Raw genomic sequence first — 72,089 nt, forward strand, 5'->3', positions numbered from 1 at the left:
GGACAATGGGTAAGAAAAAACTCAATCTTTTCAGAATGCAGAGCTCCCACCGAGAGCAAAACAGGAGGTGTACATAGAGAAATAACCCCATTGGATAAGGGACTCCCATCTAAACCATGCATGGTGATACACCTACCTAAGGTTAGCTGAGGAATACCTAAGGCCTTGGCCCATGTTAAGTCCATAAAGTTTCCTGCAGCTCCACTGTCCACAAAAGCAGAGACCGAAGAACAGAGGCTGTCATAAGAAACTTTAGCAGGAACCAACAGTGAATTATTTGAGGAGATGAGCTGTAGACCAAAGTGAACCCCCTCACAATTCACTTGGTCAGGAAGTTTCCCGACTTGTTTGGACAACTACGGGCAAAATGTCCCTTACCTCCGCAGTATAAACACAGACCAGAATTTTGCCTCCTGGTTCTTTCTTCCGGAGACAATTTGGAGAGACCAATCTGCATAGGCTCCTCCATGTCTACAGGAACGGAAGGAACACAGGGAAAAGAAACTACAGATGCCCCTTTTTCAGCCCTCCGCTCTCTGAGCCGACGATCTATTTTAATAGAGAGTTCCATGAGTTTATCAAGGGTCTCAGGAGCGGGATACTGAAGGAGACTGTCTTTTATAGATTCAGATAAGCCGAGGCGAAACTGACTGCGCAGGGCAGGGTCATTCCAGCCACAGTCGTTCGACCAACGGCGAAACTCCGTACAATAATTCTCTGCAGGACTCCCACCCTGTCTAAGAGCACGCAACTGACTTTCTGCGGACGCCTCTCTATCAGGGTCGTCATACAATAGCCCTAAAGATCCCAACAAGGCGTCTACAGACGATAAGGCCGGATCGTCTGTCTTTAAACCAAAAGCCCAGGTCTGAGGATCCCCCTGAAGCAGAGAAATTACAATTCCAACCCGCTGAGCCTCCGTACCTGAGGAGACTGGTCTTAACCGAAAATAAAGTTTACAAGACTCTTTAAAATTAAAAAACTGTTTTCTATCCCCAGAAAAACGGTCAGGCAGATGCATTTTTGGTTCAGGGATGACCCTCGGGGAAGTCCGTAACAGATCTTCCTGTGAGCTCACCCGGAGGGACAGATCCTGAACCATCTGAGTAAGTTCTTGAATCTGACTAACTAGAAACTGGCCAGGATTTGGCCCAACACCGGTGGGATTCATGAGGCCGACAAAATTCTCCCAACTGAATAAGTGAAAAAATTAACTCTTGTTAAAAAATTTTCTTTTGTCTGGCCGGTGATAATGTTATGATTCCTGTACTCCAGACCGGAGAAGATCTTATGACAGGGATCTGAGTACAGGAACAATATACTGGTTGTGGGAGCTGGAGAGCCTAGTAACCCCTGGCGCCCTAACTCCGTTGTCTCGCCCGTGTTATCAGAAATCCCCTGCGAGACTATGGTTGCTTGAGCCCATGGCAGCCGCGTTCGAAGGGCGGATTATGTCTGCCCAACCCCGATGCCCCCGCAGGTCTTAATGGGAGACAAGGGGAAGTCCGAGACAGGGTGATAACAAGGGGCCCTCTGACTAAACAACCAGGCCAGGGGTTACAAGCTAACTAACAAATTCAAAAGGTATGTGCGGACAAGCCGCCAGGGAAAAGGACAACCAAAGATCCACTGATCCGACACTCCTATCCAGCACCGCCGGACACCAGAGTGGATCTTGTGGAAGCGGAATCCTCCGCAAAAGCTCCAGAACAAAATAAAGCAAAATAATAAACAGTAGCGGACAAGCCGCAACACACGGCTGCGCCGCGACTCACGAACGCCACCAGATGTTAAGGTGCTCGGTCAGACTCCAGGAACAGATGGTAACTTCCGAGTACAGGATCACTGAGAACAGGAACACTCGAATAGACCGGGACTGGGAACTCTCTCTGCAGCAGACACAGGCAAACAGGAAGCTATCACCGGCGTCTGTGAGGAGTCCTGGGAGTGCTTTTAACAGAGAGTCTTCCAATCAGCTGTTTGGAGGCTGATTGGATTAAATGCCATGCAGCTGACAAGCTGCATGGCCAGGGAAACAGATGAGTGATAATTACAACATGCCGTGCAGCTGCATGCTACACAGCCAGGAAACCAGTGATGATATAAACTTAGACCCAGCAACGGGGAACACGATCCGACAGTGGCGTCCCCGTTGCTAGGCGCCGGCCGCACTGACGAGCGGACCCTCGGCGCCTAACAGTTACTTATACATTTCCACTTCTGTATATATAACGTATGGTGTAACTAGATCTGACTCCTGTCAATCTCACCAGTAATAATGTTACTTATACATTTCCCCTTCTGTATATGTGACGTATGGTGTAACTAGATCTGACTCCTGTCATTCTCACCAGTAATAATGTTACTTATACATTTCCCCTTCTGTATATGTAACGTATGGTGTAACTAGATCTGACTCCTGTCACTCTCACCAGTAATAATGTTACTTATACATTTCCCCTTCTGTATATGTAACGTATGGTGTAACTAGATCTGACTCCTGTCATTCTCACCAGTAATAATGTTACTTATACATTTCCCCTTCTGTATATGTAACGTATGGTGTAACTAGATCTGACTCCTGTCATTCTCACCAGTAATAATGATACTTATACAGCACTTTCCTCCCAATAGGACTCACAGAACTTTACATTCACATTTACACAGAGCACACGATACACAATAAGTAGAACAGAATAAAGACCTCAGCATGTTGGATGTATTATTTAAGAAGTGAAGGAACATTAATGAAACGAGTGAGTCACAGTCATCAGTCTGTTTGTGGAGGTCTCTTGGACTGTGCGAGGCAGCAGGTTCCATGGTCAGGGCTACAATGCTAAAATATCATCCTCAAATTAATTACTGGAGATTCTTGCATGGCAATGGTGATGAGATTAAAAAGGATCCTCACCTGTGTGAGGTCTATTGTGTGAAACAGAGCTGATTTACTTCTCACACTCAGAGCATGGATATGACCTCTAACTTGTGTGACTTCTCTGATGTGTAACAAGATTTGATTTCAGTGTAAAACAATTCCCACATTCAGAACATGAAAATGGTTTCTCACCTGTGTGGCTTCTCTGATGTGTAACAAGATTTGATTTCAGTGTAAAACATTTTCCACACTCAGAGCATGGAAATGGTTTCTCACCCGTGTGACTTCTCTGATGTGTAATCAGATTTGATTGCTGTGTAAAACATTTCCGACACTCAGGACATGAAAATGGTTTCTCACCTGTGTGACATCTCTGATGTGGAACAAGATGTGATTTATGTGCAAAACATTTCCCACATTCAGAACAGGAAAATGGTTTCTCACCTGTGTGACTTCTCTGATGTGTAACAAGATTTGATTTCAGTGTAAAACATTTCCCACATTCAGAACATGGAAATGGTTTCTCACCTGTATGACTTCTCTGATGTATAACAAGACTTGATTTCAGTGTAAAACATTTTCCACACTCAGAACATGGAAATGGTTTCTCAACTGTGTGACTTCTCTGATGTGTAATCAGATTTGATTGCTGTGTAAAACATTTCTGACACTCAGAACATGAAAATGGTTTCGCACCTTTGTGACTTCTCCGATGTGTAACAAGATCTGATTTATGTGCATAACATTTCCTACACTCAGAACATGAAAATAGTTTCGCACCTGTGTGACTTCTCCGATGTGTAACAAGATCTGATTTATGTGCAAAACATTTCGCACACTCAGAACATGGAAATGGTTTCTCACCTGTGTGACATCTCTGATGTTTAACAAGATGTGATTTGTATGTAAAACATTTCCCACACTCAGAACATGGGAATGGCCTCTCACCTGCCTTAGCTGTCTGATGGATAATAGGCTTTGTGTTCTGTGTAAAATATTTGGCATCTATAGAACAGGGAAACTCTGTATCTACTCTCAGAGCTGTAACAGATGCACCAATATCAGAGTGATCAGAAGAACATTTCCCAGGATCAGAGGGATCAGCTGATAGAGCTGGATGTATAATTGGGGTAATGGGGTTATCTCCTGGAGAATACTGTCTACTGTCATCATTTGTTTCACAATACGGGGATAACATTAGATGTCCTTCTGAGATATTCCTGCTTGTGTGTCCATCTGCTGGAAGTAAAATACATTATACACATATGAATTTTCATGAAACAAATTAAATATTGTATAGTTTATGTTCAAAAATGGCAAATTATTATAAATGAGTAGAGAAGACCCAGGATGTTACATGGTACATTATATAATTATGTAACCGACATTAACCAGTACTATAGTTCTGGCATTGCTTTTATGTTTAATTAAAAATACTAGGAAGCTTGGACTGGAGTATAATATACACTCAGAGTGTGGGGAGGAGACTGGTCAGATCTCTGGGCTCGTAACACACAGTGACATGATGTGAAGGGGAGAGCAGGAGTATAATAGGGGCTGATGGCTTCTGATGTATGAGATACACCAGAGAGTGTGGGGAGGAGACTGGTCAGATCTCTGGGCTCGTAACACACAGCGACATGATGCGAGGGGGAGAGTAGGAGTATAATAGGGGCTGATGGCTCCTGACGTGTGAGATACACCAGAGAGTATGGGGAGGAGACTGGTCAGATCTCTGGGCTGGTAACGCACAGTAACATGATGCGAGGGGAGAGCAGGAGTATAATAGGGGCTGACGTCTCCTGATGTATGAGATACACCAGAGTGTGGGGAGGAGACTGGTCATATCTCTGGGCAGGTAACACACAGTGACATGATGTGAGGGGGAGAGGAGGAGTATAATAGAGGCTGATGGCTCCTGACGTATGAGATACACCAGAGAGTGTGGGGAGGAGACTGGTCATATCTCTGGGCTGGTAACACACAGTGACATGATGTGAGGGGGAGAGTAGGAGTATAATAGAGGCTGATGGCTCCTGATGTATGAGATACACCAGAGTGTGGGGAGGAGACTGGTCATATCTCTGGGCTGGTAACACACAGTGACATGATGAGAGTGGAGAGCAGGAGTATAATAGAGTTTGATGGGCAGATACATTTCCCTCATTAGTTTGTAAAGACAGAGGAGAGTGTAGGATAAGAGATTGCTGTAGTGACTGTTAGGGTCTCCTGCCCTGTGCTGCCACGTTGTTGTGGCAACCGGGAGACAAGTGCTAGCGGAGTAACCTGAGCGCAGCTGATACTCCGGTTCGGGTCTTTTGCTGTGCAGTGGTTACAGGCTCTGTGCACGGCAGGGGATCCGGTGCTGGTTTTTGTGCTCACAGTCTGTGAGGTCTGAGTGGGGCGTGGACAGCACCTGCTTTATAAACCCTCTTCTCAGGTTAAGCAGATGCTGCTGAATCTTTGTTGGTTAGTCAGTTCCTGAAAGTTAGCCAGTACTGTGTAGCTTTGTATTTGTTGTTGCTTACTGCAAATAGGCCTGGGGATTTGGTACTACACTCTGCCAATCCAGACCTAGCAGTAAGACTGGAGTCGGTCGTTTAACTTGCTGGGGTTCTTTTGCTACTCTGTGAACTTAGCAAGTTTGCGGCTGTATTCTCAGACTTGCCTGCCAAAATCCTTTCTCACTGTGCAAGGTGTTCAGGTGTCAGTAAGCTGAACCTGTGCACTGCAAGTGAGGATTAGGATTGTGGAGACTCTCCTTGTGTCTATTATTCCATCTCTGACCAAGGAGTTTACTGCCACACCCGTTGATAACCCTTTAGGGTTTTGCTGTTGCACTTAGCAACAGCATTTCGGGTTCTCTACGTATTAAAACACAACATCTTGCTTTTTCCCATCTGAGCATTCCTAATACTAGGGAGACACCCAGTTTCTTAGCCTCTGGGCTTCTCTGTTCACTTTGTGTTTATTTTGTTACCCTATCACCTTCTGTGTACGTAATGTCATATTCCCCAGTCTACAGATGTGGATAAAACCACAGGGAACCAGCGCTCAAACCCTATTTGTAGTGGTGAGTGATACGGTTATAAAGTGAAGCTAAAATCAATAATGAAAAAGCAGGTAATATACTTAAGGTTGTTTATTCTAAGATGCTGAGATACTTTCTTTCCCAACAGGTATAAATTCGGTTTAAAAGTCAATCAGTGATTGGGGCACGCTCCTGGTTTGAGCTTAAATTCTGAAGTGCAAGGTTCAATTGAAAGAACAAATGCTGTAATCTTTGTAAAGTCGAAAAAAAGAAAAAGAAAAATGCCACAAAAAAATATTAATGATAATATGTACTAAAGTCCAAACGGTTTACAAGTCTATACAGACAACGGCGTCCCGCTAATCTGTGCTCTGAAGTGAAGGATTCTCTTGTGAAGTGATGAACAGTTGACAGCGGTAGTGTATGCTTTGGTTAGAGTGGAGAATAAGGACCCTGGACTGGCGCTATTCCTCCTGCAGCACGTCCCACAGTAGAGCGCCCGAATCAGGCCCGCTCTGTGGGGCCGCTGACCTGGGGTGTGCGCCTGTCACAGAGGCGAAGTGGACCCGGCCGGGGCTCTCCGAGCGGCTGGCCGCGCCTCTCCTCCTCCTACAGGGACTTACCTTCTCCCTTCCCCTCCGCCTTCCACTCTCCTCTGTCTCGGGCTTCTTCCGTCGCCTGGCAACCGGTTGCTTCCGGAACTCCGGATCACGTGACCGGATGGTTTGCGGAAAGGATTAGCAGTACTGTCCTTCTTTGTAGTGAATATTCGTCCTCAGTCCAATGTAGTATAGATGGGTAGCTCCAACGCGTTTCGACCTGTTAGGGTCTTCCTCTGGGAGTCATTTGTGTGTTTAGGTTGCAGGAATTTAAGGTGTCCTGATAGGGTGGGATCAATTCCCATTGGTCCTCTGATCTGGCTTTGTGATTGGCTCACAGCTTGTCAATCGAGGTTTATGGGAGGATGTGACATCATCACAGTGCTTTAGAGTGTGCCCAGTATTATCTGGCTTTGTGATTGGCTCACAGCTTGTCAATCGAAGTTTATGGGAGGATGTGACATCATCACAGTGCTTTAGAGTGTGCCCAGTATTATCTGGCTTTGTGATTGGCTCACAGCTTGTCAATCAAAGTTTATGGGAGGATGTGACATCATCACAGTGCTTTAGAGTGTGCCCAGTATCGTCTGGCTTTGTGATTGGCTCACAGCTTGTCAATCAAAGTTTATGGGAGGATGTGACATCATCACAGTGCTTTAGAGTGTGCCCAGTATTGAAAAAAGGAAAATAATGGAAAAATATATCCGTAGTGAAAAGGATACATATAAAGTTACAATATAGCAGTTATATGAATCAATCTTGCAGAATGGTGTTAATACTCAAAATAATGAACCTTGGGATATTTTGAGGCTATGTTCAAAAGCATGAGAATAATGATTAACCCTCTACAGCATTAACCAATGCCTGTCACTACTTTGATGTGAGAATGTCATAGAATAGTGAATGTAGCTGCTGTTGAATTGACTTGAAATGGGATATGTCTTCATTTGCATATGACAGACCTAATTTCGTTGTCAATGTTGAGCCCTTTGGGGGCCAGTGTCCCTAAATTAATCATCATGCACAGTTCTTCCTTATTGATTCTGGAGATGTAATCACCTCCTCTCCAGTTCTTTTTGACCTCTTTTACACCAGTGAACTTAAGTAGAGCAGGGTTTGAGTTGTGAAACTCTTTGAAATGTTGGGATAATGGGTGGTCTTCTGTGCCTTTCCTAATGTTGCGTACGTGTTCCCCAATTCTGACTTTCAGTGGTCGTATTGTTCTTCCTACGTATTGTTTAACACATGGGCATTGGAGGATGTATATAATGCCCTTGCTGTGGCATGTCAACCTATTCCTTATCTTATACTCATGTGTATTCGCCTCAGATATTATGCTATATGTTGGTGTAGTACTCCTGGAATTGGTTACCTTACAACCTACACATGTCCCGCAATGGAAAAACCCTCCTTTGCTATGTGAGCCATCAATGGTAGTCTGTGTGGTGTTTGTCGGAGGTATGCAGCTATGTATAAGTTTTTGTTTAATGTCTGGAGCTTTTTTGTATACTACCTTAGGATTCTGTGGTAGTATCTCTGCCAAGGTGTCATCTTGTAGTAAAATTGGCCAGTGTTGTATACATCACAAAACACGACCAAAGAACAGAACCAAAGGTACACAAAAACAATGGCATACTAACATTACAAACAAGGTGACAGCGGACAACATTCAGAAACCAGGAAATCCCAGGACACCCGTTTACAAAAGATTAAGATTAACATATCAACAGTACATGACAAAGTTATACTCAAAAACCCCCAAAGAAACTTGCAAGAATCTACAACATAAGACAATCGACACATCACTGGATTCCACTACCAGTACAGACTGTGACACTTCCTTCTCTGTATACGACATTGAAGAGGAAATACCACACGAACTAGCGAGACACTCTCTAGAACAAGGGTGGCTGGACACTGAGTTAGCAGCACTTAACTCCTTACCTCTACACATAGACCAAACCGAAAAGAACACACTCACCGCTACAATTAACATTGAGTCAGCAGAGGTTGGCACATTACTCCAATGTGCAGATCAGGATTTTTTAGGAACAATGACAGACCGCATCTACCAGGAAGGGTCTGTCATAACACACAACAAATCATCGAAAAGGAAACTGTCAGAACCAGACGAGGATGCAGGGGAGGACAAAAAAGGCAGACACGGGCCGTGACTAACACTGACAAGAAAGGACAAGGGATTTTCAACCTTAGTAACGTCATCTTAGACACTCACCAAGTTAGTGCCCTGGATAAGGGAATCAAATTTGCACCAACTAGATCACTCAATAAATTTGAAACCTACATGGACATCCAAAAATTCACCCGCAAACTGACACTCAAGAAATTTTTTCATAAGACACCGATACCGCAACATAAACCCACCAGCAATGACCCATTTGTACATACCAGTTTAAAACCCAAATCACAGTTCTATCCCAGCTACATGACGGGCAACCACATAGCCACATTTACCAGCATGGTGGAAAAGGACATCATGAAACTAGATAGACAGAATCCCAGGCCCAGACAATTGAACATGACCAATAAGGAAAGGAGAGCCATCTCTGATCTAAGTAAAAATACTGATATAATCATAAAGCCAGCTGATAAGGGAGGGGGGATAGTACTTCTCAATAAAGCGGACTACATGGAGGAGGCCAATAGGATCCTTAATGACACTAACACCTATAAGAAACTTAAAGGAGACCCCACAACCTTGTTCAAACAACAATTACAAACTCTACTCAAAGAGGGACTAGACATAGGCATTCTATCCACACAGGAACACACTTACCTGGATACACAACATCCCATAATACCGGTATTTTATTACTTACCAAAAATTCATAAACATCCTACCAAACCACCAGGTAGACCTATTATTTCCGGCATAGGTTCCATCAGTTCCAATCTATCACAGTACATTGACACTTTCCTGCAGCCGTATGTTAAACAGCAAAAATCGTACCTCAAAGATACCACGGACATCCTACAGAAACTGCAATCTATTTCATGGGAAGACAATTATTGGCTAGCTACAAGCGATGTAACATCCTTGTACTCAGTTATAGATCACACACAGGGACGACGTAGCATACAACATTTCCTAGACAACGACCCAGACATGAAGATAGAACAGCGGGAATTCATTCTAGGAGGAATAGACTACATACTGACTCACAACTATGTCTGGTTCGATAACGATTTCTTTCTGCAAACCACAGGGACCGCCATGGGGACGAGATTTGCGCCAAGTTACGCAAACCTCTTTATGAGTAAATGGGAAGACGACATCATATGGTCAGACCCAGACCTTGGCGCAAATCTCGTCCTCTGGACCAGGTATATAGATGATGTCTTTTTCATCTGGAAAGGGGACGAACAATCACTTGAGAGCTTTCTATCACATCTCAACAACAATGACCGCAATCTGCAATTCACCTCACATTACAGTCAAGAAAAGGTGGAATTTCTAGATCTCAATATCTTTGTAAAGGAAGGGACGTTGCACACCAACACATTCAATAAAGCAGTTGATGTAAATAGCTTTATACTAGCCTCAAGTGGACATCATCCTACCTGGCTCAACGGTATCCCGATGGGCCAGTTTAAAAGACTTAGACGCAACTGCTCTAGGCTAAATGATTACGACACACAGGGACACACCCTGAGTGAAAGATTCAAAGAGAAAAATTATCACCCTGACTTGGTAAAAAGGGCCTTTGACACAGTTCGAGCAAATGATCGCTCAACACTTTTGGACTACAAGGACAAATCTGCACAAAAAAATATGACTGAAGGACCTATATTCATCACACAATATTCTGACCAGGCACATAAAGTCAAGAAGATCCTCAAAAAACACTGGCCAATTTTACTACAAGATGACACCTTGGCAGAGATACTACCACAGAATCCTAAGGTAGTATACAAAAAAGCTCCAGACATTAAACAAAAACTTATACATAGCTGCATACCTCCGACAAACACCACACAGACTACCATTGATGGCTCACATAGCAAAGGAGGGTTTTTCCATTGCGGGACATGTGTAGGTTGTAAGGTAACCAATTCCAGGAGTACTACACCAACATATAGCATAATATCTGAGGCGAATACACATGAGTATAAGATAAGGAATAGGTTGACATGCCACAGCAAGGGCATTATATACATCCTCCAATGCCCATGTGTTAAACAATACGTAGGAAGAACAATACGACCACTGAAAGTCAGAATTGGGGAACACGTACGCAACATTAGGAAAGGCACAGAAGACCACCCATTATCCCAACATTTCAAAGAGTTTCACAACTCAAACCCTGCTCTACTTAAGTTCACTGGTGTAAAAGAGGTCAAAAAGAACTGGAGAGGAGGTGATTACATCTCCAGAATCAATAAGGAAGAACTGTGCATGATGATTAATTTAGGGACACTGGCCCCCAAAGGGCTCAACATTGACAACGAAATTAGGTCTGTCATATGCAAATGAAGACATATCCCATTTCAAGTCAATTCAACAGCAGCTACATTCACTATTCTATGACATTCTCACATCAAAGTAGTGACAGGCATTGGTTAATGCTGTAGAGGGTTAATCATTATTCTCATGCTTTTGAACATAGCCTCAAAATATCCCAAGGTTCATTATTTTGAGTATTAACACCATTCTGCAAGATTGATTCATATAACTGCTATATTGTAACTTTATATGTATCCTTTTCACTACGGATATATTTTTCCATTATTTTCCTTTTTTCAATACTGGGCACACTCTAAAGCACTGTGATGATGTCACATCCTCCCATAAACTTTGATTGACAAGCTGTGAGCCAATCACAAAGCCAGACGATACTGGGCACACTCTAAAGCACTGTGATGATGTCACATCCTCCCATAAACTTTGATTGACAAGCTGTGAGCCAATCACAAAGCCAGATAATACTGGGCACACTCTAAAGCACTGTGATGATGTCACATCCTCCCATAAACTTCGATTGACAAGCTGTGAGCCAATCACAAAGCCAGATAATACTGGGCACACTCTAAAGCACTGTGATGATGTCACATCCTCCCATAAACTTCGATTGACAAGCTGTGAGCCAATCACAAAGCCAGATCAGAGGACCAATGGGAATTGATCCCACCCTATCAGGACACCTTAAATTCCTGCAACCTAAACACACAAATGACTCCCAGAGGAAGACCCTAACAGGTCGAAACGCGTTGGAGCTACCCATCTATACTACATTGGACTGAGGACGAATATTCACTACAAAGAAGGACAGTACTGCTAATCCTTTCCGCAAACCATCCGGTCACGTGATCCGGAGTTCCGGAAGCAACCGGTTGCCAGGCGACGGAAGAAGCCCGAGACAGAGGAGAGTGGAAGGCGGAGGGGAAGGGAGAAGGTAAGTCCCTGTAGGAGGAGGAGAGGCGCGGCCAGCCGCTCGGAGAGCCCCGGCCGGGTCCACTTCGCCTCTGTGACAGGCGCACACCCCAGGTCAGCGGCCCCACAGAGCGGGCCTGATTCGGGCGCTCTACTGTGGGACGTGCTGCAGGAGGAATAGCGCCAGTCCAGGGTCCTTATTCTCCACTCTAACCAAAGCATACACTACCGCTGTCAACTGTTCATCACTTCACAAGAGAATCCTTCACTTCAGAGCACAGATTAGCGGGACGCCGTTGTCTGTATAGACTTGTAAACCGTTTGGACTTTAGTACATATTATCATTAATATTTTTTTGTGGCATTTTTCTTTTTCTTTTTTTCGACTTTACAAAGATTACAGCATTTGTTCTTTCAATTGAACCTTGCACTTCAGAATTTAAGCTCAAACCAGGAGCGTGCCCCAATCACTGATTGACTTTTAAACCGAATTTATACCTGTTGGGAAAGAAAGTATCTCAGCATCTTAGAATAAACAACCTTAAGTATATTACCTGCTTTTTCATTATTGATTTTAGCTTCACTTTATAACCGTATCACTCACCACTACAAATAGGGTTTGAGCGCTGGTTCCCTGTGGTTTTATCCACATCTGTATACTTACCATTTAAGGGGGGGTGGGACACCCCTCATTACCAGCAGCACAGCCCGCCTCAGATTAACACCTCAGTGCGCAGAGAACCCATTTCTGTATATTCCCCAGTCTGTCTGTGAGTTCATTTGTTTTGCATCCCTCTCCGTTCAGACACCAGTATATTCCTGCAGGCACTGGTGTGCATAACAGTTCAGACACCAGTACATTCCTGCAGGCACTGGTGTGCATAACAGTGACTGAGCAAGGAGAATATGTGACTCTTTTCTGTATTAAGTGTTTATTACTCACCTGTGCTGATATATGTAGGGATTTTCTCCTCCTTACACTTCTGATCACCTCTCACATACGTCTCTTCTTCTCCTTCTATATCTTCTGCCTTTATATCAGTCACATATGTCTCTTCTTCTCCCTCTATATGTTCTGCCTTTATATCAGTCACATACGTCTCTTCTTCTCCCTCTATATCTTCTGCCTTTATATCAGTCACACACGTCTCTTCTTCTCCCTCTATATCTTCTGCCTTTATATCTGACAGACCTTGTACCTATATAACCCCAAAAAACAATATATAACACTTATAGGCCCTACAAACTGGACGATTTTTAAAAAAGATATGAACGAGAACTCGTTCATATCTTTCAGTGTGGAGGCTCCAGCGATGAACGATGCGCGTCCCCGCGCTCGTTCATCGCTGGTCCCCCGTCGGCTGTACATGCAGGCCAATATGGACGATCTCGTCCATAGTTGCCTGCAGTTCTATGGAGCCGCGTGACGGGGGGAGTGAAGAAACTTCACTCCCCCCGTCACTGCCCCCCCGCCGCCGGGTCACTCGTCGGCCGTATTCCCCGGCGGGCAGCCCCCCCCGCCGCCGGGTCACTCGTCGGCCGTATTCGCCGTCGGGCAGCTCGGCGGCGAGTCGGCCAGTGTGTAGGGCCCTTTACATAGAGTCAAATGAAGTGGAGGTGAAGTAGGATAACACACACGCATCTTTTTTACAGATCATACAGCAAGGATGGGAAACCTTTGGCCCTCCAGCTGTTAATGAACTACACATACCAGCATGCCCTGCAAGTTTTGCAACTTGGTCATGCTAAAACTGTTGCAGAGCATGCTGGGATGTATACAAAAGGCAAAAATAATACCCCCCCTGCGCTGGGAAATGTCACTGCAGCAATTAAGTATATGCTCCGGAGTTATCAACCGGAGAAAGAAACAGACATGTAATATATAGATATATACAAAAATACGCTATGACACTGGGTATGGACAAAGAAAAAAAGTTCTCACAGTTCTAATCACGATGTTTCCGAGAGTTTTTCTCCGGTCCAAAGGTGTATATAGGAAAAAATAAAAAGGACAAAATTTCCAATGTGTAGTAGTTCTTTACAACGTGATAGGAATTATGTTGCAGGAGTATGAGATATATGTTATCCCTTCTTCCGTGTCCATAAAGAATATTCTGGGGCCACCCGGAAAGTGTGTGGGGCAAAGTTGAATACTCAATGCTCACTTCTTGCTTACTTCAATTGATCTCTGGAGACTCCTATAAAGGTATCTTTGACAACTTCTATGGGTCTGATTCCTCTCTTTGATAGAGATCTAGTTGTCTGCGGCAGATCTCCAGGATATGTGAAGAAAATCATACAAGAAGAGAAAACCAATGTGTAGTATTTCTAAGGAACCCCTCGTTATAAGTTGAATTAAAAGAAGGGAGTATGAACCTAATTAATAGGTGTAAAAATATGAAGGGACCACCCGAACGTGAAATGATACGGGGTATAACTGTCAGATGCTCACTCTTAGGCTTACATCTGGACAGATGTGACGACACATATAAAGGTATCTTTATAACTCGAAATAGATGTTCAAAATGTCACGCTTACACGTGTTCTTACTTGAAGCGTATATTGCAAACTCCCATCAAGGTTTCTTTCAAAAAAATTTCCTGTCTGTATTCAAATTTCACCCGTAGACGTGCTCATATCAAAAATGAGTTTTATTCCAGTTCTAGATTCCACAGTGGAATCTAGAACTGGAATAAAACTCATTTTTGATATGAGCACGTCTACGGGTGAAATTTGAATACAGACAGGAAATTTTTTTGAAAGAAACCTTGATGGGAGTTTGCAATATACGCTTCAAGTAAGAACACGTGTAAGCGTGACATTTTGAACATCTATTTCGAGTTATAAAGATACCTTTATATGTGTCGTCACATCTGTCCAGATGTAAGCCTAAGAGTGAGCATCTGACAGTTATACCCCGTATCATTTCACGTTCGGGTGGTCCCTTCATATTTTTACACCTATTAATTAGGTTCATACTCCCTTCTTTTAATTCAACTTATAACGAGGGGTTCCTTAGAAATACTACACATTGGTTTTCTCTTCTTGTATGATTTTCTTCACATATCCTGGAGATCTGCCGCAGACAACTAGATCTCTATCAAAGAGAGGAATCAGACCCATAGAAGTTGTCAAAGATACCTTTATAGGAGTCTCCAGAGATCAATTGAAGTAAGCAAGAAGTGAGCATTGATTATTCAACTTTGCCCCACACACTTTCCGGGTGGCCCCAGAATATTCTTTATGGACACGGAAGAAGGGATAACATATATCTCATACTCCTGCAACATAATTCCTATCACGTTGTAAAGAACTACTACACATTGGAAATTTTGTCCTTTTTATTATTTTTTCCTATATACACCTTTGGACCGGAGAAAAACTCTCGGAAACATCGTGATTAGAACTGTGAGAACTTTTTTTCTTTGTCCATACCCAGTGTCATAGCGCATTTTTGTATATATCTATATATTACATGCTGGGATGTGTAGTTCAACAACAGCAGTAGAGCCGAAGGTTCCCCATCCCTGTCATTTAGAGACAGTCACTTTGGTATATGGGTGAGACCCTAAATCCCACCTACCTGATCCTCCTGTGGGATCCTGTGATTCTCCTCTGTACAGTCCTTGGAATACAGAGGACGGGGACATCTCTCTTGGGTATCTCTGTTACTGGGCCCATCTGTAGGAGACACACAGTGACTGAGTACAGTGTATATATGTGATTATCAGATGATGTGTGTATATAGGGGCCCCCATACCTGCTCTCCCCTGTACAATACATGACAGTCTCCTCTTACCCAGTGATGTGAGGGGCCGGTGATTCTCCATAATCACGTCTTTGTACAGACCCCTGTGTTCCTCTATATACTCCCCCTCCTGCATGGAGACATAGACAGAGACATCCTGACACCTTATAGGAACGTAACACACACAGTGATACAGTCATCACCCAGACACATCCCCTGGTGTTATTGTATAATGCACCATTCCCAGCAGTCACCTCTCCAGTCATCACACAGACACATCCCCTGGTGTTACTGTATAATGTCCCATTCCCAGCAGTCACCTCTCCAGTCATCACCCAGACACATCCCATGGTGTTACTGTATACTGTCCCATTCCCAGCAGTCACCTCTCCAGTCATCACCCAGACACATCCCCTGGTGTTACTGTATAATGCCCCATTCCCGGCAGTCACTTTTCCAGTCATCACCCAGACACATCCCCTGGTGTTACTGTATAATGCCCCATTCCCGACAGTCACCTCTCCAGTCATCACCCAGACATATCCCCTGGTGTTACTGTATAATACCCCATTCCCAGCAGTCACCTCTCCAGTAATCACCAAGACACATCCCCTGGTGTTATGGTATAATACCCCATTCTCAGCAGTCACCTCTCCAGTAATCACCAAGACACATCCCCTGGTGTTACTGTATAATGCCCCATTCCCAGCGGTCACCTCTCCAGTCATCACCCAGATACGTCCCCTGGTGTTAATGTATAATGTCCCATTCCCAGCAGTCACCTCTCCAGTCATCACCCAGATATGTCCCCTGGTGTTACTGTATAATGTCCCATTCCCAGCAGTCACCTCTCCAGTCATCACCCAGACACATCCCCTGGTGTTACTGTATAATGTCCCAGTACCAGCAGTCACCTCTCCAGTCATCACCCAGACACATTCCCTGGTGTTACTGTATAATGTCCCATTCCCAGCAGTCACCTCTCCAGTCATGACCCAGACACATCCCCTGGTGTTACTGTATAATGCCCCATTCCCAGCACTCACCACCCAGACACATCCCCTGGTGTTACTGTATAATGCCCCTTTCCCAGCGGTCACCTCTCCAGTCATCACCCGACACATTCCCTGGTGTTACTGTATAATGCCCCATTCCCAGCAGTCACCTCTCCAATTATCACCCAGACAGATTCCCTGGTGTTATTGTATAATGCCCAATTCCCAGCAGTCACCTCTCCAGTCATCATCCGGACACATCCCCTGGTGTTACTGTATAATGCCCCATTCCGAGCAGTCACCTCTCCAGTCATCACCCACACATCCCCCGGTGTTACTGTATAATGCCCCATTCTCAGCAGTCACCTCTCCAGTCATCACCCGGACACATCCCCTGGTGTTACTGTATAATGCCCCATTCCTAGCAGTCACCTCTCCAGTCATCACCCAGACATGTCCCCTGCTGTTACTGTATAATGTCCCACTCCCGGCAGTCACCTCTCCAGTCATCACCCAGACACGTCCCCTGGTGTTACTGTATAATGCTCCATTCCCGGCAGTCACCTCTCCAGTCATCACCCAGACACGTTCCCTGGTGTTACTGTATAATGCCCCATTCCCAGCAGTCACCTCTCCAGTCATCACCCAGACATATCTCCAGGTGTTAGTGTATAATGTCCCATTCTCAGCAGTCACCTCTCCAGTCATCACCCAGACACATCCCCCGGTGTTTCTGTATAATACCCCATTCCCAGCAGTCACCTCTCCAGTCAGCAGCTGAATTATCTTTTTGGCGAGTTCCAGGATCTTCTGGTCATTGTGTCTCTCATGTATCAGTGAGTGAGGAGGCACCGTGATGGGGTTCTGAATCCTGCTCAGTCCTCCTGACACAAGGGGACAGCTGCTGGGTGTCTTACACTCATTGGATGTCTTCACTACTGTGTAATCCTGTGTAACGAGGGAAACATCAAATACCAATTAATACACTCCCAGATCCCCCTAACCTCCCCAGTCATGTCCCTATATCACTATAGATAGAAGTGACGTTACTGTGACACTCCCAGATTCCCTCACCCCCCCAGTCATGTCCCAGTATTATTACTATAGATATAAGTGATGTCACTGTGATGCTCCTATTCCCTTACCTCCCCAGTCATGTATCTGTATTAGTACTACAGATATAAGTGACGTCACTGTGATACTCCCAGATCCCCTCACCTCCCCAGTCATGTCCCTGTATTATTACTATAGATATAAGTTATGTCACTGTGACACTCCCAGATCCCCTCACCTCCCCAGTCATGTCCCTGTATTATTACTATAGATATAAATGATGTCACTGTGACGCTCCCAGATCCCCTCACCTCCCCAGCCTTGTACCTGTATTATTACTATAGATATAAGTTATGTCACTGTGACACTCCCAGATCCCCTCACCTCCCCAGTCATGTCCCTGTATTATTACTATAGATATAAATGATGTCACTGTGACACTCCCAGATCCCCTCACCCTCACCTCCCCAGTCAGCAGGTAGATGATCTTCAGGGTGATTTTTATTATCCTCTTAGTCTTGTGACTCTTGTCTGAGTCCATCCTCAGTGATTCAGAGAGAATACAGAAAATGCAAATTGCAATAAAGACAGCTGGAGTGCCTATGAATAAATATACACAACACAGATTACACATGTAACATGGTAAAATGGGATTTTGGTACTTACCGATAAATCCTTTTCTCGGAGTCCATAGGGGATACTGGGGTGCAGTTTACAGTGGGGTATAAACGTGGTCCATGGAGCCGATGCACAATATTTTTTTTAGTCTGTGTGTGCTAGCTCCTCCCCTCTATGCCCCTCCCCATTATACCAGCTAAGATAACTGTTCCCGATAAGAGACGGAACATAACTGGAGAGAAGATATATAACATAAAATAGAACATACCAAAGAAAACTGGAATAGAACCAGAACAAAACTGGAAGCAAAGTGTAACAGCCGGCAGAGAACCAACACACAACATGAACAATCGTGCAGAAAGAACAGTACAGTGTGCGCACCCAGTATCACATATGGACTCCGAGAAAAGGATTTATCGGTAAGTACCAAAATCCCATTTTCTCTTACATCCATAGGGGATGCTGGGGTGCAGTTTACAGTGGGGACGTCCCAGAGCTCCCATCACGGGTGGGAGTGTGCTGTTACCTCTGCAAGACCAAACTGAGCGTCAGATGATGTCAAGGAGCCCGCTTGGAAGCTGGCCACCCTAACTTGATAGCAGCATACAGAACGAAGAAGGAGGCCGAATCTTTAATAGTGGCCATCTTCTCCACATTGATGCAAAGAGCCCGCACCACATACAGTGTCCGCTAAACTGATGAGGTATCTCTAAGAACAAGCACCCCTTTTGGCCCTGTCAGCATGAAAGATGAGATATGGAGACAACTCACTCAAATCCAACAATCTCCTAGCAGATGCCAAGCCAGAAGAGTAACGGTCTTCCAGGTGAGATATGTGAAATCCGTAGTCTTTAACGTTTCCAAATTTGAAGAATTGAGCACAGCAAGACACACAAGGTGCAGTTGGAGAAGTGAATGGAGGCTGGAGGTGTAGAATCCCCTGCAGGAATGTCTGACGTCTGGGCTGAAACCTGTACGTTAAGTGAACCCAGTCGCAAGGACGCATCTAACCCTGCCTGCAGGAATTTAAAAAGACTTCACCAACCGAAAAGCAGGAGGCGGATACTGGCTCTATTTACAGATGGAGACACTCTCATCTGAGGCAGCTCCATCGCAGGCGTACACTCCCGACGTGACTAGGCAATCTAGTGAATGGGGCGCGTCTCTGTCTAGTGAATGGGGCGCGTCTCTGTCTAGTGGGGCGCGTCTCCGTCTAGTGGATGGAGCATGGGAGCATCTGTACATCAAATGAAATACCGCTTCCAGTTGCTATAGTAGTGCTTAGAAGTGACCTCCTTCCTGGCACTGATTATAGTGGGAATCGTCGTCGTAGGTATACACTTCTTTAAGTGACATGCCCAGGACTAGAACCTATGACCTATTACTCTGGAAGTAGTCACCTTACTTATGGGGTTATCTGCTTTTAGCTAGTACTGTCTTTCCAACAGCTACTTCATCAAACGTTGCCACTATAAGACCGGATAAAAGAAAAGATCCTACTGAAGCAGGTCCTCTTGAAGTGGTAATGGACAGGGGTCGTCGACCAAAAGTAGTGAAGGATTGTGTAGCACGGCCTGCGAGGCCAATCTGGATCCATGAGGATTGCCAGAACTCTCCCCGTCTTCGCTGATGAAAGAAGAGGAAACTGGTAGACTCTCTGAAAAGTTCAGGGAGTCATTAGGGTATCCACCAATATTGCCTCTGGGGCTCTTGTCCTGGAGCAGTATCTTTAAAGATTCCTATTTAGCTGAGCCATCAATGTTGGAACCCCCACTCCTCCGGATGTAAATCTGCAGAGGAAATTCGCCTCCTAATAGTTGACTCATGGTATGAAGATAGACAAAATAGTTTCGGCGTACCTCTCTGCTCAGTAGAAGATCTTGACATCCAGTCTCATAGCAGCTCTGCTTTTTGTTCTGCCCCGACGGTTGACGTATGCCACGGCCGTGGCATTGTCGGACTGAACTTTAAACACGCCGACCCTGTAGCCCGGGAAACGCCTGCTCTGGTGCGTTGAATATCACCCTCAGTTGCAATATGTATATCTGGAGTGTGGTTTTTGATCTGGGCCAGTGACCCTGGAACTGAGAGCCCTGTGTTACCAAACCCAAGACCCGGAGATAATGGGCAGAAGCACCCAGTTCAATGTTAAAGGAGCGACCCTCTAGCAGAGGGATGGGGAACCATTGGCCCTCCAGCTGTTGTTGAACTATACATCCCAGCATACCTTGCAATACTTTTAGCATGGCCAAAGAGCAAAACCGTAGTAGGACATGCTGGGATGTGTAGTTCAACAACAGCTGGAGGGCCAAAGGTCCTCTATCCTTACTCTAGCAGAAGTGGTGTCACCACCACCACAGAGACAGTCGTGTCTGAGGAGCTAGGCGTATTATTTGAGGCATGTGCAGGTGTGACCCGGGCCAGTCGGAGATCCAACTGGAATGTCCGGGAGAGAAGGAGCCATACTGAAATCGCCTCGTAGGATGCGACCATCTGGCCGCGGAGGCGGATGCAAAGATGAATGGAGACCATAAAATGACAATATATCACAAATAGCGCAGACACAAATAGGAAATGTCCTCACATTGAGGTGAGTTTTGTACATATCCAGTATACTGTGTAACACCCCTTCTAGGCTTCAATGCAGTCCAGTAGTTGTACATTTCCAGTATTCTCCCACTCCACCGTTCAATATCTCAAGCAGAAAGAGAGGGACATAGAGCAATACAACCAGATGTAAAAGGGGAACAATATTTATTGCATTGCACTCACAAGAACACAGATAAAAAGGCGTGTAACCACTATGGTGGACGGGGGATCGTCACATATGCAGTTACCCTCCCAGATGTATTCAGAGCTCCGGAACTGTCACACCACCACCGGGTATTCAAGCAGCTGGACGATCCCTGATCAGTCAGTCACCATGCCTGAAGCTTTTCGGACAAATGTCCTTCCTGTTGCTCCAATGTCCTGTTTGCTGCATTTGTGATACATAGTTTTATGTTCTGTTATAGACCGGTGAATGGTCTTTTTATCACAAGGGCCGCACTGCAGGTGTAGCGTGATCATTAATCCATTTTTTATTGTTATGGAGACCTGACATGTCCGGAGGACCAACCGTACCATGGCTTGAATAGCCTGGGCCTTATAGTGGAGAAGGAATTCCATCTGTGATAGGGTGTTCAGTATCATTCGGAGAAACTGAAGTCTCTGGCTGGTTTCTAAATGAGACTTCTGGAGATCTAGGCTTGCACCTTGTTGAATAAGCAGACCTTGTTATACTGTGAAGAAGTTTTCCTGGAGGGGCGCTTTTATGAGCAGATCATCCAGGTATGGATGAATATTTACCCCTTTGTATTCTGAGTCGAAAAATCAGATCCGCTATTACCTCCGTGAAGACCCTCGGGCTGTTGAGAGGTCAAAGGGCAGTGTCTGGATCCAACATTGAGAGTTCTTTGAGGCAAACCGTAGGAGTACTTTATGTGTAGGTCAGATTGGGAAGTGGAGATATACGAGTTCTTAAAATCAAAGACACCAAGAACTCAGACTCCTCCTAGGCCACAATTACCACCCTTAGTGAATCCTCTTGAATCCAAAGACTATTAGGTATGGATTCAGGGAATTCAGTTTCAGGATGTGACTGACCGAGCCGCCCGTCGTTTGGGACCACCAATAAATTTGAGAAGAACCTTCTGTTCCTTTGATGTGTTGGAACTGGGACAATGGCTCCTGCTTCCAGGAGCCTGTGAAAAGACACTTGCAGAGTAACCTGTTTTTCTAGAGAAGCTGTCAACCTGAGTGGAAAATTCTGAGAGGAGGAGGAGTGTCGAGCTCTAGTTTGTAACCCCCGCAGATCAGGTCCCTGACCGAGGCGTCTCAGCAGGTGCCCTCCCAGATGTGACTGAAAATCCTGGGACGCGCTCCCACCTTGGGATTCCCAAGAATAGGGGAGGGAGTCCTGCTGCAGGTTCTATTGGTAGTAGTGGCTACCTGACGTCTACTACCTCTGGCCCCTCTGCCTTTGAAGCTCCCCTGGCTCTACGTCTGAACCCTGTAGGCTGAAAAGACTGAAAAGGACCAGTGTATGTGCGTCTTGGAGGTGGGACTGCAGAAGGGAGATAAGTGGACTTACCTTCCATGGCCTGTGACAGCCACTTATTCAATTTTGATCCGAACAGGGTATCTCCTGTGTATGGAAATCCTGCCCCACCTCTCTTTGACTCTTGGGCACTTTAAGAATTTGATAGTGTGCGCTGGCTTCTCCCTCTATGTCCCTCCTACCAGACTCAGTCTAGAAAACTGTGCCCGTGGAGATGTACATACTTCAAGAGAAGGATAGATAAGCAAAGTGGTGAGATTATGAACCAGCACACACAAAACAAGAGGAAAGCCATGCTAACCAAACCTGAAACAGGGACAGCAACACCTGAACCGAACAACATTACTTAACCAAGCAATAGCGCAGGAAGAACAAAGCACTGGGCGGGTGCCCAGTATCCCCTACGGACTACGAGAAAAGCATTTACCGCTAGGAAATTAAAATCCTATTTTCTCTTATGTCCTAGGGGATACTGGGAATCCATTCAGTGCCATAGGGTTGTACCAAAGCTCCCATACCGTCTGGAAGAGTGCTGAGGTTCCTGCAGAACTGATTGACCAAACTGAAGGTCCTCAGAGCCCAAAGTATCGAACTTGTAAAACTTTGCAAACATGTTCCAACCTGACCAAGTAGCTGCTCGGCATAGCTGTAAAGCCGAGACACCCAGGGCAGCTGGCCAAGAAGAACCCACCGACCTAGTAGAGTGGGCCTGAACAGATTTTGGAACCGGCAAGCCTGCCGTGGAATTAACATGCTGGATAGTGAGCCTGATCCAGCGTGCAATTGACTGCTTTGAAGCAGGACACCCAATTTTATTGGGATCATAGAGAATGAACAGCAAGTCTGATTTCCTGTGATGAGCTGTTCTCTTAACAAACACCTTCAAAACCCTTACAACATCCAAAGACTCTGAAGTAATAGAGGTGTCCGTAACAACCGAGACCATAATAGGTTGGTTGATGTGAAACGCCAACACCACCTTAGGAAGAAATTCCTGACGAGGCCTGAGTTCAGCTCTGTCCTCATGGAAAATCAGGTAGGGGCTCTTGTAAGACAACGCCCCCAACTCCGACATACGTCTAGCCAAAGCCAATGTCAACAGTGTGGTGGTCTTCCACGTAAGGTACTTTACGTCTCCACCTCCTGTAACGGTACAAACCAGTCAAGTTGAGATCCCAAGGTGCCGTGGGAGGCACGAAGTGAAGTTGGATGTGCAGAACACCTTTCAAGAACATCTTGACCTCAGGGAGAGAAGCCAATTGTTTCTGAAAGAAAATAGACAAGGCCGAAATCTGGACTTTTATGGAGCCTATACGTAGGGCCACATCCACTCCCAACTGCAGAAAAAGCAGGAAACGTCCGAGATGAAATTCCACCGCAGAATATTGGCCCTCATTCCGAGTTGTTCGCTCTCAAGCTGCTTTTAGCAGCATTGCACACGCTAAGCCGCCGCCTACTGGGAGTGAATCTAAGCTTAGCAAAATTGCGAACGAAAGAGTCTTTAAATTGCGATTAGAAATTTCTTTGCAGTTTCTGAGTAGCTCGATACTTACTCTGCCACTGCGATCAGTTCAGTCAGTTTCGTTCCTGGTTTGACGTCACAAACACACCCAGCGTTCGCCCAGACACTCCCCCGTTTCTCCAGCCACTCCCGCTTTTTTCCCAGAAACGGCAGCGTTTTTTCACACACTCCCATAAAATGGCCAGTTTCCGCCCAGAAAACCCCACTTCCTGTCAATCACACTACGATCACCAGAACGAAGAAAAAACCTCGTAATGCCGGGAGTAAAATACCAAACTTCTTAGCAATTAGCGGAAAATCGCTGCGATGCGAAGAAAATTACCGAGCGAACAACTCGGAATGAAGGCCATTGTCTGCTCTCATACCAAGAGACATATTTCCTCCAGATACGATGGCAATGTTTACACGTTAACCCAGTGGTTCCCCAACTTTTTTGAATCACGGCGCCCTAGAGTATCAGAATTTTTTTTCACGCCACCCCTAGGCCCAAGGTTTTCTCATTAAGAACTTAAGAAAAATAGAATATGTTAAGTAAATTGTGCTTATATGTCATCCTTAGGTTCAACTATGTGGTGAAGGACAAGATTTGCTCCTGTTTATCCACATATTTTATGATTTCAAAGCCACCAGCACTGCTTTTGCCTATTACATTGACCAAAAATAATTTTAATTGGTCCTGGATCACCAACCCAGGCCACCACTACAAGTGTCCCGAGGCACCCCAGGGTGCCTAGGCACACAGTTTGGGACCACTCCGTTAACCCCTTTATAGCTTGGATCATAGTTGGAATTACCTTGTCAGGAATCCCTCTCCTGGCTAGAATCAGCCATTCAACTTATATGTCGTTAAACGTAGCCGAGGTAAGTCTTGATAGACGAACGGGCCCTGTTGTAGAAGATCCTTGCGAAGAGGTAGAGGCCACGGATCTTTGAGGAGCATCTCGAGAAAATCCACATACCAGGCCCTTCATGGCCAGTCTGGAGCAATGAGGATTGCTTAAACCTTTACCCTTTTTATTCTTTTTAGAATTCTTGGAATCATTGGAAGTGGAGGAAACACGTACACCAGCTGGTAGACCCACGGAGTTGTCAGAGCGTCTACCGCCACTGCTTGTGGGTCTCTCTGAAGGGACCCTCTGTGACAGGAGTCACGGGGGGTCTCAGCATTCGGGGAAAGGGGTCCCATGTGTAAACATGGGACCCCTTTCAGTCCGTGTGGATCGGGAATGTGGTTTGATTTTTTGCCAAGTACGTGGATTACACAAAAAGAACAGGACACACTGGAATTAGGCGAGTATAATTTTATTTTCAGGTACCCCGGATTCTACTTGGAGACGTGGAATGAGTCGGCGTGTGAACAGAGGTAAGTATGTGTGTGTCGGCATGTATGTAATAAAAGTTTTACTTTCACGGTGTGCGTGTTATGTTTTTATTTGGGTATTTTTTTTGCAGAAGAACTACAGATACCAGCGGGCCCGTTTTACCCCCGCATGCTGGTACCAGTGCCGTAACTAGCCATTTTAGCGCTGTGTGCAAGAAACGACAGTGGCGCCCCCCCCCCCACCATGCAAGACAGGGGCAGTGCGCGCCACAGGGGCAGTGCGCGCCGCAGGCGCGCAAAAAAATTATAGGGGCGTGGCTTCACGGGGAAGGGGCGTGGTCACAAAATAATAGCAATTCATACTACGGTGCACAGTAGTCTACATTATTCAAATTACGCTGCACAGTAGCGCCACTACACCAGGTAGAGCCCCTTTTTACACATTACGGCAGCCAGGGCGTCCCCCTTTTTTACACATTACGGCAGCCAGGGCGTCCCCCTTTTTTACACATTACGGCAGCCAGGGCGTCCCCCTTTTTTACACATTACGGCAGCCAGGGCGTCCCCCTTTTTTACACATTGTGGCAGCCAGGACGTCCCCCTATTTTACACATTGCGGCAGCCAGGACCCCCCCTATTTTACACATTGCGGCAGCCAGGGCGTCCCCCTATTTTACACATTGCGGCAGCCAGGGCGTCCCCCTTTTTTACACATTGCGGCAGCCAGGGCGTCCCCCTATTTTACACATTGCGGCAGCCAGGGTGTCCCCCTATTTTACACATTGCGGCAGCCAGGGTGTCCCCCTATTTTACACATTGCGGCAGCCAGGACCCCCCCTATTTTACACATTGCGGCAGCCAGGGCGTCCCCCTATTTTACACATTGCAGCAGCCAGGGTGTCCCCCTTTTTTACACATTGTGGCAGCCTGGGCGTCCCCCTATTTTACACATTGCGGCAGCCAGGGCATCCCCCTATTTTACACATTGCGGCAGCCAGGCCGTCCCCCTATTTTACACATTGCGGCAGCCAGGGCGTCCCCCTATTTTACACATTGCGGCAGCCAGGGTGTCCCCCTATTTTACACATTGCGGCAGCCAGGGCGTCCCCCTATTTTACACATTGCGGCAGCCAGGACCCCCCCTATTTTACACATTGCGGCAGCCAGGACCCCCCCTATTTTAGAGAGAGAGAGAGAGAGAAAGAGAAAGAGAGAGAGAGAGGGATATACTTACCTTCTCCCGCTGACAGGCTCCTCGTGCTGGCAGGCATCTCCCTCTCTGTGCAGTGTGGCGTGTGCAGGCAGTTGAGAAGAAGGAGGAGAGAGGGGGATTGGAGCCGCAGCAGCGCTATGTGATTGGTAGTAAGCGCCGCTGCAGCATCCCCTTCTCCTTCTGTATTGGCTGCCTGGCGCTGCTTTGGATGCTGGGATGGAGGAACCGCATCCCAGCATCCATAGCAGCGCCGGGCAGCCAATACAGAAGGAGAAGGGGATGCTGCAGCGGCGCTTATTACCAATCACATAGCGCTGCTGCGGCTCCAATCCCCCTCCCTCCTCCTTCTTCTCTCCGCTGCCCGGCGGCGGCGCAGGTCACTCTCTTCCCCTTCACAGCGCGGCGCAGTTCAGAGGCGGCATGTAATGAGTCAATTTGACTCATTACATGCCGCTGGCCGTTGCGCCCCCAGGGCAACTGCGCTGTGTGCCAAGCCCCCTTGGCACACACGTAGTTACGGCCCTGGCTGGTACTTCTGGTTCTCCAAGTACCAGCTTGTGGAGGAGGCTTCCTGGGACTTGTAGTTCTTCTGCAAAAAACAATATTCTTTTATTTAACACAAGGCTATCAGCCTCCCATCCGCAGCCCATGGATTGGGGGGGGGGGGGGGCGGGGACGGACACCACAGCCTCGGGCTTCACCCCTGGCCCTTGGCTAGTTGGGGATTTAATGCCACGGCTGCAGGGACCGGTATAAATTTGTCCCCCGGCTGTGGCATTATCTCTCCAGCTAGTGGAGCCCGGTGCTGGTGTTAAAAATACGGGGGACCCCTACGCTTTTTGTCCCCCGTATTTTTTTCACCAGGACCGGATGCAGAGCCCAGTGCTGGTTCTAAAAAGACGGGGGATCCCCTGTCCATCCCCCCCCCCCCCCCGTATTTTTACAACCAGGACCGGCTCAAAGAGCCCGAGGCTGGTTATGCTTAGGAGGCGGGACCCCACGCATTTTTTTTTAGGGTTTTTTAACCATTTTTGTGCCGTCCGAAAAGTCGAATCCAGGACGCACTTATCTGTCAATTGGTCCGTTTTTCGATAGCGGGACTGTCGAATACATTTTTTATTGAATATGTCGAATTCCGGCACCTGCCGGCCGGGATTCGACGGTCGAATTGTGTCGAATTTAAAAATGGGCGAAAAAAAGACGCAATTCGTCCGGAATTGCATATACCCATAGAATTTGACGGCAGATAAGAACCACTTGGCCCATCTAGTCTGCCTTGATAGTAGCAGGAGTAGGAAGTCCAGCCTGTACATAAGCTTGTGCAATCACCATTCTAATCCATCTGGCCAAGGTCTGCTTATTCGCAGGCCAGCCACATTTATGAAAACCAAACAGAACAAAGAGAGAATCAGATCAGAAGGGAGGCGGTTCTCTTCATATAGATGCGGAGAGCCCGTACCACATCCAAAGTCCGCTCTTTGGAGGACAAATCAGGAGAGATAAAGGTCGGAACCACAATCTCTTGGTTAAGGTGGAAAGATGACACCACCTTCGGTAGATAACCAGGGCGAGTTCTATGAACCGCACGGTCATGGTGAAAAATCAGGAAGGGAGACCTACAGGATAAGGCACCCAAGTCTGAAACCCATCTAGCAGAGGCAATAGCCAGCAAAAACCAGACCTTAAGCGTAAGCCATTTAAGGTCCACAGACTCAAGAGGTTCAAACGGAGACTCTTGGAGGGCATCCAGAACAACCAATAAATCCCAAGGAACCACAGGAGGAACATAGGGAGGTTGAATGCGTAAAACACCCCGACTGAAGGTATGAACGTTCAGGCACAGTCGCAATTTTTCTCTGAAACAACACCGACAAGGCCGAAACATGAACCTTGAGGGAGGCCAGACGAAGGCCTGATTCCAGGCCCTATTGTAGAAACGCCAACAGGTTGGCAGTACTGACCTTGTATGCATCAAAATTCTTAGCCGCACACCAGGTGAAGTAAGAATTCCAGACTCTATAATAAATCCAAGCCAAAGCCGGTTTACGGGCTTTCAACATCGTTTGAATGACCGCCTCAGAAAAACCTTTGGCCCTTAGAACTGAAGCTTCAATAGCCACGCCATCAAAGCCATACCGGCCAAATCCTGGTAGACACAGGGGCTCTGAACAAGGAGGTGTGGGTGTTGCGGAAGCAGAAGAGGACGCTCTATCGAGAGACCCTGTAGGTCTGGGAACCAATGCCGTCTGGGCCACGCTGGAGTGATCAGAAGTAGGATTCCTCCTTCTTGCTTGAACTTCCTTATCACCCTGTGCAGAAATGACAGCAGATGGAACACGTACGGCAGCCGAAAGTTCCATGGAATTGCCAGTGCGTCCACGAATGCTGCTTGAAGATCCCTTGTTCTTGCACCGAAGACCAGAACCTTGTGATTGTGTCGAGACAAAATCAGGTCTACATCTGGTAGGCCCCACTTGTCCACTAGGAGTTGAAATACTTCTGACTGAAGGCTCCACTCTCCGGCGTGTACGTCCTGCCGACTGAGGAAGTCCACTTACCAGTTGAGGACCCCTGGAATGAAGACTGACGATTTGGCTGGCAGATGGCGTTCCGCCCATTGAAGAATCTTTGAGACTTCCATCATTGCCATGCGGCTTCGCATGCTGCCTTGACGATTTATGTACGCCACCGTGGTGGCATTGTCTGACTGTACTTGAACAGGCCTGTTCTGTACCAGAGGCAGGGCCAGTTTCAAAGCATTGAACACTGCCCGCATCTCTAGAATATTTATCGGGAGGAGAGATTCCTCCCTGTTTCACCGACCCCGAAGAGAGTGTTTCTCCAACACTGCGCCCCAACCCCGCAGACTGGCATCCATCATTAGAAGGACCCATTTGGAGATCCAGAAGGGACAACCCCTGCTCAATTGTTGGTCCTGTAGCCACCAGCTCAGTGACAGATGAACTTCCGGAGTAAAGGAGATCATGTGAGATCTGATCCGGTGAGGCAGGCCATCCCACTTGGCAAGGATTAGCTTCTGCAGAGGACGAGAGTGAAATAGAGCGTACTCTACCATGTCGAAAGCTGACACCATGAGGCCAAGTACATGCATAGCCGAGGAAGTATCTTATCTTCTCTTGGGACAAGAACAACCGTTGGTTGTGTGTGTCCAACAATGCCCCCAGGTGCACCATGCTCTGAGCAGGGACCAGGGAGGATTTCTTCCAGTTGATGAGCCACCCATGTGCTTGTAGGAATTGGACCGTCAGTTCCAGATGACGGAGGAGACCTCTAGGGAGTTTGCCAGGATCAACAAGTCGTCCAGATACTTCAGGATCCTGATACCATGACGGCGGAGCAGAGCCGTCATAACCGCCATGACCTTTGTGAAGATTTGCGGAGCCGTGGTCAGTCCAGAAGGTAAGGCCTGGAATTGATAATGTACGTTGCCAATAGCAAACCGCAGGTATTGCTGATGCGACATGGCAATAGGTATATGTAGGTAAGCATCCTGTATGTCCAGGGATACCAAATAGTCCATGGGCTCCAAGGCCAGAACAATAGAGCGAAGAGTTTCCATACGGAACTTGGATACCTTCACAAATTTGTTCAAAGACTTGAGGTTGAGAATGTTCCGGGAAGAACCATTCGGTTTCGGAACTAGGAACAATGTTGAATAGTACCCCCTGCCTCTCTGAGCCAGAGGCACCGGCACTATCACTCCTGTGTCCAGTAGGAATTGTACCACCAAATGGAGAGTTTTTGCTTTCACCAGATCCAAAGGGATATTTGTTGAGCAAAACTGGCGAGGGGGACGTTTCTTGAAAGAGATGGCGTATCCGTGAGTGACGACTTCCCTTACCCAGGCGTCCAAAGTGGTCTGTAACCATACCTGAGCAAACCGTAGAAGTCGGCCTCCCACCCTGGGATCCCCCAGGGGGAGGCCCGCCCCGTTATGCAGCAGGCTTATCTGGTTTGGAAGCAGGCTGACGGGCAGCCCAGGAACGTTTAGGTTTGGGCTTAGTGGATTTGGAGGTGTGAACATGTTTCGGGTACGCCTGACACTTTGCTTTACTTGGAGGTCGAAAGGAACAAAAGATGATACTTTTAGCCTTCGGAGCCGAAGGATTAGTACTCGGCAGACATGCAGTTTTAGCAGACGCGAAGTCAGCAACAATCTTGTTCAGATCTTCCCCAAAAAGGATGTCTCCCTTAAAAGGGATGACCTCCAAGGTCTTTTTAGAGTCCAGATCCACAGACCAGGACCGCAACCACAGAATCCGGCGTGCCGGAATGGACGTAGTAGACGCTTTGGCCGCCAGGACACCGGCATCAGATGCCGCCTCCTGAATATAATGAGAGGCTGTGATAAAATATGAAAGACACTGTCTGGCATTATCAGAAAAATTTGAAAGTAGCTCCACCTCAACTTCTTGAATCCAGGCTTTAACAGCCTTCGCAGCCCAAGAAGCCGCTACAGTAGGTCTATGCACAGCACCCGCAACAGTGTAAATAGACTTTGAGCAACCTTCCATGCACTTATCCGTCGGTTCCTTCAGAGAGGTGACGGTAGTGACAGGCAGAGTAGATGACACCACCAGACGCGCAACATGCGAGTCCACCGGCGGCGGTTTCCCAATTTTTACTTAACTCTACAGCAAGGGGATAACGAGCTAGTATTTTCTTAGACAGGGAGAATTTCTGACCTGGAGACTCCCAGGATTCCTGATGTATGTCAACTAAATGGTCAGAATGGGGCAAAACTAATTTAGTGACCTTCTGATGTTTGAACTTATCGGGTTTCGTATCCGGAGCTTCAGACTCATCATCAAGCTGAAGAATCAGCCTGATAGCCTCCAAGAGGTCATGAACAGCCACCTGTGTAATAGATTCCCCATCAGAAGCATCTGCATCAGTGTCTGAGGGCTCAGTGTATACGCCATCTTCATCGGATGAAGTACCCGAAACATGAGTGGATTGTGAGGAAGAAATGGCCTGCTTAGATGACCCTTTGGTCCTAGGAGGGCGAGGGTTAGGTTTTTATTTAACCAAAGACTGATTTAATTGCTGTAACTGAGTTGACAGAGTATCTGCCCATGGCGGATTAACTGCAAGGAAATCGTGGCAGCAATGGCACAGGAGGTCCCATAGGGGGCGTAAGTCTCATTACTAGCGTAGTCAGTAAATTAGAAAAAGCAGACCAAGGTGGGTCTTGGTGTGCCACCGGTGCTGCAGGCTGACTGAGGGGTACTGGACCCCCGACACCTGAACCCTGAGCAGGTGTATCCGCGGCGTCAACACTGCATGACGCAGGATCAGCCACGGATCTCCCGCCCTGTGAAGCAGACATTATTTAGAAACGTAGCCTTAGGACGTAACAGTACAACATAGCCAGACAAAGTACCAGACAAACACCCCCTATGGAGTGAGACTGCAGATGCAGAACACAAACAGAGGATTTAAGTGCTATATGGTGACTGAAATACACAGAGAAATACCAATGTAGTATATCCTGTGAAATACTATATAGGACCCTGACGCACTTAGCCCCCCTCAGGGTACAGAATATAGGGATAGCAATATGTGTGAGATACACAGAATAGGAACCACACAGCAGCTATAGGCACACACAGTCACATGTACAATGCAGAAATTATTACAAACAATAATAAAACTGCACTGGACTAGCAATACTAAGTAAAGCTATGTATGTACCAAAATATTGTGAGGACTAGCCTCAAAGAAAATTCCTTTTTTGGAGCACTCTTATGAAATGACAAATGATATAATATATAGAGAATTTATGAATAATATTAAAACTTAACTTTTATTTCTTACCAATCTAAAATAAAAAGGAGAATGTTCAAACACATTGCATATCAGACACTGTCATAGGTAACACATGTGTTCAATAATTATCCATATCTCCCAATGTCAAATCCAAAAATAAATAAATAAACAATTAAGTTAATACTGATGTAAAATCTCGGCATATAACTATTATATCCCTAGGACTGATTGTCCTAATTCAGACGCACTCACTATGTGAATATGCATAAATTGCCTACTTAATTGATAGAGGACAGACGTGGATGTACTTCTTATATTCGCATCTAATTATAATCCACTCCTTGGCTATTATTTGCATGAGAGCCGTCAATTCCACTGGCTCAGCAATATTCCTAACCACATGTTCAGTATAATTGAAACTTATTAACCATATCACAAGCTGTTACACATCGAATGGTTTTTTTTTTTTAAATACTGTGGTTACAGACAAATAAACTGTGTGTTAAATATTCAATCTAACTGATAGGGCAGATATATGCCTGTAAAGATTTTTCCCAATGAAATTTAGTAGCGGACCGCACTCGTTAGCTGCCCTGCAGGCACCAACTTACAGACTGCGCTCCAGTGCCTGGAGGTGGGGTTATAGAGGAGGCGGCGCTATGCATCCTGGGAACAGTCAAAGCTTTAGCCTGTTGGTGCCTCAGATCAAGATCCAACTCTACACCCCAATGTTATTCCCTGTGGAATACCAGTGTACCCCGCTGCAGAAAGGGAAGATCTTTAATAGCCTCTCGCTCATAAAATTTGCAGCATCCTGTATATGTTGGAGCAGAGTAATGACCAGAGAGTATAAACTCAATAACCATATCAGACCACTTGACTACCGCCCTGGAAATCCACCCCTGGAGTGTTGTGCTGCACCTGCTGCTGTATAAATTGCCTTGAGCATGGTCTCATTGTTATGGTCAGCCGGCTCTTTCAGGTATATAGCCCCTGGATACCGACTGACGGAGGGGTGGGGGAGGGGGGATGTTCCATACCTTCCTGTCCTCAGCTGGGAGGCGAAACGTAGTTAAAAACCTCTGAGGAATTTTACATTTCTTAGTGAAACCACTAGAGGGAGCTGAGAAGCCTTCTTGGTATCTGTCTCTCTCTTTTAGCTACCGAAAAAATCTCGCCGTGTGTACACACCATTAGCCTCATGAAGCAGGTGGTCTGTCTGCCAACCAGAGCTACCTGATAATAACAAAGTACAATAAAAATAAAGGAAACTCTCTGGAGCTCCAGAGAAAATAACCTGGTTCCTTGGGCACATTTTTCTAAACTGAGTCTGGTGGGAGGGGCAAAGAGGGGAGGGGCCAGCCCACACATACACACTAAAAGTTTTTAAGTGCCAGGCTAGAGTGCACAGGTTCTCAAACTCGGTCCTCAGGACCCCACACAGTGCATGTTTTGCATGTCTCCTCACAGAATCACAAGTGACATAATTAGCTCCACCTGTAGACCTTTTAAAATGTGTCAGTGATTAATTAATACACCTGTGCACCTGCTGGGTTACCTGCAAAACATGCACTGCGTGGGGTCCTGAGGACCGAGTTTGAGAACCACTGCTATAGTGGAACCGATCTATACCCCATGGTACTAAAGTAATAGACCCCAGTATCCACTAGGATGTAAGAGAAAAGCTTTTCAGGGCTGCCCAGTGCTGCCCTCCTGTTCGGTGACCTGCTACTGCAGGCACCAACTCGAAACTGAGATGATCCCCCTGTATACTATGACAGCACAGGCCGCTCCACCTGTATATAATGACAACACAGGCCGCTCCCCCTGTATATTATAACAAAACAGTCCGCTCCCCCTGTATACTGTGACAGCACAGGATGCTACTCCTGTATATTATACTGTATATTATGACACACAGGCCACTCGCCCCTGTATAATATAACACTGGCCACTCCCTCTGTATATTATGACAACACAGGCCACTCTACCTGTATACTATGACAACACAGGCTACCCCCCATATATTATGACAGCACAGGCCACTCCCCCTGCATACTATGACAGCCCAGGATGCTACCCCTGTATATTATGACAGCCCAGGATGCTACCCCTGTATACTATGACAGCCCAGGATGCTACCCCTGTATATTATGACAACACAGGCTGCTCTCCCTGTATACTATGACAGCACAGGATGCTACCCCTGTATATTATGACGGCACAGGCCGCTCCTCCTGTATACTATGACAGCACAGGATGCTACCCCTGTATATTATGACAGCACAGGATGCTACCCCTGTATACTATGACAACTCAGACCACTCCTCTTGTATACTATGACAACACAGGCCACCCCCCATATATAATGACAACACAGGCTGCTCCTCCTGCATACTATGACAGCACAGGATGCTACCCCGGTATATTATGACAACACAGGTCGCTCCCCCTGTATATTATGACAGCACAGGATGCTACCCCTGTATATTATGACAACACACCACTCCTCCTGTATATTATGACAACACAGGTCGCTCCCCCTGTATATTATGACAGCACAGGATGCTACCCCTGTATATTATGACAACACGCCACTCCTCCTGTATCTTATGATGGCACAGGATGCTACCCCTGTATATTATGACAACTCAGACCACTCCTCCTGTATACTATGACAACACAGGTTGCTCCCCCTGCATACTATGACAGCACAGGAATCTACCACTGTATATTATGACAACACAGGCCGCTCCCCCTGCATACTATGACAGCACAGGAATCTACCACTGACTATTATGACAACACAGGCCACTCCCCCGTATATTATGACAACACCCGCCGCTCCTCCTGTATACTATGATGGCGCAGGATGCTACCCATGTATATTATGACAACACAGGCCACTCCTCCTGTATACTATGACAGCACAGGATGCTACCCCTGTATACTATGACAACACAGGACGCTCCCCCTGTATACTATGACAACACAGGTCGCTCCCCCTGTATAGTATGACAGCACAGGATGCTACCCTTGTATATTATGACAACACGCCACTCCTCCTGTATATTATGATGGCACAGGATGCTACCCCTGTATATTATGACAACTCTGACCACTCCTCCTGTATACTATGACAACACAGGATGCTACCCCTGTATATTATGACAACACAGGATGCTACCCCTGTATATTATGACAACACAGGCCACCCCCCAATTATTATGACAACACAGGTTGCTCCCCCTGCATACTATGACAGCACAGGAATCTACCACTGTATATTATGACAACACAGGCCGCTCCCCCAGTATACTATGACAACACAGGCCACCCCCCAATTATTATGAAAACACAGGCCGCTCCCCCTGTATACAATGACAGTACAGGAATCTACCACTGTATATTATGACAACATAGGCCACTCCCCCGTATATTATGACAACACCTGCCGCTCCTCCTGTATACTATGATGACGCAGGATGCTACCCATGTATATTATGACAACACAGGCCACTCCTCCTGTATACTATGACAGCACAGGATGCTACCCCTGTATACTATGACAACACAGACCAACCCCCATATATTTGGACAACACAGGCCGCTCCCCCTGTATACTATGACAGCACAGGATGCTACCCCTGTATACTATGACAACACAGGATGCTACCCCTATATACTATGACAACACTGGCCACTCCCCCTGTATACTATGACAACACAGGATGCTCCCCCTGTATACTATGACAACACTGGCCACTCCCCCTGTATACTATGATAGCACAGGAAGCTACCCCTGCATGTTATGACAACACACGCCATTCCTCCTGTATATTATGATGGCACAGGATGCTACCCCTGTATATTATGACAACACAGGCCGCTACCCCTGTATACTATGACAACACAGGCCACGCCCCAGTTATTATGACATAACAGGCCGCTCCCCCTTTATACTATGAAAGCACAGGATGCTACCCCTGTATACTATGACAACGCAGGCCACTCCCCCGTATATTATGACATCACATGCCGCTCTTCCTGTATACTATGATGGCGCAGAATGCTACCCATGTATATTATGACAACACAGGCTGCTACCCCTGTATACTATGACAACACAGGCCACGCCCCAATTATTATGACATCACAGGCCGCTCCCCCTGTATACTATGAAAGCACAGGATGCTACCCCTGTATACTATGACAATGCAGGCCACTCCCCCGTATATTATGACATCACATGCCGCTCTTCCTGTATACTATGATGGCGCAGGATGCTACCCATGTATATTATGACAACACAGGCCAATCCTCCTGTATACTATGACAGTACAGGCCGCTCCTCCTGTATACTATGACAACACATACCAACCCCCATATATTTGGACAACACAGGCCGCTCCCCCTGTATAGTATAATGCCACAGGACAGAACAGTAAAGGTGGGGTCTGCGCCACCTGTATTACAGTAACGGCGGGGTCTGCGCCTCCTGTATTACGGTAACGGCGGGGTCTGCGCCACCTGTATTACGGTAACGGTGGGTTCTGCGCCACCTGTATTACGGTAACGGCGGGGTCTGCGCCACCTGTATTACGGTAACGGCGGGGTCTGCGCCACCTGTATTACGGTAACGGCGGAGTCTGCACCTCCTGTATTACGGTAATGGCGGGGTCTGCACCTCCTGTATTACGGTAACGGCGGGGTCTGTGCCACCTGTATTACGGTAACGGCGGGGTCTGCGCCACCTGTAACACCGGGGTCTGTGCTACCTTTATTACGGTAACAGCGGGGTCTGCGCCACCTGTATTACGGTAACGGCGGGGTCTGCGCCACCTGTATTACGGTAACGGCGGGGTCTGCGCCACCTGTATTACGGTAACGGCGGGGTCTGCGTCACCTGTATTATGGTAACGGCGGGGTCTGCGCCACCTGTATTACGGTAACGGCGGGGTCTGCGCCACCTGTATTACGGTAACGGCGGGGTCTGCGCCACCTGTATTACGGTAACGGCGGGGTCTGCGCCACCTGTATTACGGTAAAGGCGGGGTCTGCGTCACCTGTATTATGGTAACGGCGGGGTCTGCGCCACCTGTATTACGGTAACGGCGGGGTCTGCGCCACCTGTATTACGGTAACGACGGGGTCTGCGCCTCCTATATTACGGTAACGGCGGGGTCTGCGCCACCTGTATTACGGTAACGGCGGGGTCTGCGCCTCCTATATTACGGTAACGGCGGGGTCTGCGCCACCTGTATTACGGTAACGGCGGGGTCTGCGCCACCTGTATTACGGTAACGGTGGGTTCTGCGCCACCTGTATTACGGTAACGGCGGGGTCTGCGCCACCTGTATTACGGTAACGGCGGGGACTGCGCCACCTGTATTACGGTAACGGCGGAGTCTGCACCTCCTGTATTACGGTAATGGCGGGGTCTGCACCTCCTGTATTACGGTAACGGCGGGGTCTGTGCCACCTGTATTACGGTAACGGCGGGGTCTGCGCCACCTGTAACACCGGGGTCTGTGCTACCTGTATTACGGTAACAGCGGGGTCTGCGCCACCTGTATTACGGTAACGACGGGGTCTGCGCCACCTGTATTACGGTAACGGTGGGTTCTGCGCCACCTGTATTACAGTAACGGCGGAGTCTGCGCCACCTGTATTACGGTAATGGCGGGGTCTGCGCCACCTGTATTACGGTAACGGTGGGTTCTGCGCCACCTGTATTACAGTAACGGCGGAGTCTGCGCCACCTGTATTACGGTACCGGCGGGGTCTGCGCCTCCTATATTACGGTAACGGCGGGGTCTGCGTCACCTGTATTATGGTAACGGCGGGGTCTGCGCCACCTGTATTACGGTAACGGCGGGGTCTGCGCCACCTGTATTACGGTAACGGCGGGGTCTGCGCCACCTGTATTACGGTAACGGCGGGGTCTGCGCCACCTGTATTACGGTAACGGCGGGGTCTGCGCCCCCTGTATTACTGTAACGGCGGGGTCTGCGCCACCTGTATTACGGTAACGGCGGGGTCTGCGCCACCTGTATTACGGTAATAGGACACTAGAGTGTCAGCCACCTGTACAGGGACAATGCAGCACCAGAGGCTGCTCCAGCTGCACTATAACAAGGCACCAGAGGCTGCTCCCCCTGTAGTACAGAACCTGACACCAGAGCTGCTCAGCCTATAGAATAATAATAATAATATCATTACCTGCTGCCAGACACAGCAATGGCTGCTCTCTGCTCCTGCTGCCTTGTGGGAATGATAGAAGGAAGGCGGAGCTCAGACCAGGGGAAAATGGCCGCCGCTCCTGACGTCACTACACGGCCAGCGAACCTATTGGTACTGCCGGACTGGTCTACAAGAAAATGGCCGCCGGCCTCCTGCACTGAGGACATATATGGTATTAGTTATTACAGAGGGCGGGGCTGTGGCCGGGCTGTAGGAGGGGAGGGTCCAGTCACCAGGAAGCGCCTGTGCCAATCACACCCTACTTCCGGCCTGTGCGGTCCACCTTACTTCCGGACAGTGCGTACCACATACAGGAAGTGAGTTTTCATCGACTGCTGCAGCCTCCCAGTGTCCGTGGAGATCAGGTAATGGCGTCTTACTATACAGGGGGAGCAGCCTATGGTGTCCTGTTATTATTATTATTATTATTATAATAATATAGAGGGAGCAGCCTGTGGTGTCCATTTATTATTATTATTATACAGGAGGAGCAACATGTGGTGTCCTGTTAATAAAGACATATTTTATTATTTTTATACTGGGGTGCAGCCTTTAGTGTTGTTAATTATTATTTCTCTAACGTCCTAAGTGGATGCTGGGGACTCCGTAAGGACCATGGGGAATAGCGGCTCCGCAAGAGACTGGGCACATCTAAAGAAAGCTTTAGGACTAGGTGGTGTGCACTGGCTCCTCCCCCTATGACCCTCCTCCAAGCCTCAGTTAGGATACTGTGCCCGGCCGAGCTGGATGCACACTAGGGGCTCTCCTGAGCTTCTTAGTGAAAGTTTTAGTTTAGGTTTGTTATTTTCAGTGAGACCTGCTGGCAACAGGCTCACTGCACCGAGGGACTAAGGGGAGAAGAAGCGAACTCACCTGCGGGCAGAGTGGATTGGGCTTCTTGGCTACTGGACATTAGCTCCAGAGGGACGATCACAGGCCCAGCTTGGATGGGTCCCAGAGCCGCGCCGCCGGCCCCCTTACAGAGCCAGAAGACAGAAGAGGTCCGGAAAATCGGCAGCAGAAGACATCCTGTCTTCAATAAGGTAGCGCACAGCACCGCAGCTGTGCGCCATTGCTCTCAGCACACTTCACACTCCGGTCACTGAGGGTGCAGGGCGCTGGGGGGGGGGGCGCCCTGAGACGCAATAAAAAACACCTTGGATGGCAAAAAATGCATCATATATAGCTCCTGGGCTATATGGATGCATTTAACCCCTGCCAGAATACATAGAAAAACGGGTATGTCGGTACGTTTGTGTCGACATGTATGAGGAGAAAAATGATGTGGAGACGGAGCAGATTGCCTGTAATAGTGATGTCACCCCCTAGGGGGTCGACACCTGAGTGGATGAACTGTTGGAAGGAATTACGTGACAGTGTCAGCTCTGTATAAAAGACAGTGGTTGACATGAGACAGCCGGCTACTCAGCTTGTGCCTGTCCAGACGTCTCATAGGCCATCAGGGGCTCTAAAGCGCCCGTTACCTCAGATGGCAGATATAGACGCCGACACGGATACTGACTCCAGTGTCGACGGTGAAGAGACAAATGTGACTTCCAGTAGGGCCACACGTTACATGATTGAGGCAATGAAAAATGTTTTACACATTTCTGATAATACGAGTACCACCAAAAAGGGGTATTATGTTCGGTGAGGAAAAACTACCTGTAGTTTTCCTGAATCTGAGAAATTAAATGAGGTGTGTGATGATGCGTGGGTTTCCCCCGATAACAACTGATAATTTCTAAAATGTTATTGGCATTATATCCTTTCCCGCCAGAGGTTAGGGTGCGTTGGAAAACACCCCCTAGGGGGGATAAAGCGCTCACACGCTTGTTAGGGCTCTACCCTCTCCTGAGATGGCCGCCCTTAAGGATCCTGCTGATAGAAAGCAGGAGGGTATCCTAAAATGTATTTACACACATACTGGTGTTATACTGCGACCAGCAATAGCCTCAGCCTGGATGTGCAGTGCTGGGTTGGCGTGGTCTGATTCCCTGACTGAAAATATTGATACCCTAGATAGGGACAGTATATTTTTGCCTATACAGCATTTAAAAGATGCATTTCTATATATGCGTGATGCACAGCGGAATATATGCCGACTGGCATCAAGTCTAAGTGCGTTGTCCATTTCTACCAGTAGAGGGTTATGGACACGTCAGTGGTCAGGTGATGCGTATTCCAAACGGCATTTGGAAGTATTGCCTTATTAAGGGGAGGAGTTATTTGGGGTCGGTCTTTCAGACCTGGTGGCCACGGCAACAGCTGGGTAATCCACGTTTGTACCCCAGGTCGCCTCTCAACATGAGAAGACGCCGTATTATCAGGCGCAGTCTTTTCGTGGACAAGGGGCAAAAGGTTCCTCATTTCTGCCCCGTGACAGAGGGAGAGGAAAAAGGCTGCAGAAATCAGCCAGTTCCCAGGAACAGAAACCCTCTCCCGCCTCTGCCAAGCCCTCAGTATGACGCTGGGGCTTTACAAGCAGAATCAGGCACGGTGGGGGGCCCGTCTCAATGAATTTCAGCGCGCAGTGGGCTCACTCGCAAGTAGACCCCTGGATCCTTCAGGTGATATCTCAGGGGTACAAATTAGAATTCGAGACGTCTCCCCCTCGCCGTTTCCTAAAGTCGGCTTTACCGATGTCTCCTTCTGACACGGAGACAGTTTTGGAAGCCATTCACAAGCTGTATTCCCAGCAGGTGATAATCAAGGTACCCCTCCTGCAACAGGGAACGGGGTATTATTCCACACTGTGGTGGTACCGAAGCCAGACGGCTCGGTGAGACAGATTCTAAATCTAAAATCTTTGAACACTTGCATACAGAGGTTCAAATTCAAGATTGAGTCACTCAGAGCAGTGATTGCGAACCTGGAAGAAGGGGACTACATGATGTCTCGGGACATCAAGGATGCTTACCTTCATGTCAAAATTTACCCTTCTCACCAAGGGTACCTCAGGTTTATGGTACAGAACTGTCACTATCAGTTCAGACGCTGCCGTATGGATGGTCCACGGCACCCCGGGTCTTTACCAAGGTAATGGCCGAAATGATGATATTCCTTCGAAGGAAGGGAATTTTAGTTATCCCTTACTTGGACGATTCCCTGATAAGGGTAAGATCCAGGGAACAGTTGGAGGTCGGTGTAGCACTATCTCAGGTAGTGTTGCGACAGCACGATTGGATTCTCAATATTCCAAAATCGCAGCTGGTTCCGACGACTTGTCTTCTGTTCCTAGGGATGATCCTGGACACAGTCCAGAAAAAGGTGTTTCTCCCGGAGGAGAAAGCCAGGAAGTTATCCGAGCTAGTCAGGAACCTCCTAAAACCGAGCCAAGGCTCAGTGCATCAATGCACAAGGGTTCTGGGTAAAAATGGTGGCTTCCTACGAAGCAATCCCATTCGGCAGATTCCACGCAAGAACTCTCCAGTGGGACCTGCTGGACAAATGGTCCGGGTCGCATCTTCAGATGCATCAGCGGATAACCCTGTCATCAAGGACAAGGGTATCCCTCCTGTGGTGGTTGCAGAGTGCTCATCTTCTAGAGGGCCGCAGATTCGGCATTCAGGACTGGGTCCTGGTGACCACGGATGCCAGCCTGCGAGGCTGGGGAGCAGTCACACAGGGAAGGAATATCCAGGGCTTATGGTCAAGCCTGGAGACATCACTTCACATAAATATCCTGAAGCTAAGGGCCATTTACAATGCTCTAAGCTTAGCAAGACCTCTGCTTCAAGGTCAGCCGGTGTTGATCCAGTCGGACAACATCACGGCAGTCACCCACGTAAACAGACAGGGTGGCACAAGAAGCAGGAGGGCAATGGCAGAAGCTGCAAGGATTCTTCGCTGGGCGGAAAATCATGTGATAGCACTGTCAGCAGTATTCATTCCGGGAGTGGACAACTGGGAAGCAAATTTCCTCAGCACGACCTCCACCCAGGAGAGTGGGGACTTCACCCAGAAGTCTTCCACATGATTATAAACGTTGGGAAAAACTCGACAGGTATTGCGCCAGGTCAAGGGACCCTCAGGCAATAGCTGTAGACGCTCTGGTAACACCGTGGGTGTACCAGTCAGTGTATGTGTTACCTCCTCTGCCTCTCATACCCAAGGTACTGAGATTGATAAGATGGAGAGGAGTAAGCACTATATTCGTGGCTCCGGATTGGCCAAGAAGGACTTGGTAACCGGAACTTCAAGAGATGCTCACGGAGGATCCGTGGCCTCTACCTCTAAGAAGGGACCTGCTCCAGCAAGGACCCTGTCTGTTCCAAGACTTACTGCGGCTGCGTTTGACGGCATAGCGATTGAACGCCGGATCCTGAAGGAAAAAAGGCATTCCGGATGAAGTCATCCCTATCCTGATCAAAGCCAGGAAGGATGTAACCGCAAAACATTATCACCGCATTTGGCGAAAATATGTTGCGTGGTGCGAGGCCAGTAAGGCCCGACGGAGGAAAGTCAACTGGGTCGATTCCTACATTTCCTGCAAACAGGAGTGTCTATGGGCCTGAAATTGGGGTCCATTAAGGTTCAAATTTCGGCTCTGTCAATTTTCTTCCAAAAAGAACTAGCTTCAGTCCCTGAAGTTCAGACGTTTGTTAAAGGGGTACTGCATATACAGCCTCCTTTGGTGCCTCCAGTGGCACTTTGGGATCTCAATGTAGTTTTGGGTTCCAAAAGTCACATTGGTTTGACCCACTTAAATCTGTGGAGTTAAAATATCTCACATGGAAAGTGGTCATGCTGTTGGCTCTGGCCTGGGCCAGGCGCGTGTCAGAATTGGCGGCTTTATCCTGTAAAAGCCCTTATCTGATTTTCCATTCGGATAGGGCGGAATTGAGGACTCGTCCTCAGTTTCTCCCTAAGGTGGTTTCATCGTTCACCGGAACCAACCTATTGTGGTGCCTGCGGCTACTAGGGACTTGGAGGACTCCAAGTTGCTAGACGTTGTCAGGGCCCTGAAAATATAAGTTTCCAGGACGGCTGGAGTCAGGAAATCTGACTCGCTGTTTATCCTGTATGCACCCAACAAGCTGGGTGCTCTTGCTTTTAAGCAGACTATTGCTCGTTGGATTTGTAGTACAATTCAGCTTGCACATTCTGTGGCAGGCCTGCCACAGCCAAAAATCTGTAAATGCCCACTCCACAAGGAAGGTGGGCTCATCTTGGGCGGCTGCCCGAGGGGTCTCGGCTTTACAACTTTGCCGAGCAGCTACTTGGTCAGGAGCAAATACGTTTGTAAATTCTACAAAATTGATACCCTGGCTGAGGAGGACCTGGAGTTCTCTCATTTGGTGCTGCAGAGTCATCCGCACTCTCCCGCCCGTTTGGGAGCTTTGGTATAATCCCCATGGTCCTTACGGAGTCCCCAGCATCCACTTAGGACGTTAGAGAAAATAAGAATTTACTTACCGATAATTCTATTTCTCGTAGTCCGTAGTGGATGCTGGGCGCCCATCCCAAGTGCGGATTGTCTGCAATACTGGTACATAGTTATTGTTACCAAAAAATTTGGGTTATTGCTGTAGTGAGCCATCTTTTCTAGAGGCTCCTCTGTTATCATGCTGTTAACTGGGTTCAGATCACAAGTTGTACAGTGTGATTGGTGTGGCTGGTATGAGTCTTACCCGGGATTCAAAAATCCTTCCTTATTGTGTACGCTCGTCCGGGCACAGTATCCTAACTGAGGCTTGGAGGAGGGTCATAGGGGGAGGAGCCAGTGCACACCAGATAGTCCTAAAGCTTTCTTTAGATGTGCCCAGTCTCCTGCGGAGCCGCTATCCCCCCATGGTCCTGACGGAGTCCCAGCATCCACTACGGACTACGAGAAATAGAATTATCGGTAAGTAAATTCTTATTTATTATTATTATTATTATATGTAATTGTGGGGATTGAAAATATTGCTCAAATTCTAGGATATATTAAAGCAGAGAACATAATATCCCTGGCATGTGTAACAGATGATAATTGGAGCAGTATGAAGCAAATGTATATCCTGGGAGTGTCCCTATGACATCACTTATCTCTATAGTAATAATGCAGGAACATGACTGGGGAGGTGAGGGGATCTGGGAGTGTCACAGTGACATCACTTATATCTACAGTAATAATGCAGGAACATGACTGGGGAGGTGAGGGGATCTGGGAATATCACAGTGACATCACTTATATCTACAGTAATAATGCAGGAACATGACTGGGGAGGTGAGAGGATCTGGGAATATCACAGTGACATCACTTATATCTACAGTAATAATGCAGGAACATGACTAGGGAGGTTAGGGAGTCTGTGAGTGTCACTGACATCACATCTATAGTAATAATACAGGGACATGACTGGGGAGGTAAGGGCATCTGGTAATATCACCGTGACATCACTTATATCTACAGTAATAATGCAGGAACATGACTGGGGAGGTGAGGGGATCTGGGAGTGTCACAGTGACATCACTTATATCTACAGTAATAATGCAGGAACATGACTGGGGAGGTGAGGGGATCTGGGAATATCACAGTGACATCACTTATATCTACAGTAATAATGCAGGAACATGACTAGGGAGGTGAGGGAGTCTGTGAGTGTCACTGACATCACATATCTATAGTAGTAATACAAGGACATGACTGGGGAGGTGAGGGAGTCTGTGAGTGTCACTTTGACATCACTTATATCTATAGTAATAATACAGGGACATGACTGTGAAGGTGAGGGGGACCTGGGAGTGTCACAGTGACAAGAGAAAGAAAGTAGACTTCTTTGTGGGCGCACTCTTGTGAAAAAATAATGAGATACTCCCAAAGAATAAAACCTAACTTTTATTACAAATGATTAAGAAATTATTCAATCTCCTGAGAACAAATAAACAAACAACAATTACAGACTAATCAAACAGAACAAGTATAAGACAAATTTAAAAAGCATCTGGCAGTGGAAGCATAAACGGTGAAATATTTAGAATAAATATCATATTTATAATTAGAATATATGCAATCCATTCTGGCGTTGAGAATTTTTTTTATTACTTAATTATTGTCCAAACACAAACTGTGATAGACTGGTTTAAATAGTACAATATCTCCAAACCCTGCCTCAAAAATGGCTCAAAAGTCTGTATATCAAGATTATGTTTGGAAGACAGGCTATGGTGGATTTTAGGTGGGATGCCTCCGATAGTCAAGTTAGAATAATAGAAAAAGTGTGAATCTGGTGTCAATGTTAGACAGGAGTTTCTCCTAGTTTTGAACCTACTGCACCAGGTATTCCTGGTGGTCCCCCACCGGGTACTAACCTGGCCCTCAACTGTTTTGCTTCCAAGATCGGACGGTATTGGGCATGAGCAGTGAGGTAGGATAGCAGGTTATAAGTATTTATATGCAACCATCTCCTGAATCATTGACGAGAGTTCAGAAATAAATAGAAAGAAAAGATAAAGTGGATCTGCTTTTGGTGTTAGGTGATGGACACTTGTCCCACCAGCTGGGGAGCTGCCATGGGTAGAGGGGTCCCTCAAATCACCAATGAGAGTCCTGAATCAAAGGAGGATGATATAAGGAGGACAAATCCCTGACCTAGGATATCTGGGGTCAATATTACCTTCTATACAGTGATCGCGCTGATCAAAAAAAAAAGTGGGTCCCAGGGACCCCTCACTTTCAAAAATTGGGGTCCTACCGGTCTTTTTCTGTGTCCCATCGGAATGAAGGTTCTTATTAATCTTAATCTTGTTTGGACACTACAAAAGTATTGCAAGGTGGGGGGATGGGGTGACAGTGCTGCTGGGCTGTGTAGCATGCAGGACACCCCGCACCAGAGGTGTAACTAGACATTTTGGTGCCCTTAGGCAAAAAGTGAATTGGTGTTCCACCTTACTAGACCGCAAAGCAAAGGCAGTGCGCGCCGAAGGCGCGGCACAAAGTTTGAGGGGCGTGGCCACATAATAGTGCCAATTCACATTACACCACGCAGTAGTGCGGCTTATACAGATTGCACCAGGTAGAACCTCCTATACACATTGCGCCAGATAGAGCACGTTATACATATTGCACCAGGTTACAGCACGTTATACACTTTCAGTGATCACGCTGGGCGAAAAAAAATGTGGGTCCCAGGGACCCCTTGCTTTGAAAATGTGGGGTCCTACTTAACGATTTCTGGGTCCCATAACATAATATAGGGGGTGAGGCAGCAACATGGGATAAAGCGGGTAAGGGCAAGCAGTATTTGGGGTAAAGCTGATGGTAGAGGGGGCCAAGGACAGACAGGGATTGGGGTAGGGAGGGGGAATGTTCAGTCAATTGGCAATGTTTTCTATTTATTATTATTTCTATAATAATAATAATAATAATAATAATGCCTGCACAGATCCTATAAACTGCTGTTTTATATAAAAGGGAAATCAACACTACAAACACGAAATGTGTATAACTAACAAACAAAAACGGCGCTTTATATAATGTATGGTAAACATCATGAATAGGTCTGTAGTTATGATCCCGGCAGTCAAAATATCGACGCGGGGATCCCGACCGCTGTGCCAGGGCTATTTCCACTCGTGGGTGTCCACGAAACCCATGGAGTGGGAATAGAACCTGTGGCAAGTGCAGAGAGCCCCCAAGGGGCTACGTTGCACTCATCCTCCAGCAGGCATTCTGGCAGCCATGATCCCGGCGTCGGTATACTGAGTCCGCCAGGATCCCGGCCGCCGGGATCATATACCCAACTCCATGAATATACATGTATTGCACAACAAATCTGAAAGACGAAATTCCTTTAATCAAATAACATACACAGCTATTCGCTCCCCTCCTTCCCCCCCTGCAGCACATACACCGCGATCCGCTCCCCTCTCCCCACCCTGCAGCACATACAGCCATCCGCTCCCCTCTCCCCCCCCCTGCAGCACATACAGCCATCCGCTCCCCTCTCCCCCCCACCCCTGCAGCACATACACAGCCATCCGCACCTCTCTCCCCCCCTGCAGCACATACAGCCATCCGCTCCCCTCTCCCCCCTGCAGCACATACAGCCACCCGCTCTCCTCTTCCCCCCCTGCAGCACATACACAGCCATCCGCTCCCCTCTCCCCCCTGCAGCACATACAGCCATCCGCTCTCCTCTTCCCCCCCCTGCAGCACATACACAGCCATCCGCTCCCCTCTCCCCCCTGCAGCACATACAGCCATCCGCTCTCCTCTTCCCCCCCTGCAGCACATACACCGCGATCCGCTCCCCTCTCCCCCCTGCAGCACATACAGCCACCCGCTCTCCTCTTCCCCCCCTGCAGCACATACACAGCCATCCGCTCCCCTCTCCCCCCTGCAGCACATACAGCCATCCGCTCTCCTCTTCCCCCCCCTGCAGCACATACACAGCCATCCGCTCCCCTCTCCCCCCTGCAGCACATACAGCCATCCGCTCTCCTCTTCCCCCCCTGCAGCACATACACCGCGATCCGCTCCCCTCTCCCCACCCTGCAGCACATACAGCCATCCGCTCCCCTCTCCCCCCCCCTGCAGCACATACAGCCATCCGCTCCCCTCTCCCCCCCCCTGCAGCACATACAGCCATCCGCTCCCCTCCCCCCCCCCTGCAGCACATACAGCCATCCGCTCCCCTCTCCCCCCCACCCCTACAGCACATACACAGCCATCCGCACCTCTCTCCCCCCTGCAGCACATACAGCCATCCGCTCTCCTCTTCCCCCCCTGCAGCACATACACAGCCATCCGCTCCCCTCTCCCCCCTGCAGCACATACAGCCATCCGCTCTCCTCTTCCCCCCCCTGCAGCACATACACCGCGATCCGCTCCCCTCTCCCCACCCTGTAGCACATACAGCCATCCGCTCCCCTCCCCCCCCCCCCTGCAGCACATACAGCCATCCGCTCCCCTCTCCCCCCCCCCCTGCAGCACATACAGCCATCCGCTCCCCTCTCCCCCCCCCCTGCAGCACATACAGCCATCCGCTCCCCTCTCTCCCCCCCCCCTGCAGCACATACACAGCCATCCGCACCTCTCTCCCCCCCTGCAGCACATACAGCCATCCGCTCCCCTCTCCCCCCTGCAGCACATACAGCCACCCGCTCTCCTCTTCCCCCCCTGCAGCACATACACAGCCATCCGCTCCCCTCTCCCCCCTGCAGCACATACAGCCATCCGCTCCCCTCTCCCCCCTGCAGCACATACAGCCATCCGCTCTCCTCTTCCCCCCCTGCAGCACATACACAGCCATCCGCTCCCCTCTCCCCCCTGCAGCACATACAGCCATCCGCTCTCCTCTTCCCCCCCTGCAGCACATACACCGCGATCCGCTCCCCTCTCCCCACCCTGCAGCACATACAGCCATCCGCTCCCCTCTCCCCCCCCCTGCAGCACATACAGCCATCCGCTCCCCTCTCCCCCCCCTGCAGCACATACAGCCATCCGCTCCCCTCTCCCCCCCACCCCTGCAGCACATACACAGCCATCCGCACCTCTCTCCCCCCCTGCAGCACATACACAGCCATCCGCTCCCCTCTCCCCCCCACCCCTGCAGCACATACACAGCCATCCGCACCTCTCTCCCCCCCTGCAGCACATACACAGCCATCCGCTCCCCTCCTCCCCCCCCTGCAGCACATACACCGCGATCCGCTCCCCTCTCCCCACCCTGCAGCACATACAGCCATCCGCTCCCCTCTCCCCCCCCCCTGCAGCACATACAGCCATCCGCTCCCCTCTCCCCCCCCCCTGCAGCACATACAGCCATCCGCTCCCCTCTCCCCCCCACCCCTGCAGCACATACACAGCCATCCGCACCTCTCTCCCCCCCTGCAGCACATACACAGCCATCCGCTCCCCTCTCCCCCCCACCCCTGCAGCACATACACAGCCATCCGCACCTCTCTCCCCCCCTGCAGCACATACACAGCCATCCGCTCCCCTCCTCCCCCCCCCTGCAGCACATACACCGCGATCCGCTCCCCTCTCCCCACCCTGCAGCACATACAGCCATCCGCTCCCCTCTCCCCCCCCCTGCAGCACATACAGCCATCCGCTCCCCTCTCCCCCCCACCCCTGCAGCACATACACAGCCATCCGCACCTCTCTTCCCCCCTGCAGCACATACACAGCCATCCGCTCCCCTCTCCCCCCTGCAGCACATTCAGCCACCCGCTCTCCTCTTCCCCCCCTGCAGCACATGCACAGCCATCCGCACCTCTCTCCCCCCCTGCAGCACATACAGCCATCCGCTCCCCTCCTCCCCCCCCTGCAGCACATACACCGCGATCCGCTCCCCTCTTCCCCCCCTGCAGCACATACAGCCATCCGCTCCCCTCCCCCCCCCCCTGCAGCACATACAGCCATCTGCTCCCCTCTCCCCCCCCCTGCAGCACATACAGCCATCCGCTCCCCTCTCCCCCCCTGCAGCACATACAGCCATCCGATTCCCCCTCCCCCCTGCAGCACATACAGCCATCCGCTCCCCTCTCCCCCCCCCTGCAGCACATACACAGCCATCCGCTCACCTCTCCCCCCTGCAGCACATACAGCCATCCGCTCTCCTCTTCCCCCCCCTGCAGCACATACACCGCGATCCGCTCCCCTCTCCCCACCCTGCAGCACATACAGCCATCCGCTCCCCTCTCCCCCCCCCTGCAGCACATACAGCCATCCGCTCCCCTCTCCCCCCCCTGCAGCACATACAGCCATCCGCTCCCCTCTCCCCCCCACCCCTGCAGCACATACACAGCCATCCGCACCTCTCTCCCCCCCTGCAGCACATACACAGCCATCCGCTCCCCTCTCCCCCCCACCCCTGCAGCACATACACAGCCATCCGCACCTCTCTCCCCCCCTGCAGCACATACACAGCCATCCGCTCCCCTCCTCCCCCCCCTGCAGCACATACACCGCGATCCGCTCCCCTCTCCCCACCCTGCAGCACATACAGCCATCCGCTCCCCTCTCCCCCCCCCCCTGCAGCACATACAGCCATCCGCTCCCCTCTCCCCCCCCCCCCCTGCAGCACATACAGCCATCCGCTCCCCTCTCCCCCCCACCCCTGCAGCACATACACAGCCATCCGCACCTCTCTCCCCCCCTGCAGCACATACACAGCCATCCGCTCCCCTCTCCCCCCCACCCCTGCAGCACATACACAGCCATCCGCACCTCTCTCCCCCCCTGCAGCACATACACAGCCATCCGCTCCCCTCCTCCCCCCCCTGCAGCACATACACCGCGATCCGCTCCCCTCTCCCCACCCTGCAGCACATACAGCCATCCGCTCCCCTCTCCCCCCCCCCTGCAGCACATACAGCCATCCGCTCCCCTCCCCCCCCCCCCTGCAGCACATACAGCCATCCGCTCCCCTCTCCCCCCCACCCCTGCAGCACATACACAGCCATCCGCACCTCTCTCCCCCCCTGCAGCACATACAGCCATCCGCTCCCCTCTCCCCCCCACCCCTGCAGCACATACACAGCCATCCGCACCTCTCTTCCCCCCTGCAGCACATACACAGCCATCCGCTCCCCTCTCCCCCCTGCAGCACATTCAGCCACCCGCTCTCCTCTTCCCCCCCTGCAGCACATGCACAGCCATCCGCACCTCTCTCCCCCCCTGCAGCACATACAGCCATCCGCTCCCCTCCTCCCCCCCCTGCAGCACATACACCGCGATCCGCTCCCCTCTTCCCCCCCTGCAGCACATACAGCCATCCGCTCCCCTCCCCCCCCCCCTGCAGCACATACAGCCATCCGCTCCCCTCTCCCCCCCCCTGCAGCACATACAGCCATCCGCTCCCCTCTCCCCCCCTGCAGCACATACAGCCATCCGATCCCCCCTCCCCCCTGCAGCACATACAGCCATCCGCTCCCCTCTCCCCCCCCCTGCAGCACATACACAGCCATCCGCACCTCTCTCCCCCCCTGCAGCACATACAGCCATCTGCTCTCCTCTCCCCCCCCCCCCCTGCAGCACATACAGCCACCCGCTCTCCTCTCCCCCCCCCCCCCTGCAGCACATACACAGCCATCCGCACCTCTCCTCCCCTGCAGCACATACACAGCCATCCGCTCCCCTCTCCCCCCCTGCAGCACATACACAGCCATCCGCACCTCTCTCCCCCCCTGCAGCACATACAGCCATCCGCACCTCTCTCCCCCCCCTGCAGCACATACAGCCATCCGCTCCCCTCTCCCCCCCTGCAGCACATACAGCCATCCGCACCTCTCTCCCCCCCTGCAGCACATACAGCCATCCGCACCTCTTCCCTCTCCCCCCCTGCAGCACATACAGCCATCCGCTTCCCTCTCCCCCCCCCACCCTGCAGCACATACAGCCATCCGCTTCCCTCTCCCCCCCTGCAGCACATACAGCCATCCGCTCCCCTCTCCCCCCCTGAAGCACATACATAGCCATCCGCACCTCTCTCCCCCCTGCAGCACATGTACAGCCGTCCTCTCTCCTCTTCCTCCCCCCCTGCAGCACATACACAGCGATCCGCTCCCCTCTTCCCACCCCTGCAGCATATACACAGCGATCCGCTCCCCTATCTCCCCCCCCCGCAGCACATGTACAGCCCCCCCCCGCAGCACATACACAGCGATCCGCTCCTCTCTCCCCCCCCACCCCTCGCAGCACATGTACAGCCGTCCTCTCTCCCCCCCCCTCCCGCAGCACATGTACAGCGATCCGCTCCTCTCTCCCCCCCCACCCCCCGCAGCACATGTACAGCCGTCCTCTCCCCCCCCCCCCTCCCGCAGCACATGTACAGCGATCCGCTCCTCTCCCCCCCCCCACAGCACATGCACAGCCGTCGTCCCTCCCCCCCGCAGCACATACACAGCGAACCGCTTTCCCCCCCCCCCGCAGCACATGTACAGCCGTCCTCCCTCCCCCCCCCCGCAGCACATGTACAGCCGTCCTCTCGCCCCCCCGCAGCACATACACAGCGATCCGCTTCCTCCCCCCCCCCCCCCACGCAGCACATACAGTTACTGACGATGACGCCTGTCAGCCGCTGACTGGATCCCCCTTGAGTGCAGCCACTTTAAATACAAACGTCTTCTGCAGCCTTCCATGGGGTCCCGCACACTACACTGAGCCATCATGCTGGGATCTTGTGTGAAGCCGCTGCACATGACCAGGAGAGGAGTCGAAGCTCCACCTCCTCATTTTAAAGCTAGGATTCATCAAGCGGAGCGCGTCCTTGGGGACCCGCCCATTTTAGAAAAGTGAGTCCCTGGCCATGAAAACGGGTAAAATACGCGCTATAGCGCGTTTTTGCGAACACTGACTTTGCTCCAGGTACAGCTCGCTATACACTTTGCTCAAAGTAGAGCACATTATACACATTGCGCCAGGTAGAGCACTTTATACACATTGCACCGGGTAGAGCACTTTATACACATTGCGCCAGGCAGAGCGCATTATTATATACATTGCGCCAGGCAGAGCACGTTATACACATTGCGCCAGATAGAGCGCATTATTATACACATTGCGCCAGATAGAGCGCATTATTATACACATTGCGCCCAGTAGAGCTAGTTATATATATTGCACCAGGTAAATCAAATATAAACATTGCACAAGGTAGAGCACTTTATACACAATGCGCCCGGTAGACCACGTTACACACATTGCGCCAAGCAGAGCAAGTTACACACATTGCGCCAGGCAGAGCACGTTATACACATTGCGCCAGGTAGAGCACGTTACGCACATTGTGCCAGGTGACCACTTAGACACATTGTAGCCACCATCTCGAAGCCCCAGTTGTGGTCCCCAGACACAGTGATCACGGGTGCCAGTGGAGGGGGTGTCAGATGGGTGTGTGTATAATGGGCACTGAACATGTTGTGGGGAGTGCGTATGATTGGCACTATGTGAGTGTGTAATGGGCAATGTGTGGATATTGGGTGTGTGTATAATTGGCACTGTGTGAGTGTGTATAATGGCCAATGTGTGGGTATTGGGTGTGTGTGTAATGGGCAATGTGTGGGTATTGGGGGTGTGTGTGTAATGGGCAATGTGTGGATATTGGGTGTGTGTATAATTGGCACTGTGTGAGTGTGTATAATGGGCAATGTGTGGGTATTGGGGGTGTGTGTAATGGGCAATGTGTGGGTATTGGGGGTGTGTGTAATGGGCAATGTGTGGATATTGGGTGTGTGTATGATGGGCACTGTGTGGTTGGTGGGGTTCATGTGATGGCACTGTGTGGCTTTGGAGGGTGTATGGAGGGTGTGGGTATATGGGGGTGGGGTAACTATGCTGGTCAATGTGTGCATTTGTGTTGGTGTATGCTGGGCACTGCCCTCACTCCCAGTGTTTTAATCGTTAGCTGTTGCCATCCATCTCAAACCCCTCCAGTAGCCGGGCTTCCAGGAGGACTCTTAGACGGGGAGGAGGAGCTGTTGGTGCCTTTCACTCCCGTATGCAGCTGCGGCACCCGACATACTCAGAAGGCGGACCGAACTGCGGCGTTAACAGGCTTTCTCGGCGGCCACCTGTCTCCTCCCCGAAAAACAAGAAAACAAGTGAGTTTATAGCTGGCCGGCATATTCAATCATTCCAGGAAACGCTTGCTGCCTCCATTACATCATCTGTCTCAGTACCCGGTTGTCCGGACCCCAGTGCTAAGGGGGAATAAGGAGGGCTCTCCTTCATCTGAGCAAAATTACATCATAATAGAGAGGCTGGTGCGGCACCTGGGTCACATTATCACCTCAATATAACAGCTTTGAGAATGCCGTTGTGCTGACATATGGACATTCTGACATCTGAACTCCCTCATATTTTACACAGAGACTGCTGTTATATTCCGCTGCTTAAACGAAGGACAGAGTATATAAGATTCGTCCAAATATTGTGCTGTTATCTGCGTTTTCAGGACAGCCCGGAACGATTTAGTAATTAAAGTAGTAATTCACCAATTTTTCTTCTTTAACTAAACGGACAGTTTACGAGGCAGTTTACAGTGCAGGGACGCCTGCGAAGTCATAACTGTCATTAAAGTAGTTTCTCTTAATTAGTGGAGTACACCCCGTTGTGCATAAATATACATTTACAGGAGAGAAATTCTGGCTGTGTGCAATAGTTATGTATTTTATACACACCAAATGTTTTATGTACGGACTGTATAATACAAGAAATCCGGCCGGTAATTGTATAATTATATAATCTGTTTATTTTTATCATTATTTTTATTTAATTTTATAAAAAATAAAACAGCTATAATTAAATGCTAAGCGCAGTTCCAAGTTGTTTTGTCTTGTTATAATTAATTGGAGGCTTACGAACCAGGCCCCAGGAACGTGCGGCTAGCGTTTGATTTAAACATTAGCGCCCCAATTTTGTTTTTGTCCTTTTTGAGCAGACTTATATGCCCCTACTAGAGCTTGAACATTGGATACCCCTCCTTGGGCTGTAGACACAGATGCCCCTTCTTGGGCTGAGTAAAGAGCGTCATCATTCCAGGAAAGTTCGGACGCTAGGATCTGGTACTGTACCAGATATTTACCGACTGTTCGTGTCCCCGATGTAGCCTTAGGCTATCAGAGGAGGCTGAGGTCAAACGACCTGGTTCATCAAATATGCGCCTGAAGGTTGTCACGAAGTCTGCATATGAAGAGAGCAGGGCATCAGACTTCTCCCATAGAGGTGATGCCCAATCGAGGGCGGAGCCACTCAGGAGGGAGATGATGTAAGCAACCTTTGTGCGGTCAGTTGGGAAACTGCCAGGCTGTAACTCGAAATATATCTCACACTGATTTAGGAAACCCCGACAGGCTTTTGGGGAACCATCAAACTTGGAAGGTGTTGGTAAATGGAGACAAGGAGCAGAAACGGGAATGGTGGGAGGGCATACCACCAAAGGTACTGCAGTCGGCACACTGGACGCCCCTGAACCACGGAGGGTTACTTGTATTCCATCCAGCCGAGAGGAGAGGTCCTGGAGACAGCGAATCACACGGCCCCGTGTAGCCCCCTGACGTTCAAGGCAGGCTGCAAGTTCTTGCATCGGCCTGGTCGCTTGGACCTGGTCTCCGGCCGGATCCATTAGGTCAGTGCTTACTGTCACAACTGAGGGCTGGTGCTGACCAGGGGGAAGCCTCAGTTTTAGGGGCTGAGGTATATGTGTACCTGGGAGGCAGTACAGGGTTCTTGGACATGCAGGGAACCTTTAGAACAAATGCCCGAAGGCGTAACCACGACAACGAAGGAAAGTTCAAAGGTTTTATTGAACACAGTTCAGAGGAATACCGATGATAGAAAATGGATGGTTACTTGAGATCGATGGCGGAACACCGATGGTTACTTGGGATCGATGGCGGAACACCGATGGTCACTGGAGATCGATGGTGGAACACCGATGGTTACTGGCAGGGCAGAGCACTGCTGGAAACTGGTGTCGGTAACTGCCAGTCACAGGATGCAATGATGAGACACTGCAGAGTCAGGCTGTACTGCAGAGAAAGTCCATGGGAGGACTGCACACTGGGATCACTGAAGACAATTGAAGCACTGACATCTTTCCAGCCCAGGAACAGGATATTTATACCAGCTGGGAAACAGGGATTGGCTGGCTGATTAACCAGAGACCAGAGTGCAGCTGATAGGCTGAAAGGTAACATGTGATTAGGAAAACATGGCTGCGCCCATGTTAGCTTTTGGAGGGAAAGATTGTTTGTAACTTGCATGTGAAACTTAACCCTAATGCTGCCAGAATCACAGTAAAGAGATTAGAGACAATGAGATGCAGCGTGCTGCACACAGACAGTGCAGATGGAATCCAGGCTTGGAACACTGGGACAGTCTCAGGAGGCATTTGGAAGGTAAATACTGATAAGGAATTACCTGGATCGTGACAGTTTGGAGGCATGAACAGATTGTGGACTGTCAAGAGCTATATTGATATCGACCCATAATGATGGTGGAGATGTCAGAGGATAAGATGTGTGGGAGCTAGGCAGGAAAATCTTCTAGAAATTATTGTTTGGGTTGCCCAGGAGTGTGATAGCTGCAACACGCAGAGAGAAGGGGGTGAAAATCCTGATAGAGTGAACTTCAAATGATGCGAATGCGAGTGATGGAACCTGAGGTAGAAAAGTGTATGTGAAAAATTGGGACAGTAAGATTCCAACCCCACCACCTTTACTATTACCAGACCTGTGTGTGTGTGTGTGTGTGTGTGTGTGTGTGTGTGTGTGTGTGTGTGAGAAGTGGGAACCACCATGTGACAGTGCTGCACGGGAGGCCGTGTCTGATTGTGTGAGCCATGTTTCTGTTATAGCCAGCAGATTAAAGTTGTGAGAGATAAAGAGGTTATGGATGGATGGTATTTTGTTACAAACAGAGCGTGCATTCCAAAAGCCACATTTTAGTGACTTGGAGGGGGATGGGAGACACGTGATATTTATGAGGTTAGATGGAGTTCTATGTTGTTTTGAGATAGCTGAGTGTGAGAGGGACAGGTGGTTGGGGCCTGGATTTGGTGATATGGCACCAGCTAATAAAAGCAGAAGAGTGAGATAAATATTGGTGGATGTTTGCGGGTGTTTATTCTGGTGGCCAATTGTGGTTGTCAAAGTACTTGCAGAGAAGTAAGTATAAAGCTCATGAGTGGTTAGAAGAGGGGAGTGGAGAATAGAAGCTGTAATGTGCACAGAGGGGTGAGTTTTGGGGTGAGTGGAGAATGTGTTAAATCTGGTGAGAATTCCATGAATTGAAATAAGAAGCAGTAGTTTGATGAACATGCTGTGGTCGTTTGTGAGATCATTTTGGGTTAAGTGGTGTAGGAATAAGTTGTTTAAGTTACCTTTCCTTGATGGTGCTCAATGTTTGTTCAACTGTTTTTTTAACTGTTCGGATAACACACTTCTTATTTCCACACTTATTAAATTCCACGCAAGCTACCCCCAGCAAGCTGACCCCTTCACATTACACAGTGACACCGGGGGATGTGTCTGGGTGATGACTGGAGAGATGACTGCTGGGAATGGGGCATTATACAATAACACCAGGGGATGTGTCTGGGTGATGACTGGAGAGGTGACTGCTGGGAATGAGGCATTATACAGTTACACCAGGGGATGTGTCTGGGTGATGACTGGAGAGGTGGCTGCTGGGAATGGGGGATTATACAGTAACACCAGGGGATGTGTCTGGGTGATGACTGGAGGGGTGACTGCTGGGAATGGGACATTATACAGTAACACCAGGGGATGTGTCTGGGTGATGACTGGAGAGGTGACTGCTGGGAATGAGGCATTATACAGTTACACCAGGGGATGTGTCTGGGTGATGACTGGAGAGGTGGCTGCTGGGAATGGGGGATTATACAGTAACACCAGGGGATGTGTCTGGGTGATGACTGGAGAGGTGACTGCTGAGAATGGGACATTATACAGTAACACCAGGGGATGTGTCTGGGTGATGACTGGAGAGGTGACTGTTGGGAATGGGACATTATACAGTAACACCAGGGGATGTGTCTGGGTGATGACTGGAGAGGTGACTGCTGGAAATGGGGCATTATACAGTAACACCAGGGAATGTGTCTGGTGATGACTGGAGAGGTGACTGCTGGGAATGGGGCATTATAAAGTAACACCAGGGGATGTGTCTGGGTGATGACTGGAGAGGTGACTGCTGAGAATGGGACATTATACAGTAACACCAGGGGATGTGTCTGGGTGATGACTGGAGAGGTGACTGTTGGGAATGGGACATTATACAGTAACACCAGGGGATGTGTCTGGGTGATGACTGGAGAGGTGACTGCTGGGAAGGGGACATTTTACAGTAACACCAGGGAATGTGTCTGGTGATGACTGGAGAGGTGACTGCTGGGAATGGGGCATTATAAAGTAACACCAGGGGATGTGTCTGGGTGATGACTGGGGAGGTGACTGCTGGGAATGGGGCATTATACAGTAACACCAGGGGATGTGTCTGGGTGATGACTGGAGAGGTGACTGCTGGGAATGGGACATTATACAGTAACACCAGGGGACGTGTCTGGGTGATGACTGGAGAGGTGACTGCTGGGAATGGGGCATTCTACAGTAACACCAGGGGATGTGTCTGGGTGATGACTGGAGAGGTGACTGCTGGGAATGGGGCATTATACAGTAACACTAGGGGACGTGTCTGGGTGATGACTGGAGAGGTGACTGCTGGGAATTGGGAATGGGGCATTATACAGTAACACCAGGGGACGTGTCTGGGTGATGACTGGAGAGGTGACGGCCGGGAATGGGACATTATACAGTAACACCAGGGGATGTGTCTGGGTGATGACTGGAGAGGTGACTGCTGGGAATAGGACATACAGTAACACCAGGGGATGTGACTGGGTGATGACTGGAGAGGTGACTCCTGGGAATGGAACATTATACAGTGACACCAGGGGATGTCTGGGCGATGACTGGAGAGGTGACTGCTGGGAATGGGGCATTATACAGTAACACCAGGGGATGTGTCTTGGTGATAGCTGGAGAGGTGACTGCTGGGAATGGGACATTATACAGTAAGACCGGGGGATGTGTCTGGGTGATGACTGGAGAGGTGACTGCTGGGAATGGGGCATTATACAGCAACACCGGGGGATGGGTCTGGGTGATGACGGGAGAGTTGACTGCTGGGAATGGGACATTATACAATAACACCTGGGGATGTGTCTGGGTGATGACTGGAGAGGTGACTGCTGGGAATGGGACATTATACAATAACACCTGGGGATGTGTCTGGGTGATGACTGAGGAGGTGACTGCTGGGAATGGGTCATTATACAGTAACACCAGGGGATGTGTCTGGGTGATGACTAGAGAGGTGATTGCTGGGAATGGGGCATTATACAGTGACACCAGGGGACATGGTCTGGGTGATGACTGGAGAGGTGACTGCTGGGAATGGGACATTATACAGTAACACCAGGGGATGTGTCTGGGTGATGACTGGAGAGGTGACTGCTGGGAAGGGGACATTTTACAGTAACACCAGGGAATGTGTCTGGTGATGACTGGAGAGGTGACTGCTGGGAATGGGGCATTATAAAGTAACACCAGGGGATGTGTCTGGGTGATGACTGGGGAGGTGACTGCTGGGAATGGGGCATTATACAGTAACACCAGGGGATGTGTCTGGGTGATGACTGGAGAGGTGACTGCTGGGAATGGGACATTATACAGTAACACCAGGGGATGTGTCTGAATGATAACTGGAGAGGTGACTGCTGGGAATGGGACATTATACAGTAAGACCGGGGGATGTGTCTGGGTGATGACTGGAGAGGTGACTGCTGGGAATTGGACATTATACAGCAACACCGGGGGGGGGGGAGACGTGTCTGGGTGATGACTGGAGAGGTGGCTGCTGGATATGTAACATTGTACCGTAACACCAGAGGACGTGTCCGGGTGATGACTGGAGAGGTGACTGCTGGTAATGGGGCATTATACAGTAACACTGGAGGATGTGTCTGGGTGATGACTGGAGAGGTGACTGCTGGGAATGGGACATTATACAGTAACACCGGGGGATGTGTCTGGGTGATGACTGGAGAGGTGACTGCTGGGAATGGGACATTTTACAGTAACACCAGGGGACGTGTCTGGGTGATGACTGGAGAGGTGACTGCTGGGAATGGGACATTATACAGTAACACCGGGGGATGTGTACGGGTGATAGAGGTAAATGCCGGGAATGGGACATTATACAGTAACACCAGGGGACGTGTCTGGGTGATGTCTGGAGAGGTGACTGCTGGGAATGGGACATTATACAGTAATACCAGGGGATGTGTCTGGGTGATGACTGTATCACTGTTTGTGTCAGGTTCCTATAAGGTGTCAGGATGTCATTGACTATGTCTCCATGCAGGAAGGGGAGTATATAGAGGAACACAGGGGTCTGTACAAGGACATGATGATGGAGAATCACCGGCCCCTCACATCACTGGGTAAGAGGAGACTGTCCTGTATTGTACAGGGGAGAGCAGATATGGGGGCCCCTATATACACACATCACCTGATAATCACATATATACACTGTACTCAGTCACTGTGTGTCTCCTACAGATGGGCCCAGTAACAGAGATACCCCAGAGAGATGTCCCCGTCCTCTGTATTCCCAGGACTGTACAGAGGAGAATCACAGGATCCCACAGGAGGATCAGGTAGGTGGGATTTAGGGTCTCGCCAATATACCAAAGTGACTGTCACTATATGATCTGTAGAGGAGCTGTGTGTATTATACACTGATATTATACTGTTTCACCTCAGTTGAAGCTAACACTATGCAAATGCCATTGTATTATTTTCTCATACTTCCTAGAGGATGCTGGGGTCACATCAAGAACCATGGGGTATAGACGGGATCCACAGGAGACATGGGCACTTTAAGACCTTCAAAGGGGTGTGAATTGGCTCCTCCCTCTATGCCCCTCCTCCAGACTCCAGTTTAGAATCTGTGCCCAGGCAGACTGGATGCACACTGAGGAGCTCTACTGAGTTTCTCTGAAAAAACGTTGTTAGGTTTTTTATTTTCAGGGAGGCTGCTGGCAACGGTCTCCCTGCTTCGTGGGACTTAGGGGAGAGACGCAGACCTACTTCTGTGAGTTTCAAGGCTCTGCTTCTTAGGCTACAGGACACCATTAGCTCCTGAGGGTCTGATCGCTAGGTTCGCCTAGATGCTCGTTCCCAGAGCCCACCGCCCTTGCAGAGCCAGAAGTCAGAAGACAGGTGAGTAGAAGAAAATCAGAAAACTTCACTGACGTCTTTGAGGTACCGCACAGCGGGAGCGCTGCGCACCATGCTCCCACACTCAGAGGCACTACAGGGTGCATGGCGTGGGGGGGGGGGGGCTGAGCAGCATTTTAACCTCAAAATAACTGACTGGCAAGAGTGGACGGGTGTGGTTCGTTTTATCGACAGTGCCTAGGTCGACAATGTTTAGGTCGACCACTATTGGTCGACAGTCACTAGGTCGACATGGATGGAAGGTCGACAGGGTTTCTAGGTCGACATGTGCTAGGTCGACAGGTCTGAAGGTCGACATGAGTTTTTTTGTTTTTTTTGTGTCGTTTTCTTCGTAAAGTGACCGGGATCCCAAATTAGCGCACAGCCCGGCACCATTTTTTCTACACAGGCTGCAGAGACGCTGGTCCTTCCTCACACTGCTGTACAAGTAACAAGGTGTAAAATGGGGGGGGGGGGGGGCACAGTGATTTTGGTGCATTACATGTAACTTATAAAAGCGCTGCAGGTCTGGGACATTTTCTGTAGTGTTTTCAGACCGGGTTTGGGCGCTGAGGTGTGAGTTGGCAATATCTCCCTCTGTGTCTGACAGGCTTTACTATGGGTCTGTCCCCTATAGGCCCAGTGTATCTGCGTGTGGTGGGTGCACGTGTGTCGGCATGTCTGAGGCGGAGTGCTCTTCCCAGGAGGAGACTATGTTAGGGACACAAACGGCTGTGGGAGTGACCCTATCGGCACCGCTGACACCTGATTGGGTGAATGTTTTGAGTGCTTGAATGATAAATAAAAGATTGGATAAATCAGACCAATCCTGAACCTCAAACCCCTCAATTTCTACCTAAAAAATTAAAATTCAAGATGGAATCTCTCCGTGATTTCCAGTCTGGAGGAGGGGGATTTTATGGTGTCGGTAGACATAAAGGATGCCTAACTTGCATGTTCCCATTTATTCCCCACATCAGGCTTACCTGAGGTTTGCAGTTTGGGATTGTCATTACCAATTTCAGACGTTGCCGTTTGGTCTGTCCATGGCTCCGAGGGTTTTCACCAAAGTAATGGCCGAAATTATGGTTCTCCTACGCAAACAAGGAGTCACGATTATCCCGTACTTGAACGATCTCCTGATAAAGGCGAGATCCAGGGACCAATTGATGCAGAACATTACGCTCTCCCTAACAATTATGCAGCAACATGGTTGGCTCCTAAACTTGCCAAAATCACAGTTGGTTCCGACGAGACGGCTGTCGTTTTTGGGAATGATTCTGGACACAGAATTACAGAGAGTCTTTCTTCCAGTGGAAAAGGCTCTGGAACTTCAATGTCTGCTCAAACAATTGCTGAAACCAGCAAGAGTATCGATCCATCAATGCACTCGGTTGCTGGGAAAGATGGTGACAGCCTACGAGGCCATTCAGTTTGGCAGATTCCATGCCAGAGTGTTTCAGTGGGACCTGTTGAACAAGTGGTCCGTTCCCATCTGCACATGCACCGAAAGATAACCCTGTCTTCAAAGACCAGAATTTCACTCCTGTGGTGGCTGCACAGTTCTCACCTCCTAGAGGGACGCAGGTTCGGGATCCAGGACTGGATCTTAGTGACCATGGATGTGAGTCTCCGAGGCTGGGGAGCAGGCACGCAGGGGGAAAGCTTCCAGGGAAGATGGTCAAGCCAGGAAATGTAACACATAAACGTTCTGGAGTTAAAGGCCATTCACAACGGCCTTCTGCAAGCGGAACATCTTCGTAATCGGTCCGTCTTGATTCAGTCGGACAACATAACAGCAGTAGCGTACATAAACTGCCAGGGCGGAACAAAGAGCAGAGTGGCAATAGCAGAGGCCACAAAGGTGCTCCGTTGGGTGGAAAGGCATACAAGCGCTCTGTCAGCAATCTTCATTCCAGGAGTGGACAAATGGGAAGCAGACTTCCTAAGCAGACACGATCTCCATCCAGGTGAGTGGGGTCTTCATCAAGAGGTCTTTGCAGAAGTGACAAGTCTTTGGGGAATTCCTCAAATAGACATAATGGCGTCTCACCTCAACAAGAAACTTCAGAGATATTGTTCCAGGTCAAGAGACCCTCAAGCAATAGCAGTGGATGCCCTAGTGACACTGTGGGTGTTTCAGTCGGTGTACGTGTTTCCTCCGCTTCCACTCATTCTAAAAGTGATAAAGATCATAAGAAGAACAAAGGTTCGAGCGATCCTCATTGTTCCAGACTGGCCAACAAGGGTTTGGTATCCGGATCTTCTGGAATTACTCATAGGAGATCCCTGGCCTCTTCCTCTGAGGGAGGATCTGTTACAGCAGGGGCCGCGCGTGTTCCAAGACTAACCGCAACTTTGTTTGATGGCTTGGAGGTTGAACGTCGGATCCTAGCCCGAAAGGGTATTTCCGAGGAAGTTATCCCCACTCTTATTCAGGACAGGAAGGGAGTAACGTTCAAACATTACCACCATATTTGGAGAAAATACGTGTCTTGGTGTGAATCCAGGAAGGCTCCTACGGAAGAATTTCAGTTAGGACGTTTTCTCCATTTTCTACTAGCCGGTGTGGATGCCGGCATAAAGTGGGCTCAATTAAAGTTCACATTTCAGCCTTATCGGTTTTCTTCCAAAAACAATTGGCCTCTCTTCCAGAAGTTCAGACCTTCGTGAAAGGCGTGTGGCACTTCCAACCTCCCTTTGTGCCCCCTGTGGCACCGTGGGATCTTAACGTGGTGTTGCAATTCCTTCAATCTCATTGGTTTGAACCTTTGCAGAAGGTAGAGTTAAAATTCCTTACTTGGAAAGTGGTCATGCTGTTGGCCTTGGCATCCGCCAGGAGGGTGTCTGAATTGGCGGCCTTGTCTCACAAGACCCCTTATTTGATCTTCCATGAAGATAGAGCAGAATTGAGGACTCGTCAGCATTTTCTGCCGAAAGTGCTTTTGTCGTTACACTTGAACCAACCTATTGTGGTGCCAGTGACTACTGACGCCTTTCTGGAATCTAAGTTTCTCGATGTAGTAAGAGCTTTGAAAATTTATGTCGCCAGAACGGCTCAGTTTAGCAAAAAGGAAGCTCTGTTTGTCCTGTATGCTCACAATAAAATTGGGGCTCCTGCTACCAAGCAAACTATTGCGCGCTGGATCTGTCCTACAATTCAGCAGGCTCATTCTGTGGCTGGATTGCCGTTACCGAAATCGGTGAAGGCCCATTCTACCAGAAAGTTGGGCTCGTCCTGGGCGGCTGCCCGGGGCGTCTCGGCATTACAACTTTGCTGAGCAGCTACTTGGTCGGGTTCAAACACCTTTGCGAAGTTCTACAAGTTTGATACCCTGACTAATGAAGACCTCATGTTTGGTCATTCCGTGCTCCAGAATCATCCGCACTCTCCCGCCCATTCTAGAACTTTGGTATAACCCCATGGTTCTTGATGTGACCCCAGCATCCTCTAGGACATGTGAGAAAATAGGATTTTAATACCTACCGGTAAATCTTTTTCTCTTAGTCTGTAGAAGATGCTGGGTGACCGTCCCAGTGCGTACTGTATCTGCAGTTATTAGTTGTGGTTACACACATGTTGTGTTACGTTTATAGTTGCTGATGATGCTCATGCCGTTGACTTGCGTTGTGTTAAATGCCATGTTGTACGGCGTGCTTGAGGTGTGTGATGGTATGTATCTCACCTTAGTTTAACAATAAATCCTTTTCCTCTAAATGTCCGTCTCCTTGTGCACAGTTCCTATAACTGGAGTCTGGAGGAGGGGCATAGAAAGAGGAGCCCGTTCTCACCCCTTTGAAAGTCTTAAAGTGCCCATGTCTCCTGTGGATCCTGTCTATACCCCATGGTTCTTGATGTGACCCCAGCATCCTCTACGGACTAAGAGAGAAGGATTTACCGGTAGGTATTAAAATCCTATTTTTGGAGTAATTTAGGAAGAACGTCTGTCTGATATAAAGGCAGAAGATACAGAGGTAGAAGAAGAGACGTATGTGACTGATAATAAAGTAGAAGATACAGAAAGAGAAGAAGAGACATATGTGACTGATATAAAGGCAGAAGATGTAGAGGGAGAAGAAGAGATGTATGTGACTGATATAAAGGCAGAAGATATAGCAGGAGAGGAAGAGACATATGTGACTGATATAAAGGCAGAAGATATAGAGGGAGAAGAAGAGACGTATGTGACTGATATAAAGGCAGAAGATATAGAGGGAGAAGAAGGAACGTATGTGACTGATATAAAGACAGAAGATAAAGAGGGAGAAGAAGAGACGATTGTGACTGATATAAAGGCAGAAGATATAGAGGGAGAAGAAGAGACGTATGTGACTGATATAAAGGCAGAAGATATAGAGGGAGAAGAAGAGACGTATGTGAGGGGTGATCAGCAGTGTAAGGAGGAGGAGATCCCTACAGATATCAGCACAGGTGAGTAATAAACACTTATTACAGAAGTCATATATTCTCCTTGCTCAGTCACTACAGCAATCTCTTATCCTACACCCTCCTCCGCCATCAGCCCTGTTCTCAGTTGGGTGTTTCTAACACAAGGCTGTCCATGACAAATATCACATGTAGAGAGTTTTTACACACAACAGTATAATGTTATTAAAAGTAACAAGCAGAAGTTTATTATTAGTGATTATATATAAATGTGTATATATGTATGTATATAATATAATTAGTATTGTTTTTTGTGGAGTGCCTAATTTATATGCATTTTGTTAGATGATGCAGGTATGAAATATTACCTGCTATACTGTAGACCTGAGCTCACCAAATACAATTCGTATAAGATTCAGAAACAAAATGAAATTTGAATCTAGAACTACAAGTAAAACATATTAAAAGCTTATAACAAGTACATTCCTGTATAATCATAAGACAAGCGTTTTGCACTTGTTGTCACCCTTGCATGGGCGGGCTTGTTCTTATCCACTCCACTCTAAATACAAATTGCGTATCAACCAACGCGTTTCGTCAATAGTGACTTCTTCAGGGGTGTTTTCTGTTAAAGGCTTTATCCTCAAATATCAGTTGTGTAGACCTGAAATAATTGTGTAACCTTCAGACGGTAATTGTGGACTTGTTCATGATGAGCACATTCCTAATTACTTGTGAATAATAGTTCCTGCTCTGTGCAGTTCTGAGGTTATGACTTTAGGGAATGTAATGGTCAGATCCAATATTGCCCAATCTAAGGTCTCGCAGTAGCCTTACTACATACATAACTGTGTCTTGCACTGGGTGGTCTTCTGTATGCCGGCGGTCGGGCTCCCGGCGCTCAGTATACCGGCGCCGGGAGCCCGACCGCCGGCATACCGACACTTATTTTCCCTCGCCACACTGTCGGTCAGCCGGCGGTCGGCCTCCCGGCGCCGGTATGCTGGGCGTCGGGAGCCCGACCGCCGGCCAGCCGTAGTGAACCCCTTGCACTCAGTATATTAACTAACAATAATAAACAGTGGAGCTTTAGTTCATATATTGCTCAGTGCATTTAATCCTGCAGCCCCCGACAAGGGACCCCACTATACTGCAGGTCCTACACTATGGCTCAAAATAATTACCATAAAAACAGCTATCGCATTAGTGTTAAACTTTAGGTTTGCTCTCAGCGGCGGAACAGTAGCCGAAAGGCTTGGATTGGTTCTCAGAGCACCAGTCTGACGTGCCACCACATCTCACGTGGCCCTCCAATTCACCAGATCTGGTATTGTTTGGCTGGGTCCGGCATTGTTCTGTTGGTGCAGTTCCTGATGCGTTTGGAACGATTGGTGGTTGCCAGGCGCCCTAAATGCCTGTGGTCCCGATTTGTCATGCTCTACTTTCTCACACTGTTCCGCCGCTGAGATTCTTGGTGTCCATGCTTCTTCCACTGTAGATGGATACTACTCACTGTCTACAAGGGATCACCAACAAACAAATGCCGGTCTTGGCCACAACCAATGGCTCCCTTTTTCCAGTCGCATCACGTGCACGACCCATGGTTCCATCTGAAAAAGAAACAATATCTCAACAAATTTGCATTGTATCAATACCTCAGACATTCACAATGATCATCCAGTAGTTTTAGTGTCACCATCTACACGCATGTGCACGCCCCGTGTCGTTGTGCTCTCTCTCTCTCTCTCTCTCTCTCTCTCTCTCTCTCTCTGTATATATATATATATATATATAATATTTATATTAAACCTTATTGAAGGCAGAAGGCAAAGACTGGGCACGCTTAGCCCCAGAATACAGCCCATGGCTTCAAAGGCGTCACTAGGCTGCGGCAGTGAAAGGTGCCCAGAGTGAGTGGAGCGATTGGCTTTAGGGCAGTAGGAGTGGGGGACTTAATAGACTGGGTCTTGGTCCCAGCGGCGGCTGAGAGCTATCAGGTAGGGTAGATAAGAAGCCACTTAGTGAGGAGAGCTCCAGAAAGCACGTCTGGATGGACCACTCTCCTCTTATTTATTATTTTATATACTAACAGGGGTGACAGGTGTTGTACAGCCCTACAAAGGCAGACACAATCTCTTTCTCATCAGACTCTGCTTTCTTCCCTGCACTCTCACTCAGATGTTCACTGCTGCCAGTAGCACACGTATGAGAAGCAGAAGTATGGCGGCAGCTGTATAGTTTCTGATATGTAATTCTCTTTACACACACCATCCTTATTACTATTGAGAATATAGAGGTAAGACACTGATGTAAAATTATGATTTTAATTACCTACCGGTAAATTCTTTTCTCGTAGTCTGTAGAGGATGCTGGGATCCATTTAGTACCATGGAGATGTACCAAAGCTCCCAGTACAGGAGAGAGAGTGCTGAGGTTCCTGCAGAACTGATTGACCATACTTGAGGTCCTCAGAGGCCAAAGTATAGAACTTGAAAAACTTAGCAAACGTGACCATGTAGCTGCTCGGCAAAGCTGAATAGCCGAGACACCCTGGGCAGCTGCCCTGGAAGAACCCACTTTACGGGTAGAGTGCGCCTGAACAGATTTTGGAATTGGCAATCCTGCCGCGGAATAAGCATGCTGGATAGTAAGCCTGATCCAGCATGAAATTGTCTGTTTAGAAGCAGGACACCCAATCTTTTTGGGATCATAAAGTACAAATAGTGCGTCCGACTTCCTGTGACAAGTAGTTCTCTTCACATAGATTTTCAAAGCCCGCACGACATCCAAGACTTTGAGGTAATTGAGATGTCAGTAGCCACTGGCACCACAATAGGTTGGTTGATATGAAAAGCCGGCACAACCTCAGGGAGAAATTGCTGATGTATTCTGAGCTCAGCTCCATCCTCATGTGAAATCAAGTAGGGGCTCTTGTACGACAATGCCCCCAATTCTGACACACGTCTGGCAGAAGCCAAGGCCAACAACGTGACCGTCTTCCAAGTAAGAAACTTTCGTCCACCTCCTGTAAAGGTTTGAAGCAATCCGATTGCAGGAACTGCAGCACCACATTAAGATCCCAAGGTGCCATAGGAAGTACAAAGGGTGGTTGGATGTGCAGAACTCCTTTCAAGAAAGTCTGAACCTCAGGGATAGCAGCCAATTGTTTCTGGAAGAAAATAGACAAGGCCAAAATATGTACCTTGATGGAGCCCAAGCATAGGCCAACACCTGCTTGCAGAAAAAGGAGAAAATGTCCCAGTTGAAACTCCACCATAGGAAACGTTTTGGATTCACACCAAGACACATACTTTTTCCAAATTCGATGGTAATGTTTAGACATTACCCCCTTCCTAGCTTAGATCAGAGTAGGAATAACCTTATTCGGAATGTCTTTCTGAGCTAACATCTGGCGTTCAACCTCCATGCCGTCAAACGTAGCCGCGGTAAGTCTTGATAGGCAAACGGCCCCTGCAGTAAAAGTTCCTCGCAAAGATGAAGAGGCCTCAGATCCTCCAGCAGTAATGTCAGAAGATCCGCGTACCAAGCCCACCTTGGCCAGTCCAGAGCAATGAGGATCGCCGGAACTCTTGATCTTTTTATTAGTTTGAGAATCCTTGGGATGAGTGGAAGTGGAGGGAACACATACACTGACTGGAACACCCATGGAGTCACCAGGGTGTCCACCGCCACTGCCTGTAGGTCTCGTGAGCTGGAACAGTACCTCCGAAGCTTCTTGTTGAGGCAAAAGGCCATTATGTCTATCTGAGGTATAACCCATCGGCGTGTTACCTCTGTGAATACTTCCGGGTGGAGGCCCCATTCTCCTGGATGGAGATCATGTCTGCTGAGGAAGTCTGCTTCCCAGTTGTCCTCTCCCGGAATGAAGATCGCCGACAGTGCCAGTGTGTGTCTTTCTGCCCAGAGGAGGATTCTTGTTACCTCTGACATTGCAGCCCTGCTCTTCGCTCCACCCTGCCTGTTTATGTAGGACACCGCTGTGACGTTGTCTGACTAAACCTGAATGGCTCGATCTTGCAGAAGATGAGCCGCTTGTAGAAGGCCATTGTATATGGACCTTAGTTACAGAATGTTTATTGGAAGGACCGATTCCTGGCTTGACCACTTTCCTTGGAAGTTTACCCCTTGGGTGACTTCTCCCCAACCTTTGAGGCTTGCATCCGTGGTTAGAAGAATCCAATTCTGAATCCCGAACCTGCGGCCCTTCAGCAGGTGAGAAGTTTGCAGCCACCAGAGTAGTGAAATTCTGGCTTTCGGCGACAGGCATATCGGCTGGTGCATGTGAAGATGCGATCCTGACCACTTGTCCAGGAGATCCAGCTGGAAGAACCGTGCATGGAATCTCCGTATTGTAGAGCCTCGTAGGAGGATACCATCTTCCCCAGAAGGTGAATGCATCAATGAACCGATACCCGGGGAGGTTTCAAGACATCCCGGACCATTGATTGGATCACCAATGCTTTCTCCACTGGTAGAAACACCCTCTGCACTTCCGTGTCGAGTATCATCCCCAGGAAGGACAGTCTCCTTGTCAGTTCCAAATGTGACTTTGGAAGGTTCAGGATCCACCCATGATCCCAGAGTAGTTGAGTTGAGAGCGCAATACTCTGCAACAGCTTCTCCTTGGAAGATGTCTTTATCAGCCTATCATCCAGATATGGAATTATGTTCACTCCCTATTTGCATAGGAGGAGCATCATCTCCACCATGACCTTGGTGAACACCCTCACTGCTGTGGAGAGGCCAAATGGCAATGTCTGGAACTGATAGTGACAGTCCTGTAGTGCAAACCGTAGATAGGCCTGGTGAGGCGGCCAGATCAGAATTTGAAGGTACGCAGCCTTGATATCCAGGGATACTAGGAAATCCCCCTCCTCCAGACCTGAGATCACCGCTCTCAGAGACTCCATCTTGATTTGGAAAACCCTCAAGTTAGGGGTTCAACAACTTCAGGTTCAATATAGGCCTTACCGAACGGTCCGGTTTTGGTACCACACACAGGTTTGAGTAATAACCTTTGGTTTTTGGGTGAGGTGGAACTGGAACAATAACATTTGTTCGTACCAATTTTTGAATGGCTTCCTGTAGAATAGCACTTTCTGTCAGCGAAGCTGGTAAGCCTGATTTGAAGGATCTGTGAAGTGGGAGTTGCTGAAACTCCAGTCTGTACCCCTTGGTAACAATATCCGTCACCCTGAGGTCTAGGCATGATGACGCCCAGATGTGACTGAAATCTTTTAGTCTCGCTCCCACCTGCCTGATCTCCAGACTGAGAGGTCCACCATCATTCTGAGTATTTGGAGGAAGCAGAACCTGGTTTCTGTTCCTGGGAACCTGTTGGTGCAGATTTTTTGGATCTTCCCCGACCTCCTCTAAAGAAGGTGGGAGGGGGTTTGGATTTTTTAAAGTTTGCGGTCTGAAAGGACTGCAGTGTGGACGAAGGATAAGATTTCCTAGCTAGGGCTGCTGCGGTGGGATGAAATGTTGACTTACCCGCAGTCGCAGTGGAAATCCACGCATCCAATGCGTCCCCAGATAGTGCCTGACCTGTGAATGGCAGGTTCAACACACTTTTCTTGGATTCTGCATCTGCAGTCCATTGGCGTAGCCAGAGTCCTCTGCGTGCCGAGATAGCCATGGAAGTAGCAGGCCAATGTCCTTCATGGCCTCCACCATGAAACCTGCTGAATCTTGTATGTGGCGTAAAAACAAGTCAATGTCACTCCTATCCATAGTATCTAAGTCCTCTAGTAAGGTGCCTGACCACTTTACTATGGCTTTAGAAATCCACGTACAAGCAATAGTGGACCTTAAAGCCACTCCTGTAGCAGTGTGTAGTGATTTAAGTGTAGTCTCAGTCTTGCGATCAGCTGGCTCCTTTAAAGCGGTTGAACCAGGGACAGGTAAAACCACCTTTTTAGACATCCTAGATACAGAAGCGTCTACTATGGGTGGGGTTTTCCCAATTCTTCCTATTCTCTTCAGGGAAAGGGAAAGCAATGAGAATTCTTTTAGGGATCTGGAATTTTTTCTCTGGGTTATCCCAGGATTTTTCAAAGAAGGAGTTTAACTCCTTTAGAAGCAGGGAAGGTAAGCGAGGATTTCTTATTTACTGTAAAATAAGATTCCTCTGATTGTTCCGGAACCTCCTCAGAAATATGCAAAACATCCCTAATGGCTTCAATCATTAGCTGCACCCCTTTAGCAAGGGATGAAGCCCCCCCCCCCCCCTGCATATCCTCATCACCGTCCCCTGTATCAGAGTCGGTATCAGTGTCAGCTTGCATTATCTGGGCAAGTATACGTTTTTTTGGGTATGTAGGTGGGGTTTTAGATGAAGTAGTGGGAGCTGAATACTTCAAACCCACCACAGATTGTCTCAAAAACTGCGTCTCTTTCTCAGTATGTGACATCCTTGTTGAAATCTGGGATATCATTCCCCTTAA

At 48.7% G+C, this 72,089-nt stretch overlaps 1 protein-coding gene across 1 annotated transcript; it reads right to left on the bottom strand.

The window, feature by feature from the left end:
• Window positions 1-2,699: 2,699 nt before the first annotated feature.
• LOC134984530 (oocyte zinc finger protein XlCOF22-like) lies at window positions 2,700-38,547 on the bottom strand. The gene is made up of 7 exons (XM_063950094.1): window positions 38,478-38,547; window positions 18,156-18,292; window positions 17,402-17,587; window positions 15,696-15,774; window positions 15,480-15,577; window positions 12,840-13,095; window positions 2,700-4,111 (listed from the first exon to the last, which is right to left on the bottom strand). Exons 2-7 carry the CDS (start codon window positions 18,231-18,233, stop codon window positions 2,979-2,981), a joined length of 1,830 nt encoding a protein of 609 aa, XP_063806164.1. The 5' UTR covers window positions 18,234-18,292; window positions 38,478-38,547; the 3' UTR covers window positions 2,700-2,978.
• Between the last annotated feature and the right edge of the window lie 33,542 nt (window positions 38,548-72,089).

This window comes from Pseudophryne corroboree, assembly GCF_028390025.1.
Source record: "Pseudophryne corroboree isolate aPseCor3 chromosome 3 unlocalized genomic scaffold, aPseCor3.hap2 SUPER_3_unloc_6, whole genome shotgun sequence".
In the NCBI taxonomy this organism is placed as follows: domain Eukaryota; kingdom Metazoa; phylum Chordata; class Amphibia; order Anura; family Myobatrachidae; genus Pseudophryne; species Pseudophryne corroboree.

Excerpts from the sequence above, each read along its gene's own strand:
- LOC134984530 (XM_063950094.1), bottom strand. The coding sequence starts at position 18,233 with ATGGACTCAGACAAGAGTCACAAGACTAAGAGGATAATAAAAATCACC. Across the intron at positions 17,588-18,155 it reads TCTACCTGCTGACTGGGGAG|GATTACACAGTAGTGAAGAC; the intron begins GTGAGGGTGAGG and ends CTCGTTACACAG. Across the intron at positions 15,775-17,401 it reads TTCAGCTGCTGACTGGAGAG|GAGGGGGAGTATATAGAGGA; the intron begins GTGACTGCTGGG and ends GTCTCCATGCAG.